Raw genomic sequence first — 72089 nt, forward strand, 5'->3', positions numbered from 1 at the left:
CAATTATAAATTTGCCCTCCAAAAATACAATTTCTGCCTCTACGCTGCTAAGCAGGCCTATTTTATCACTCTCATTAACACCTTGTCACCCATCCCCGTCAACACTTCTCTACCTTTACTTCTTTACTTTGGTCTCCACTGTCTCCATCCACTAATTCACTCAGTGCCCAGGAGATTGCCAATTACTTCAAAAATAAGATTGATACAATTTGTGATTAAATCTCCTCTGTACAGATATCCCCCCACTTAACACACTTCCCTTATTCAACCTTGCTACTATAGATGAGGTTGCTAAGCTTTTTTTCTAGAGCCCACCTTACCACCTGTCCCCTGGACCCTATTCCCCTCAAATATTGCAGTCACCCTCTGGCTCTATCCTAAACTCACATCTTCAATCCCTCCCTCTATTCTGGCATTTCCCCAGCTCTCTAAAACATGCACTAGTCACCCCCATACTTAAAAATCCTTACTTGGACACCCACCAATTTTAACAACCTACGCCCCATCTCCTTGCTCCCTTTTCCTCCATACTCCTTGAATGCCTGGTCTACAACCAAATGAGTGACCACCTCACATTGAATAACCTTCTTGATCCCCTTCAGTCTGAATTTTGCTCTCAACACTCCACAAAAATTGCTCTCCTAAAACTCACAAATGATTTACTAGCTACAAAAAGTAATGGACATTATTCTGTTCTCCTACTTCTGGACCAGTCAGCTCCCTCCTCAAAAAAAAACTTTACTCTTTTGGTCTCCATGACTGTGCTCTTCATTGGTTCTCATCCTACTAATCCCACTGTACCCTCAGTGTCACTTTTACTTCCTCATCTTCCTTTCTCCATTGGGGTCCTCCACAGTTCTGTTCTTGGAACTTTCCTATTCTCAATCTACACCTCCTCCGTGGATCAGCTGATAGCCTCCCATGGCTTTCAAAATCATTTCTACGCTGATGACACCCAAATCTATCTCTCTACCCTCTCCTCACACAACACTAATTTACTGACCAACATATCAGTGTGGATGTCACACCACTTCCTCAAACTCAATCTATCCAAAACCCTCAAACTCAATCTATCCAAAACCGAGTGTCATGGATCTGCAGTATTGTTTGTTCTTCAGTTTACCTCTGCATGTGTTCAGCTTAAGAGACCAGCTGCTCTTCATCTGGCTGCTTAACCACTTGAGATCCGCGCTATAGCCGAATGACGGCTACAGCGCGGACCTCCTTTGCCTGGACTACTTCTATTGACGTCGTCCCGTGCACGAGCGGCCTGCGCGCCCCCTGAGGGGCGCGCGCGGCGTGCTTTGTGATCGGCGAGTCTATGAGACTCGCCTGATCACCGATCCGAGCAAGGGGTCGATCCCGACCCCTTATCACGTGATCAGATGTCAGCCAATGACAGCTGATCATGTGATACAACGGAGCCGGTAATCGGCTATTATTCCTCCTCGCGCTGACAGCGCGAGGAGAAAAAAAAAGAGCCGATCACTGGCGGCCGTGATCGGGACATCAGTCCCGAACACGGCCAGCCCTGCCAGTGCCCACCTGCCCCCTGCCAGTGCCACCTCAATAAAAAATAAGTGCCCCCCGTCAGTGCCACCCAGCAGTGCCACCCAGCAGTGCCCACAGTGCCACCCAGCAGTGCCCACAATCTGCCTCAACAAAGATGCTGCACCCCAGTGCCACATATCCGTGCCCATCAGTGTCATCTACCAGTACCCATCAGTGCCCATCAGTGCCCATCAGTGCCACCCATCAGTGCCCAGCAGTGCCACCTATCAGAGCCACCTATCAGTGCCACCTAGCAGTGCCCATCAGTCCCATCTATCAGTGGTACCTATCAGTGCTCCTTAGTGCCACCCATCCGTGCCACCCATACATGCCACCCATCCGTGCCATCTTATCTGTGCCCATCTTTGCCCATCAGTGCCGCCTTATCTGTGCCCATCGGTGCCGCCTTATCTGTGCCTATTAGTGCCGCCTTAACTATGCCTATCAGTGCCCACCAGTGCAGCCTATCAGTGCCCACCAGTGCAGCCTATCAGTGCCCACCAATGCAGCCTATCAGTGCCCACCAGTGCAGCCTATCAGTGCCGCCTCATCAGCGCACTTCAATGAAGGAGAAAAATGACCTGTTTGCAAAATTTTATAACAAACTATTAAACATGATTTTTTTTTTGCATCTTTTTTTGTTTGTTTAGCAAAAAATAAAACTCCCAGCTGTAATTAAATACCACCAAAAGAAAGCTCTATTTGTGGGGAAAAATGATAAAAATTTCATTTGGGTACAGTGTTGTATGCCCGCGCAATTGTCATTCAAAGTGCATCAGTGCTGAAAGCTGAAAATTGGTCTGGGCATGAAGGGGGTTTAAGTGCCCAGTAAGCAAGTGGTTAAGTAATCTCTCCTCAAGGCATGGCTCCACCACAGGCCCTATCAGAGAACACTATATTAACCTGTGCACTGCAAGCCAGCACTGCTGATCAATATTGTGTGTTTGGCTTCCGTGTGTCTCTTGCTGTGTGTTCTACATATGATTCTATTTACTGATCTTTATAACCTTATACCCAAACAATACACCACTATGTAAAATATCTCTGTAAAAAAAGATATCACACTAAAAAAAAAAAAAAAAAAACACTGTGAAAAAGAAAATATATATACCATATACAGTACAGACCAAAAGTTTGGACACACCTTCTCATTCAAAGAGTTTTCTTTATTTTCATGACTATGAAAATTGTAGATTCACACTAAAGGCATCAAAACTATGAATTAACACATGTCCAATTATACACTGAACAAAAAAGTGTGAAACAACTGAAAATTTGTCTTATATTCTAAGTTTTTCAAAGTAGCCCCCCTTTGCTTTGATTACTGCTCCGCACACTCTTGGCATTCTGTTGATGAGCTTCAAGAGGTAGTCACCCAAAATGGTTTTCACTTCACAGGTGTGCCCTGTCAGGTTTAATAAGTGGGATTTCAAGCCTTATAAATGGGGTTGGGACCATCAGTTGTGTTGTGCAGGAGGTGAATACAGTACACAGCTGATAGTCCTACTGAATAGACTGTTAGACTTTGTATTATGGCAAGAAAAAAGCAGTTAAGTAAAGAAAAACGAGTGGCCATCATTACTTTAAAAAATGAAGGTCAGTCAGTCCGAACAATTGGGAAAACTTTGAAAGTGTCCCCAAGTGCAGTGGCAAAAACCATCAAGCACTACAAAGAAACTGTCTCACATGAGGAGCGCCCCAGGAAAGGAAGACCAAGAGTCACCTCTGCTGCGGACGATAAGTTCATCTGAGTCACCAGCCTCAGAAAACGCAGGTTAACAGCAGCTCAGATTAGAGAACAGGTCAATGCCACACAGAGTTCTAGCAGCAGACACATCTCTAGAACAACTGTTAAGAGGAGACTGTGTGAATCAGGCCTTCATAGTAAAATAGCTGCTAGGAAACCACTGCTGAGGACAGGCAACAAGCATAAGAGACTTGTTTGGGCTAAAGAACACAAGGAATGGACAATAGACCAGTGGAAATCTGTGCTTTGGTCTGATGAGTACAAGTTTGGGATCTTTGGTTCCAACCACCGTGTCTTTGTGCGACGCAGAAGAGGTGAACGGATGGACTCTACATGCCTGGTTCCTACCGTGAAGCATGGAGGAGGTGTGATGGTGTTAGGGTGCTTTGCTGGTGACACTGTTGGGGATTTATTCAAAATTGAAGGCATACTGAACCAGCATGGCTACCACAGCATCTTGCAGCGGCATGCTATTCCATCCGGTTTGCGTTTAGTTGGACCATCGTTTATTTTTCAAATAGGACAATGACAACCCCCAGGCTGTGCAAGGGCTATTTGACCAAGAAGGAGAGTGATGGGGTGCTGCGCCAGAGGACCTGGCCTCCACAGTCACCGGACCTGAACCCAATCAAGATGGTTTGGGGTGTGCTGGACAGCAGAGTGAAGGCAAAAGGGCCAACAAGTGCTAAGCATCTCTGGGAACTCCTTCAAGACTGTTGGAAAGCCATTCCAGGTGACTACCTCTTGAAGCTCATCAACAGAATGCCAAGAGTGTGCGGAGCAGTAATCAAAGCAAAAGGTGACTACTTTGAAGAACCTAGAATATAAGACATATTTTCTTTTGTGTCACACTTTTTTGTTCAGTATATAATTGGACATGTGTTAATTCATAGTTTTGATGCCTTCAGTGTGAATCTACAATTTTCATAGTCATGAAAATAAAGAAAACTCTTTGAATGAGAAGGTGTGTCCAAACTTTTGGTCTATACTGTATGTATACATATAAAATATCACTCTAGAAGAAACCACTGTAAAAAAAAAAAAAAAAAAAAAATATATATATATATATATATATATATATATATATATATATATATATATATATATATATATATATATCACTGTGAAAAAAATATATACTGTATGTATACAATGCATATATCTAAGTAATCCACCAATCCAGTGAGAACACCACCACCATAAGAATTGGCCACCCACCAGATATTATTTTGAAAAGTGCCTTTGCTTCATTGATAGGGATAACCAATCCACTCAGGGTCTATGCAGCTCCCAATTTGGGTATAAGGTTATAAAGTATAAAAGTTAGCTCAGTCAGCATATAATCTTTTTTGTTTTATTCAGGTTTTCACTTTAAGTGGAACCACATTTGACTGCAGCAAACTGATTTTTTAGCAGGGGTGTATCACAATATTTTGCACTTCTAGATATATTTTTTTTTTTTGCGGCGGTAGACACATATTTGAGTTTGTATTTACCGACCGTGGCGTGTTCCTTGACTATCCTTACCTGCTTTTTGCCCAGACCTTTGGGTTTCTCCTGACTATCCTTTGTTTTCACAGTCTACTGCTTCCTCTCTACCTTCCCGTAGTCTATCGTGAGCGTGAGCTTGGAGGCCCTGGTGGTCGCAACCTGGAGCCAGACTGCAGCTAAATCCATCCCCACCACTAGGGCCCCTGGTGAATACCTACTCTCCTGAATCACCTAGAGCTCCATCCTCAAAAGTCAGCCGTAGGGTCTACTACCTTGCAGGGGACTCCTGACCCCAACGGGGTGCATCTGTCAACTGGCCTCAGGTGACCTGACAGTTTGATCAGCCATGGACCCAGATTATGTACAGCTATCTGTAGATGATCCATTGCAGGGCATAGTCCACAGACCTGAGACCAAGGAATCGAATCAGACAGGTGATGCAATTCCTCCAGGATTTGACTTCCCTCTTCAAGCAGCTTCAGGTCTCCTTGGGAAGCCCGAGTCAGCAACCTCAATTACAATTGGCGGCTGTACCTACTCCGGTCGCGGTCGCAGCCACACATTCACTACAACTGCCTGCTCCATCCCTGCCATTTCCATCCCGTTTCTCTGGGGACTCTGAGGCCTGCAGGGGATTCCTCAGCCAATGCACCATTCATTTTGAACTCCATCCTCATAACTTCCCGTCTGATTGGGCAAAGGTAGCCAATGTTATTTCCCTCCTCTCTGTTGAAGCTTTAGCCTGGGCTGCTCCCCTATTGGAGAAGAATGATCCTGTGGTTTCCAGCCTGTCCGACTTCTTGAATCTCTTTCCAAACATCTTCGAGTAACCATCTCAGGTTTCTTCAGTGACCAGTGTCCTTCTATGTCTTCACAAAGAATCTTCTTCAGCGAGACAATATGCTCTTCAGTTTCATATCCTTGCAGCTGAGTTGAGCTAGAACAATGAGGCCCTAGTTGCAACCTGTTTAAATGGCCTTTCTGACCGAGTGAAAGGCAAATTAGCGGGAATTGCCATCCCCGCCAGCACTCCCTGGGCCCTAGCCAGTCTGAGCTCCCCTCCCTTCGTCCAGTGGAACATCTTCTGCCTGCTGAGGAACCTATGCAGCTGGGTTGGACCAGACTAATCCCTGAAGAACATGCTAAATGCATAACTCTGGGCTTGTTTCTCTACTGTGGGGGCAAGGGTCATTTTCGTGACTCCTGCTCGCTTCGTCCCAGAAATGCTTGGGTCTAATACATCTGGAAGGTGGAGTATTGGACCCAGAAACATCACCTTCCTATCTTCTTCTTCTGGTGTTCTTTCATGTAGGTGCTTCCCCTCAATCAATCTTTGCATACCTGGATTCCAGGGCTGCTGGCAATTTTATGGACTAGAGAACTGCTTCTTCCATGAAGCTTACCCTTTCGCCCCTCAATATGCCACTGGTAGTCATGGCAATTGATGGCACTGTTCTCGCAGGGGACCTTATCCGCTTCCAGACTCTCCCTATTATGATGTCTGTAGGGATACTCCACCAGCAGTGGACATCCTTCCTTATTCTACCCAAGGCCTCAAACCCCATTGTATTGGGCATTGCTTGGCTACAGCTCCACTCTACTCATGTGGACTGGGTTTCTGGGAAGATCCTGGCTTGGGGTCCCTCATGTTTCGTGTCCTGCCTTCTCAAGGTGGTCCCCAAGGAGAGACTTATGGTTGCTATCACATTTGTATCTTCTGATCTTCCCACTGCATACAGCGATTTCCGGGATGTGTTCTGCAAGAAATCAGCTGAGGTGCTTCCTCCTCACAGGTCCTTTGACTGTGCTATTGACGTTTTCCCAGAGCAACTCTGCCCAAGGCTCGTACCTACCCTCTGTCCATCCCAGAGACCCAGACCATGTCAGAGTATGTCACCAGGAATCTAGAGAGAGGTTTCACCTTGAAATCCTCATCGCTTGCAGGAGCAGGGTTCTTTTTCATTGCCAAAAAGGATGGTACCTTGAGACCCTGCCTCGACTATCGAGGTTTAAACGTGGTGACTATCAAAAATCAAAACCCCTTACCCTTAATATCTGAGCTATTCAACAGGTTGAAAGATGCCTGCATTTTTACCAAGTTGGATCTCAAAGGTGCATACAATCTGATTCGGATATGGGAAGGTGACAAATGGAAAACTGTTTTACACTAGAGATGGCCATTATGAATACTTGGTTATGCCTTTTTCTTTGTGTAATGCCCCAGATGTGTTCCAAGACTTTGTCAACTAAATCTTCAGGAATCTGCTGTATCAGTTTGTTGTCATCTATCTGGATGACATTCTCATATTTTCAAAAAATCTGCTTGTTCACAGAAACCATGTCCACACTGCACTTCAGCACCTTAGAGAAAATAATCTGTATGCCAACCTGGAGAAATGTTCTTTTGAATGTTCTGAGGTCCTGTTTCTTGGATGCTTTGTCTCGATATGGGTCTTCATATGGATCCTGGAAAGGTCTTGGCCATTACCACTTGGCCTATTCCTGCTAGCCTCAAGGCCACACAGCACTTTCTTGGGTTCACAAATTATTATGGGCAGTTCATTAGGAATTACCCTTCCATTGCCATTACTCTTTCATCGCTTTGACCAAGAAGAGTGCTAATGCAAAGGACTGGCCCCCCGAAGCTGTCCCCGCATTTGATGACCTGAAAAAGGCCTTTGTCTCTGGACTTGAAGAGACCTAATCAATGGGAACCATTTTTTATTGAAGTGGATGCTTCTTCAATTGGGGTGGGATCTGTGCTTCTGCAATACTTTGAGAAGAGATGTCAGACATGTGCGTTCTTCTCCAAAAAAAAAGTTCTCAGGCAGAGAGAAATTATGCTATTGGTGATTGGGAACTTCTTGCAATTAAATTGGTGTTAGAGGAGTGGTGTCATCTCTTGGAGGGTTCCCCTCACTCCATAATGATTACATGTTGTGCGACCTGACACGACCTATTAGTAGCAGCAGCAAGCCTCCATCCCTGATATGTGTTCAATATTCAAAAAAAGGGAAATGGGACTTTGGAAGAGGCGTGTTGCTGAATGAAAACTTTGATTAAGAATATTTATTTATTAAGTACAAACCATATCACAAAAAGTGTCAATCTAAGATATAGGACACAATTTACTATGGTACACTTCTTTAAATACATTTGTTTAGATATACAGTTATTTTACAAAGTACAATACAACATCATTAACAATACAGATGCATAGACATACTCATCCATTCATAAAACCAATAAACATAAGCAATTGCTCATAGTAAGCCGAAATGATCTGGACGTCAGTTGGATATATACTCGACGCACGTTTCATGGCTCTTGCCAATCATCAGGAGTAAAAATGCTCTGAAATTAAATCAAGAATATCTATAAATATGGGATAACCTTTAAAAGGAGAACCATCTCTCAAGAAAAGGGGGAGCTATAACTTACTGTCCGGCCCAAAGGTGATACCAAACAACTGTCCAGGGGATGCAGAGGACAGGAATATCGATCTCCCCCGGGGCTGAGGTGAGGAATCGCACCCAAAACGAGGATAGCAGCTGTGTAAAGCCCAGGTGACCATGTCACAGCCATAGTATATGATATATGGTTTTATGAATGGATGAGTATGTCTATGCATCTGTATTGTTAATGATGTTGTATTGTACTTTGTAAAATAACTGTATATCTAAACAAATGTATTTAAAGAAGTGTACCATAGTAAATTGTGTCCTATATCTTAGATTGACACTTTTTGTGATATGGTTTGTACTTAATAAATAAATATTCTTAATCAAAGTTTTCATTTAGCAACACGCCTCTTCCAAAGTCCCATTTCCCTTTTTTGAATATTGATCACTCCATAATGATTGTTACTGATCATAAGAATCTACAGTACTTACAGAATGATACACGTCTGAATCCTAGACAGGCCAGGGGGAGTCTTTTCTTTTCCCATTTTAATTTCACGATTACGTACAAACCTGGTCCCTGCAACGGTCGGGCAGATGCACTCTCTAGGTCATTTGACACTTTGGACGAGGAGTCCACCCCTGAACCTGAGCCAATCATTCCAACCTCATGCATTGTTGCCTATTCTATCACCCTGGATTCAAAAATTCCTCCTAAGCTAAGATACTCTGTTGGGGACATGATTCCAAGGTCATGCTGGTTTCCTCCAATCCTTCCTGCTCATCAGACTACTGGAGGCCTAATCTCCCCTCAGATGATGTCAAAGACTACGCTAAGGCTTGTCATGTCTGTGCTCAGTCTAAATCCTCCACACAAGCCCATCCTGTTCTTCTCATGCCCTTGCCCATTCCTAAGGAGCCTTGGTCTCACATTGCCATGGATTTTATCACTAATCTCCCACTGTCTGAGAATAATAGGGTAATTTGGGTGGTAATCAATCGGTTCTCCAAGATGGCTCATTTTGTTCCTCTTCCTGGTCTCCCTTCTGCCCCTGCTTTGGTTCCCATTTTTGTTCGAGAAATTTTTTGCCTCCAGGGAGTTCCTTCTCATAAGGTTTCTAACAGGGGCATTCAATTTCTGTCCCTTTTTGGAGAGCTTTTTTCAAATCCCTTAAAATTGTCTTTGATTTTTCCTCTTCTTACCACCCTCAATTTAATGGACAGACTGAGAGGGTTAATCCCGAGTTAGAGGTCTTTCTACACACCTTAGTCTCTGCTCATCGTGACGATTGGTCCTCTCTACTCCCGTGGCAGAATTCTCTCACAATAATCATGTAAATATCAGTTTTTAGAAGATACCCTTTTTCACAGTTTATAAAAAACCCTCAACTCCCTCTTCCCATGACCTGTTCTCCAGACATTCCAGCTTTGGCTATTGCTCAGGAGTCTTTCAATTCCATTTGGGGTGACATTCAAGATTCCCTAGCTGCTGATAAATTCAAAGGCTTTGCCAACCGTTGCAGGCATAAACCACCTTTTCTACAGCCAGGAGACAAAGTCTGGCTCTCCACAAGAAACATCAAGCTACGAGTTTCTTCTCTGAAGTTTACCCCAAGATTTATTGGTCCATACACTATAACCTCTAAATTGAATCCAGTTTATTCTTTATACTTCAGGTTCCTAAAAGACTGAAAATCTCTAACTCCTTCCATGTTTCCCTTCTGAAGCCTTTAGTCCTCAATAAGTTCTCTCATCCTCACCCTACCATGGCCCTAGTTTCTGAGGATAATCAAGAATACAAGGTTAGTCAAATTCTGGATTCCTGGCTGTAGAGGCATTCTTCGATATCTTGTGCATTGGAAAGAGATTGGTTCTGAGGACAGGTCTTGGATCACTGCATCTGAGGTTTTTGTGCCTCGTCTGTTTAGGAGGTTTCATCTGAGGTTACCCTCTAAGCCTGGGCCCAGGGGAGGCTTTGTAAGAGGGGGAGTACTGTCATAGATCTGCAGTAATGTTTGTATGCCAGTTTACCTCTCCACATGTTCAGCTTAAGAGACCAGATGCCCTTCACCTGGCTGCTTAAGTAATCTCTCCTCAAAGCATGGCTCCACCCCAGACCCTATCAGGGAACACTATATTAACCTGTGCACTGCAAGCCAGGCATGCTGATCAATATTGTGTGTTTGGCTTCCGTGTGCTCCTTGCTGTGTGTTCTGATTCTAGTTACCGATCTTGGCTTGTTCTTGACTGTCCTTGTCTGCTTCATATCCCGACCATGGCGTGTTCCTTGACTATCCTTACCTGCTTGTTGCCCCGAGCTTCGGCTTTCTCCTGACTATCCTTTGATGTTGCAGTCTGCTGCTTCCTCTCTACCTTCCTGTAGTCTACCATGAGAGTGAGCTGGGAGGCCCTGGGGGTTGCGATCTGGAGCCAGATTGCATCTAAATACATCCCCACCACTAGGGGCCTCTAGTGAACCCACAACATCTCCAAAATATGCCCCTTCCTAACCAACGACACCACAAAGCTCCTAATTCACTCCCTGGTTATCTCTCGCCTTGACTACTGCACCTCCCTCCTCATTGGCTTACCTTTACATAGGCTATCCCCCCTTCAGTCCATCGTGAATGATGCTGCCAAACTCATCCATCTTACCAACCGTTCAGTGTCTTCCATTCCACCCTGCCAATCCCTCTATTGGCTGCCACTCATCCAACAAATTAGATTAAAAATACTAACTATAACTTGCAAAGACATTTACAACTTGGCCTCCAGCTACCTCACTAACCTAGTCTCAAGCTATAAATCAAATTGTTCTCTTTGTTCCCCCAAAAGACCTCCTGCTCTCTAGTTCCTTTGTCACCTCCTCCCATGCTTGGCTCCAGGACTTCTCCTTAGCCTCTCTCATCCTATGGATTTTTCTACCCCAATCTGTCTGACTATCTCCTACTCTGTCTACTTTTAGGTGATCCCTGATAATTTTTCTCTTCAGAGAAGCCTATCCTGCCTCCACCTAGCAACTGTACTTTTATTTTCTCCATCAGCTCATCCCCCACAGTTATTACCTTTTTTATCACTTGACTCTCCCTTTTAGATTGTAAGCTCTAACAAGCAGGGCCCTCTGATTCCTCCTGTTTTGAATTTTATTGTAACTGTACTGTCTGCCCTCATGTTGTAAAGTACTGTGTAAACTGTTGGCGCTATATAAATCCTGTATAATAATAATAATACATTTAGATCTGACCTCTGTTCTGTGTTCACATACTGTGTTATCTTAAGGAAAATGATTAGCTCTTTCAATCCTTATCTTGGGGCTACAAAATAATTAGGGTTTGTGTTGTGAAGATGAGAGAAAAATTGGATCTGAGTAGTTTGGCAAGAGATACTGGGTAGGGCTGACACCACTCAGTCCACAAAAATGCTCTGTGCTCTCAGGCAGCAACAGAACCTTGGAGCTGAGTACATTTCTGGCAAACTGTTTCTTTCATTGCATTTATAAATCCACATGGATTATAGCAATATACTGCATATGGTTTATTTTTTGATTTGCCCTGACGTACATTTTAAAGAACCCGCCATCCTGTTATTTTTTTATAAATAGTTGAATTTTGTCTTGAGATTTCATCAGTACATTTCTAATAAATGTTTGTTAAATGGGCAAGATCTAGTGGACACTTTAATATTTGGTAAACAGTTATAGCAAATATATATCAAAATCCATTCCTCTATAAAAGGATGAGGGGTAAACTTTCCTTTAATTCAGGTTTGTTAACAAAATGAAACTTAGGGTCATAACGTGTGATAACTTTTCATGGGGTCACATGATATCTAATGAGAGAAGCAACTACCTAATTACACATGTGCAATTGGCTTATATAATTCCATTCATACTGTTGTCAATCACAGCTATATCACATTCTTCAAGTTCAGAGCTGTGGCACAACCTTTAGTATGATCCAGCTTCTGCAGGCTAACTTTGTGAGTATACCTTGGGCTGAAGCGTAGTCGCTAGAGATGGGCCAAATAACCTCCTGTTCAGTTCGGTTCGCAGCAGAACTTTTGAACAGGGGAAAAGTTTGGTCCTGAACCGTAAACTCCATTGAGGTTTATGGGAGCCGAACATGGGAAATCAAAATTTTAAAGGCTTATATGCAAGTAACTGGCCATAAAAAGGGGTCCTGAGTACTGCCCTGGGGGGGCATGTATCAATGCACAATTGTTTTTCAAAAACAAACGTAATGATGCTTAACCCCCCTGGCGGTATTCCCGAGTCTGGCTCGGGGTTAAAATTCAGTACCATTAGCGGTAACCCTGAGCCAGACTCGGGATTGCATCGCTGGATCCAGGATGAGCTTACTTACCTTATCCCCTGGATACAGCAATGTCTCCCTGCACTGCGAGCGGCTCGTCCCCTGCTCGATGTATCGACATCAACAGGCTCCATTTCCTGCGAGTGTTGCGACCCACGGGGACGGAGAACCGCGCCAAATTAAAAAAGTAAAACACACACTATACATACAGTATACTGTAATATTACAGATTACATTACTGTGTGTAATTATTTCACATCCCCTTTGTCCCTAGTGGTCTGCTTAGTGCCCTGCATGCAGTTTTATATTATAAAAACTTTTCTTTCTACCTGGAAACTGGAGATTGTCCATAGCAACCAAAACTGTCCCTCTACATCAAAAGAGGTTTTAGACCAGCTAGAAAACAGCGATAATAAATTAGAATCACTCGCAGAATTGAGCGATAGTGATTTGTGGGGAGATCCATCATCAAATACTGAAAAGTAATGACATCGACAATTCTGCAACTGAGCAAATTTCAGTGTTTTTGATTTGATTACATTATTGAATCATTTTTATTATTATTATTTGGTATAATTATTTATAGTTATTTATTATATTATAATTTATGATTTAATTTTTCAAACTTTATCATACCCGGGATGTCTTTTAGACTCTGGTTTGGACAGATTTAAGTGAGTTATTCGTAAGAATTACAGGACTACAATATAAAACGCCAAATTTTCATGCAAAATAATGGTACTGCTTTCAGCACCTAAAATCTGAAATAATCATACCGCCAGGGAGGTTAAAGTGAAACAATAAAAATGCCTGGGGGTTCCCTTGGTCTGCCTGTAAAGTGGCGCATCTGTAGCACATATATAACCTGCTGACGTCACCAATCAGTATATGCTGGGTCAGTGATGTCACAAGGGGAAGTGGCCACCAGGTGACCTCACCAGGTGGCCCCACCCCTTACCTATTTAAGAACTTCACAGAGCTTTCAAACAAAATTGTTTGAATGCTAAGCGTCTATTTTTGTTTCCAAGTTTGTGTTTTGGTCTAATTTGTAAACTGTACTTTTATTAGTAATTGCCAGATGGAGTTTTTTTAATTATAAAAAAATAAAAAAATAAAAAAATAAAAAAAAAGAACTTCACAGGGCTTATCGGAATCTGCAAGCCCCCTTTAACAAGGGACACCCAAATCCTGGCCCCATTATGTGAATGAATACGGGGTAGCCTAATCGGTCACCAAAAAACTTTTTTTTTTAAATAAAGGACTTGTCAGTTTATTTTGACAGTTTTGTGGTGACTGAGTAGGGGTACAATGTACCCCATATTCATTCACATAAAAGGGGCCAGGATTTGGGGGGCCCTTGTTAAAGGTTTGCTTTCCTTGGCATTGAGGGTTAGGTATGCTAAGCTTAGGTCTTTTTATTTTGCTAAGCACCTTAAGGTGTTTGACCAAGTCATTCTGCTGTTCAGTTAGCTGTTGTTTCTTTTTGCCTAAAGTGGATGATTGTTTATTCTCCACTTGCTATTTATGGCCACTACTTTACTGTTTCAGGTTCTAGGATTATCTGTCCTGGTCTGGAACATCAGGTTGATCCTCTGTGGCAATCCCCGATGATTTCTGTTTTTGGTTAATTCTCTTCCTTCAAGACCTTGTTCGGAAATTAATTCCTTCTCCTATATGTATAGTAGATTCCTCATCTGTAGGACCACTCTGTGGGCTTGCAAACCCCTTAGTAGAGCTCTTTTTTGATGTCCCACATGTCCAAGAATTAGTACAATCCTGTGTCCTTTTATGGATGATCTTTTTCTTGAGGGACACAGGTCCCATCCTCTGTGTAATTAGGCCCTTTGTATTGGTGGCTCACACAACTTAGACATGGCAGTTGGAGGTGGGGTTATATGGGGGCTGGCTTAATGTTTTTTTATATTTCAATAATTTTATTGAAGTTAGAAGTAATGCAGGAAACAAAAAACAAAAATAAATAAAGCAAAAGAGAAATACAGCGCTGACATTGCATGTAGTAGCCTTCTAGTCCACAGTAGATGCATTCAATAACCAACAAATTGTAGGATTGAATATAACACTAAGATATAACAATAGATATAGAAAATATCAGGCCTCAGGGACTAGCCTCAATCCAGACACCCCAAATGGGATCTCACTGTGTCCAGGGTTGAGGACAATCTCCTATCAACATGTATGTAGGAAAATAGTAGTAAGAGTTATCCCTGAGGTTGTAACTAAACCGGTCAAATCACATAAAACTGACTTTAAGAACAAACAAATAATATATCCAATCTTCCAGAATGAAGCAAACATAACATCACATATCAATTATCATAAGTACGCCCGGATGCAGGTAAGCATAAAGCATAGGAAGCTATGGGCTTTGTAAAGAAGGAGAATACCAAGATAAGTAAAGAAAAAGGTAAAACAAAACACACGAAGGGGAGGGAAAAAAAAAAAAGAAAAAGGGGGGGGGACTTGTCTTCCCTCCACACCCCCCCCCTCTCTCCCCCCCCCCTCCATCGAGGGGGGGGGGAGAGGTCCAAGGAGATGGTAGAGCAAGGGCAGAAAGAACGGGTAGGGAAGCCTTATCATGTTATAGTTTTCAGATAAGTAAGGGTTGGGAATTGTTGAACCACTCCGTCCACGCCTCCCAAAGTGTTGCAATTTTGGGTAGATGTCCCTCTGCAGTGGCATACATACGTTCATACATCCCATGCAAATGAGTGGTTCGTATAACGTCAGCACAGGAAATTGGGGCAGAGGATTTCCAATTTCGGGTCACTGTTAATCTAGCGGCTAGGCAAATGTGCATTACTATGCATCTTAGCCTGTAAGGGTATTGTTCAATGCCAATGGTGAGTAAAGACAGAGCGGGGTTTGGAGGGGTAGCAATGTGTGAGACTTCTGATATGAGATTGAATACATCTGTCCAGAAAGGGACCAATTTGGGGCAGGACCAGAGGGTATGATAAAGGGTTCCTGGGAGACCACAGTTTCTCCAACAGGTTGGATCTGTATTTTTATAGTAGGTGTGAAGATGGGTTGGGGTGAGGTACCACCTGAGATTAATTTTGTATGTGAGTTCCCAGAGGTTAGCAGATTTAGTCGCCGAATTAACAGCTTTTATGGCAAGTGACCATTGATGCGATGAAAATGTGTTGTCCATATCTTGTTCCCATTGTATCATGGGGGGCAGTTTGGCAAAGGACGTCTTTTCATTAAGTGTGGAGTAAAACAGAGAAATACCTTTGGTTGATGAATTATCACCTGTGAGATATTGCCAGGTTGGTCGTGGAATATGTACGTGGAGATGGGGATTCCGTATTAGGCAATGAGTTATTTGGAAATATTTGAAATAGTCGCGGGGAGGAAGATTAAATTCCTGTTTCAAGGAGGAAAAGGATTTTAGGAGGCCATCTTTATAGAGATCCGCTATGTGTGTGATCCCAGTGGCTTTCCAAGAATGCATATGCATGTCAGAGATCAGTAGACCAATGATATCTATCGGGAGAGGAACAGTGCAGTTGTTGGTATTCGTGTGTGTGTGTTTGACCAGATAGGCGAATGCCTTCACTGATGCTCTTATGGGGGGAGAGAGGAGTGTATCCCTCACCCTCAATTTAGGTGCAGAGAGGAGCCACGTTTGTAAATTTTTACCAGGTATTTGGGAGGTTTCTATGGCACTCCAGTGGTTGTTAAGGTCAGGAGTAAACCATTCTTTGAGTTGTGCCAGTATGGCTGCGTGGTAGTAGTCCTTAATATTGATATAACCCATACCTCCCACCGTTTTGTGCTTCAATAGGGTAGTGTATGCTATTCTAGCTTTTTTCCCTTGCCATACAAATTTCCTGAGTAATGTTTGGGTTTGTGTGAAGAAGGGTGCAGGTATGGGGATTGGTATTGCCCTAAACAGGTACAGTAACCGTGGAAGGTGGATCATTTTGAATGTTGCTAGTCTACCTGAGCTTGTGAGCATCAATTTAGATAATTTGTCGAGTTCCAGTGGGAGTTGGTTGAGAAAGGGGGTGAAATTGGCCTTAAACAAGTCGTTAGGACGAGAGGTGAGGGTGATACCTAGGTAGGTCAAAGAATCAGCGGCCCACGCATAATGGTAATAGTCTTTCAGGGACAGACATTGTTGTTCTGGCAGGACTAAGGGAAGTGCATAAGATTTAGAAACATTCACTTTGTAATATGAGACGAGACTAAATTCATCAAGTACTTGTTGTACCGAAGCCAGGGAAGAGGTGGGACGAGTCAAGGAAAAGATGACATCGTCAGCAAAAAGGCTGATCTTGTGGTTTGTATTGCCAATGTTAATACCATAAATGTTGGGGTGGGATCTGATTTTAGCTGCCAGGGGTTCGATCATTAGGTCAAATATCAAAGGCGAGAGGGGGCATCCTTGTCGGGTGCCGTTTGTAATATGAAACGAAGTCGATAGCATTGAGGAACAGTAAACTTGGGCCGAAGGGTTGGAGTAAAGGGCTAAAATAGATGAGAGGATGTGGTTTTGAAATCCAAATTTCTCTAAGGTTAATTTTAAGTAATGCCAGTGAACCCTATCGAATGCCTTCTCCGCATCCAATGAGAGAAGCAGAGAAGGCACTCGATGGGTCACTGCATGATGGACAAGATTAATCATGCGCCGGGTGGCATCTGAGGTCTGACGACCTTTGACAAAGCCCGATTGATCAGGGTGTATCAACAGTGGCAATATGTCATCTAATCTCTTTGCAATAACTTTAGCGTACAATTTTATATCATGGTTCAGTAGTGAGATGGGACGAAAATTTTGAGTGAGATTAGGTTCCTTCCCTGGCTTTGGTATTGTTACAATTAACGCTTTTAACATCTCTTGCGGAAAGGAAGCAGAGGAGGCAGCAGAATTAAATAGGGGTATCATATGTGGAGTGAGGATTGTACTAAATTGTTTGTAGTACTCTCCTACAAAACCATCTGGACCGGGCGCTTTGCCATTAGGTAGAGTTTGGATAGCGGATTGAATTTCTAGTTGTGTGAAAGGGGCATTGAGTACCTCCAGTTGATGTGTAGTCAGACGGGGGAGATTCACTGAGTCTAAGAAATCCTGTATCTGCGTATGAGTGGGTTGGGTTTGGTTGGGATCAGCAGTTAGATTATATAGTTTGCCATAATAAACGCTGAAGGCATTAGCGATGTCTTGCGGATTAGTCAGTTTGGAGTTGGAGTCTGGGTGATGGATATAAGGTATGGGAGATCTAGTAATATGGCCTTTAATTTGGTGGGAGAGTAGCTTACCAGATTTGTTACCTGCAGCGTAAAATGTCATTTTATGCCGCCTTTGGATTTTGTCATGGTTCTCTAGTAAAAGGGCCCTAAGCTCCAGTCTCAGTGATATTAATTCAGATTTAAGTGTCTGGGTAGGCTGGGCTTTGTTAAGCAAGTCAACAGTTTGTATACGTGTAAGAAGGGTGTTCATCCGCTGCCTCCTTTGCTTAGCATCCCTAGCCCCAAGTTGAATAAAAATTCCCTGCATAAATGCTTTATGCGAGGCCCACAAAATATGCGGATCTGAGGGAGACAGCCATCAAGGTTCTCACTAGGTGGTACTACACCCCGGTACGTTTGCACCAGATTTATCCCCTTACATCCCCCAACTGTTTTAGAGGGTGTAATTATCCCGGCACCTTTGTACACATTTTTTGGGATTGTGATTTAATTCGCCCTGTCTGGCAAGAGGTCTTAAAGCTGGTGGATGGGTTCGCGGGCCGAACACTGTCCCTCTCTTTTCACCATTGCCTTCTATTCCAGACCCCCCCCGACACCCCTAAACATTTTATAAGACTAGTGCACTCTATCTGTGTTGCTGTACTGTGGACTATTGCTCTTCACTGGAAATCCCCGTCTATACCTTTAGCACAGGTTCTCACTCGTATTGATCAGGTAATGCTGTCTGAAAAGATCTTTCACACTCTACATGACACTGAACACATCTATGACCTTAAATGGAACCCATGGTTCCTGTTTCGTTTACAGAGGTGATCGCACCTTAGGTTTTTCCTTTTTGCTTCTCTTTTCTGTTTGCTTTTTCTCCTCTTTTCCTTTGTTTCTCTCTGCTCTCCCTCCCCCTTCTCCCTGTCATGATCTTTCTTTTATAATTGGGTTATGATGGTCAGCTCGTTTAACTTGTCATTCTAGTTCCTATTATGATTGATGGTTGGAATTCAAGACCCATACAGTGTATCATTTATCTATGGTTGGCCCTGCAGGGTTCTGTTATGTGTTTATTACCTTTTGATATCCTGGTCTTCCAACATTTTATGCCAATGTTGAAATTTGATTCTTTTTGCTGACTTTGTATTTCTGTTAATAACTTTAATAAAACCTCTTTTGAAAACAAAAAAAAATATGCGGATCTGCAACAGAGTCTTTGTTACGAATGAAATATTCCTCCAATTCGTTTTTCAATATTTGAGCATAGGGTTCCGCTTGTAAAATTCTGGAATTCATTCTCCAAAGATATGCTGGTGAGTGCTTGATTTTGTCTTCCAAGGTTATACTCACAGGGGAGTGGTCTGACCATGTAGTTAGATGTATAGTAGAAGAGGATACATTTTGAAGAGTCCAGGGGTCTGTTAAAAAAAGGTTGATTCGGGAGTAAGAATTATGTCCTGGGGAAAAGTATGTGTAGTCTCTCTCATCTGCATGCTGACATCTCCAGATGTCTAGAAGGCGTAGATTGCTCAGCAAAGGGTTGAGCGCTAGTCTGCGTCTCTTAGGCTGAAAGGTCGAATCTAGTTCCGGATCAGGAGTGCTGTTGAAATCTCCACACCAGATTGTAGCTCCCTGCTTTTGGGCTTCAACTTTCTTATGTAGCTTACGTAAAAAGCGAGATTGGTGTGTATTAGGCGCATACACGGTGACAAAAGTATAAGGAGCACCATTGATAGTGCAAGACAATATTATATAGCGACCATCAGGGTCCGTTGTGCACTGGACAAGATGAAATGCTAGAGTGTTTTTGAAGGCTATAAGTACCCCTTTCCGTTTCTTTTCCGCATTAGCGGTGAAAATATTGCTGAATTCTCTGTTAGTGCATACCGGTGGGTTGCTTGCTTGGAAGTGCGTTTCTTGTACGCATAGAACGTCACACTTAGTGTGTTTGGTTAACGACCACAAAGACCGTCTCTTGGCAGGGTGGTTAAGCCCCTTCGCATTGATTGTGACAATGGTGATTGGCATGTGGAGTGCTTAATTGCCAAAAAAGAACAAAAAGGAACTGATAAGGTTGTTACCTTGGAAGGCGGTGGTCTAGAGGGGTCCGAAAGTTCAGTTAGCTGTGCTGGAAACCGGAATAGATCAAGAATAGGCACGTCCAGTCCAATGGGTGGAGGCTTCCGGGGTGCTGTGTAGGGTGGAGAGACAAGCAGGGAAGGAAGAGAAGTGGGAAAGGGGAGAGACACAAAAAAAAAAAAAAAAAAAAGGTAAAAAAAAAAGGCACACAGTTGTATCTAGGTAGACCAAAAAGCAAAGAGATTTGCGGGTAGTTGTAGCTTAGAAAGCTTTAAGGTACAGAAAACCGTGAACTGTAAAAGGTGTTTCTGTTGAGGATAAACCTCAGCGCTACAGCGCCTAGAAACACAAAAACTGGGGTAACGAGTCTTAAGACCTGGCATGAGCAGATGGCATCACCAAACGGCAAATAGAACGTATGAGCCCGTTCCTGAGTTTTAAAGGGAAGCGTTGTTTTGGCTCCTGGGAGGCAGAGGTTGGGCTATTATAGAGCCTGTGTTACTTTGATCCATAGGTGCCTCGCCAGGGGAGGCAGGGACGATGCTCCATTTCTGTAAGAGATGCAAACCTTGCTGCAGGGACGTCACAACAAATTTCCTCCCGTCTCGGAGGACGGACAACTTGGCTGGTGCTATCCACTGGTATTGGAGCTGGTGGTTGCGGAGGGCTTTGGTGATCGTATTAAGCTGCCTCCTTCTGCTCAGAGTATGCTGTGAGAGGTCAGCATAGATTTGGAGACGATTGTATGGGTCTGGTAAATTTTCTAATCCCCTCATCCTGTGCATGAACTGCTCCTTAATGTGGTAGAAATGCACTCTAAGGATGACATCTCTGGGCACAGCGTCAGGTAAAAACGCGGGTTTTGGCAGCCTGTGAATGCAGTCAATGACAAGTTCTATATTTTTTGCCTCAGGGAGCACAGCTTTAATAAGGCCTTTTGCATAGGCAGGCAATTCAGTGTTTTGGACAGATTCCAGGACTCCTCTGATTTTAAAGTTGTTACGTCTGGCTCTGTCCTCTAAATCCGCCATTTTGTCCTTTATCCATGTAATATCCTGAGCTTGCGCCTCCTGAGTATCAATAATGTCATTTACTGTGCCTGTGATGTCCCCTACTGTAACCTCCATTTGTGTGATCCTGTCATCCATTGCTCCTATTTTACTACCAAAACTGTGCATGAGAGAGAACATATCTGACTGCAGCGAGCTCCTTAGAGACATGAGCATGTCCTTTAAGGTGGTGTCTATGACAGCCTGCCCGATGGTAGGGAATGCTGCTATGGCATCAGGTTGCTGGCTCTGCTGAGGGAAGGCCTGAGGCGTCCCATTAGTGAGGTCCCTGCACTGAGCTGTGCCTGTGTTGTCCAGGCGCATCTTAGCCTTAGCTGGGCTTTGGGCTGTGGGTGTCCCTGGAGGTGAGAGGGAAGGGTCTCCCCTGCTTACCGGAGGATGTGTCGATACGTACGTTTCACCCCCTCCGTTCGCGAGAGTTGCGGTCTCTGTCTGTATGCTCCGTAGGTCCTCTCCGGCGCCATTTTGGGTCTTCCGCGCGGACGGCTGATACATGAACGCCGTTAATTTTCGGGGAAGCCGATCGTCTTTGCGCTTCAGCGACATCGCTGTGAGGCGGATCGGGAGTTCTCCCGGGATGTCAGAGGCTTGAAAGGCGGAATGGGTTCGTCGAGAGTCGCTTCGGATGCCGTCGGTGTGGAGAGCTCTCTCCTCAAGCTGCCATCTTAGTCACGCGCCGGCCACGCCCCCCCTTAATGTTTTTTTATTTGCCAGTGGGCAAACATCCTTAAGGCAGCAGTAAAACCACAAGAATTGCTATAATTCTAAATCCCTTAAAATACTTTCTAAGGTAGACACAAACATTGTATTTCTTTACAAAAATAATAATAATGTGATTCTGTTTTACTTACAAAAGTTTTCTTTAACTGGGAACCGCTCTGAAGGATAAAATAACACAATTACACCAGACAACAACTTAGAATATCTAATTATACATATAAATAATTTAAGTGAAAGAGATCCCATATTTGATTTTATAAATGAACCTTTCAAAACAGCAACAAGGGACATAATTAACAGCAATTGAGTCTTAAAAAAAAATCTAGTGGCAAATGTGCAGTCTAAAAAAGCCTTTGCAAGCTAAATTCACAGTCTTTGTTCTAATGAAAACATAAAATACTTTTATTGTGCTTGCTAAGACATAATTTAGTTCAGTTCACACACATTCCTTTCCTCTTTTCTATAAATTAATTTGATAACTTAATATGATCATCTTCTTCATTCTTTTGTGTTTCCCGCTCCTATAGTTTAGTTCTCTCGCACTTGTGTTAAATAAAAATGTTACATTTTGCAATTAAGTTCAGGAGAAATAGTGACAGGTATTAAAATGCTATAGACATAAAATACAATCCAAGTATTACATAAGGTAAAAAAGCAAGCCTGTACTGGAACAAAAATGTGCGCTATTTTCCATTCCAATATGCTAATTTCCTGCCTGTCATGCTTATCCATTGGCTTCAATGCATTCTGAGTCACTAGCCCAAAACAGATTGGCCGATCAGTTTTTCTAACTCTACTTTTACTGAATACTTGCTCTGAGTCAGTGTCTCAGAAAATACTAAAGCCTAACACTTTAGAAGATCAATAATGGAAAACTATAGATTTTCAGGCAGTATGAAAAATAGCCTGTTAAAGAAGAAAACATAATTAATATTTGCAGTTAAGCTGTCCATATAGTATAATCAGAATGTAATTTTTTTTTGATTGTACATGCTTCTGTCAGTGATATGAAAAAAATATACATAATATAGTATAATTATGACCTTTGTGTGAGTACTTTTCATTAGCCTTTATTGGCTACACAAGTTAACAGATCTGCCAGAGGGGGAGACTTGCACCTTAGGCTCGGTTCACACAGGGGGCGACCCGACTTGCCGCTCCGCGACCTGCCGCGACCTCAGCGACGACTTGCAAACGACTTCTGTATAGAAGTCAATGCAAGTCGCCCGAGGTCGCCCAAAAGTAGTACAGGAACCTTTTTTCTAAGTCGAAGTGACTCGAGTCGCTCCTCTTAGAATGGTTCCCTAGTACAGAACGGGGGCGACTTGTCAGGTCGCGGCGCGGCGCCCCCTGTGTGAACCGAGCCTTACTCTACTGCAGCGAGAGGTCTGGCGGATACACACCTTGGACACCAAGGCTCCTTCCGGTCCGAACCATAGATGGGACGTAGACTTATTTTTTAATTACTGTTCTTTTGGGACAATGATGTTTAAATGTTTCTATATTTGAAATGTTTCCATGTTTATGTCCACCATCACTGGTTAAGTGCTTTCCTCTTCTAATTTGTCATTTTAAAAACTATTTTAATTATTGGGCTCCGTCTCCTTAATTGGTTGGGCAGTAGATGCTGGCACCTATATAAATTGTGTCGATTCCTTGTTTTATTATGCTATGAGTATGACCAAAGGGGCCAAAGCGCATTTGTTTTACTGGATGTACCTGTGACGCCAATAAAGATTTTCAGTGTTTTAGTCCACCGGCTTATATCTATCAACGTTAAAAGATTTTACTACTACCTCAATGGCACTTCTTTGTGAATTGGATCACCTTTCAATCCTGTTAAAAGATTATTTCTGCGAGTGTTGCATTTCAGGTTTCCACAGTGGCATTGGCAATGTGGGGGAGAATGACTGCAATAAAGAAGAAAAAAATGTACTATGCAAACCACACTGATTGTAAAATATATAATAAAATGAATTTGTAATAATAAAAAAAAGATTGTAATATATTTTAATGATACGTATCATAATATTTGGAAAAAATGAATAAATAAATACTATGTAAAATTTTAAAGGTATAGCTTAACCACTTCAGCCCCGGAAGGATTTACCCCCTTAAAGACCAGGCCATTTTTTATGATACAGCACTGTGTCATGCAACGCTGTACCCAAACAAAATCAAGGTTTTTTTTCCCACAGATAGAGCTTTCTTTTGGTGGTATTTGAAGACCTCTGCTTTTTTTATTTTTTGCACTATAAACAAAAAAAGACCAACAATTTTCAAAAAAAATAACTATGTTTTTTACTTTTTGCTATAATAAATATCCCAATAAAGAAAACATAATAATTTCTTCATCAGTTTATGACAATATGTATTTTTCTACATATTTTTGGTAAAAAAATTGCAATAAGCGTATATTGATTGGTTTATGGTTTTATGGTTTATGGCAATTTTATTATTATAATTTTTTTACTAGTAATGTCGTTGATCAGCAATTTTTAGTGGGACTGCAACATTGCGGCAGAGAGATCGGACACTTTTTACACTTTTTTGGGACCAGTGACATTTATACAGCGATTAGTGCTATAGAAATTCACTGATTACTGTACAAATGACACTGACAGGGAGGGGGTTAACACTAGGGGGGCAATCAAGGGGTTAAATGTGTTCCCTGGGATGTGTCGCTAACGGTGGGGGGAGTGTACTGACTGGAAGAGGAGAGAGATTTATGTTCCTGATCCCTAGGATCAGATAATCTCTCTCTACTCCCCTGACAAAACAGGGATGTTTGTTTACATTGACAGATCCTCAATCTGGCTCACTGTGCAGTGATCGTGGGTGGCTGGCGGACATCGCGACCACTGGCTATGTGCATTGGCTCCGTCACCGCGATGTGGGGGTGCGCGAGTCTGCTATAGCTGTTAAAGGGCCCTCTGCATTGGTGTGGCAATTCGTGCAGCTGAGCCAACCTGTCACAGTATAACTACAGCAGCTGGTTGGTAATCAGTTAATGAGTAAAACAATCCCATCTGGGTGATCAATGTGCATTGCAAGAATTTCAAAAAACTTTGTAGCAGATTCTTACCCATTTCACCTCTGAAGGAATAGCTGTTTGTTCTTCTATGTATTTTGGGTACTGTTCACTAAAGGAGCAACTTTTTCATTATTGATCAGCAGATGCACTTGCAGGGTTCTAATAAGGAAAGTTGCAGGGTCTGCAACCCTTTAGAAGTACTTAACCTTTTAGGAGCATCTCCCCAAAAATGAAATTTTTGTTGCAGCAAATTTTTTATCTGTTAGATTTTTTTTCTCAAGAAATTGAAATTATCCTTTAAGAAAAAATAATTTGAATATACAACTGGATCCACAGAGATGAGAATAGAAAATGTATTAGATTGAAATACTTGATCTCACCTAAACTTACTTTGTTGGCATTGACCAAGTTTTAAGTCCTGCAATGGTATTTTTACAATAGAGTCAAACTTATCTTAATGTTTAAAAAAGGACATTATCTAAATGTCAGAAAATAGTCTTGTATCAGGAAGTTTGGGATACCCAACAGTAATTAACACATTTGCCACTTTCCAGTAGAATTAATGGAAGAATCTTATTGACTTATATGCAATTTATAGGCAATACAGACACTGCTATTCGTCTCTTGGACATGTTGATGACTAAGGAATGGGATTATCTTCAGTCAAGGACAATTAGCCAAATTGGTTTTATTTGCATAGACTGGGAAAAGGTTAAGAGAAAAGACAATAGGTCCTCCAGAAAACCACAAAATAAAAACTGCTTGAGTTGGCATTAACACTCTGCTAATTCCTCTCAAACATTGACAAACTACTTGAATAAGTGGCATATACTGGATCATTTGTCAGGCTGGACATGAGCCCTTTCTATTGATAAAGATAGATTTTGGTCTTCATTTTCTAACTTTATACTAGGTATTTTCACAAACAATCGAAGCTGACACTTACATCTTATTGAATGGGTCTCTTCCTAGGATATAAATTTACTTAGTGAACTCTGGACTGGCAGATGTATGAAGAAATACCAGAGCTCTTATGAAAATGGATAATGAGAATATGAGCGCATGTATTTGGTTTAATGTACTAAACTAATCAAATGAAATTATGATTCATGCTTATGGACGTTAAAATTGTACTGTTTTTTCAGAAGGGTTAACGTATCTTATTTTGAATGTGTGATGCATGTTCTTGTGGGCATCTCAGCCTCATCCAAACTTTTCTAAAAATGAAAAAAAATGTTTGCATTAGTTGTAAAAGTTTGGGTAAGTTGTTATTACAGTACATAAATGATACTTTATTTTGTAAATGTGTAAACATTATTGGAAAAAGGTGAGGAAGTCACCTCATGTGGATAAAAGTTGTCAAATCTGCTTCACTTTATTTTGACATGCATACATCAAATGTGCAAGTTTTTGACAATGTTGTCATTTTATTGCTGTGGGTGAGGGGTTTTTGATTTTTTATATTTATATTGTGAGTATCATGATTATTAATAAACAAATATGTATTTTGATAAAGAATGAGTCGATGACATGGGTGTTGATTTACTAAAATTTGATAGGACAAAAATAGACTTACCAGTATAGACACAATGGGATTGATTTACTAAAACTGGAGAGTGCAAAATCTGGTGCAGCTCTGCATAGAAACCAATCAGCTTTCAGTTTTTTTTTTTGTCAAAGCTTAATTGAACATGCTGAAGTTAGAAACTGATTGGCTACCATGCACTGCTGCACCAGATCTTGCACTCTCCAGTTTTAGTACATCAAACCCATTGTGTCTATACTGGTAAGTCTATTTTTGTTACAGAGACCGCACCAAGGGGAGTGGGCATATTTTACTCACTGCTCCCAACAGCGATTTTATTAATTATTTACAGGTCTGGCTTTATACAACATATGTCTAAAAAAGAAGAGCATTTGAACATGTAGCAGTTCACTAATTAGCAAAAATAACATGTTTCAACAAGGCTGATATAAAGAAAATGGGATGAGTCAACGAGGGCAGAGATAGCCATTCTTCTCTGTGACAGCTCTCATCCTCACCCTAGCACCTGGACAAGGCTGTAGCGTCAACATTTATCTCTTAGAGCTTTCAGAGTGGGTAGATTATGCAGCAAAAAAGTGGTAAAGGTTACTAAGTTGCATGAAACTAGTCTGACTGAAAAAAAGACACAAGCACATCTAGTTCAACCAATAAAGGTTGTTGAGGAAACTGGGCATTTCCATGTCTACCATATTTATCGGCGTATAACACGCACCTTTTTCCCCTTAAAAGCAGGGGAAAATAGTGGGTGCGTGTTATATGCCGATCCCCCGAAATTCTGAGCCTCTGGGCGGCTTTCAGCCGCCTTCGGCTCTTCAAGGCGACTTTCGGCCGCCTTCGGCTCTTCAAGGCGACTTTCGGCCGCCTTTGGCCATTATCGGCGACTTTCGGCCATCTTCGGCCGTTCTTGGCAGCTTTCAGCCGCCTTCGGCTCTTCTTGGCAGCTTTCGGAAATCTCCCCAACTGGGCACAGATGGCAAAAAGAAACAGACAGGGGTTATAATCTACCTTTACTCTATCCAAAATGAAAAAAAAAAAGCTTTGCCTTTAGTCCTACTTTAAGTTAAAGTGATTGTGAAGTCAGAAGTTTTTTTTATCCTAATTCATTATATGCTTTAAGCTATGAAAAACCTTCTGTGCGCAGCAGCCCCCCTCAGCCCCACTAATACTTTCCTGAGCTCCATCTAGATCCAGCAATGTTGAATGAGTGCCTTGACTGCCTGGGACTCTCCCTTCACATTGGCTGAGATGGCAGTGTGGCACCATTGTCAAAGTCAGTGAACCAATGAGGGCACACAGAGTAGCGGTTCGGCGGTGCCCCCATAGCAAGCTGCTTGCTGTGGGAGCACTCAGCGGGGGAGGGGCCAGAAGCGAGGGAACCGAGAAGAGGAGGACCTGGGCTGTGCAAAATCACTGCAGGTAAGTATGACATGTTTGTAATTTTTAAAGAAAAGAAACTGAGACTTTAGTATAATTTTAACTGTGGAGGTGTATCTCCTAAATCAGTTTGATACCACGGAATGCTGCTATTACACTTTCCTTCCAATTGGTTCCTACACAATGTTAGCAGTCTTTAATACAATGAACATCTACTAATTAAGTATGTATTTTTGACAAATAGCTATTTCCAGAGCTATATCCCTACATAACAAGTTTGGTTCGCATCAGAACATGCGAACAGGCAATAAATTTGTTCGGACATCCGAACACCTTTAAAGTCTATGGGATTCGAACATGAAAAATCTAAAGTGCTAATTTTAAAGGCTTATATGCAAATTATTGTCATAAAAAGTGTTTGGGGACCTGGGTCCTGCCCCAGGAGACATGTATTAATACAAAAAAATAGGCAGTTTTTTCTGGAGCAGTGATTTTAATAATGCTTAAAGTGAAACAATAAAAGCGAAATATTCCTTTGAATTTCATACCTAGGGGTTGTGTATAGTATGCCTGTAAAGGGGCGCATGTTTCCCGTGCTTAGAACTGTCCCTGCACAAAGTGTCATTTCTGAAGAAAAAAAAGTAATTTAAAAGCACTCGCGGCTATAATGAATTGTCGGCTCCTGGTAATACAGAGAACAGTCATTGAAAGTCCTTGATAAAAAAAAAAAATGTGTGGGGGTCACCCCAATTCAATTACCAGGCTCATCAGGTCTGGTATGGATATTAAGGGGAACCCCACGTCAAATAAAAAAAAAAAATATGTGGGGTTCCCCCTTCAGGTCTGGTATGTATTTTTTTTTTCCACAAATAGGTTTTTATTAGTGAAACACAGACTACAAGAATAATACAATTGACATAGTTGTGGTGCAATCATCCAAGACAGAGGTTCATAAAGGCAAATCAAGACATGTTTGTACAATTTGGTTCATGGGAGAAACAAAAAAAAAAGTACAAGACACCTGGAGCAGGTAAACATATTAATTAAACCGATATTTGTATCCATAAGTTAAGACACTATGAATGTAAGAGGTGTGGTAGTGACTGGTTGCACAACATGGGGATCACTATCAACAAATCCATCCACAATGCCGGAGAGGGTATTGACCTTGCTTTAGGGATGAGGTAGGATTTTTCGTGTCTCTGGCAAAGGGAAGCATTTTGTATTGGCAGGTTTGGCAGTGTGGTGGACTGCAGGTAGAGTGGGAGTTAGGGGAAGAAAGTTATATGAGAGGGTAGGTTGGGAGAGAGAGGAAAGAGTAGGAGATAGGGGGAGGAAGGGGGCAGCTAGAGGGAAAGGTAGGGGGAGGGTGGAGGAAAGGGCAGTGATAGGTAGGGTGGTGGGGGCCATCCCTCAGCCCCGTCCCCAAGATTCATGAGCCATTTGGGATGGGTCTGCACAGACCTAGATTCTCATATCATTGAGGAAAGTAGGACTGATATTGTGCCATAGTTTTGAAGTGTGTCCAACAGGCCCAGGTGATATTCAATTTCTGTATGCGGTCTTGTGTCGTGTAAATTAGTTCCTCCATCTCCTCAATCTTTGCAATCTTGATCAGCCATTCCCTGATGGTTGGGATGTCTGTTGACCGCCAATGGGCTGGAATACAGAGTCTTGCTGCATTCACCGTGTGCATGGCTAACGATTTATGATAGAGTTGGTTAGGTAGGTTTGTATGATGGAGGAGATATTGGGTTGGGTTGTAGTCTAAGTTGTAGGTGGTAACTCGTGTGATTATGGAATGTATTTCCTTCCAGAATGGTTGGAGTGTAGTGCACCCCCACCAGATGTGGAGCATAAGAATTGTCGGCTCCTGGTAATACAGAGAAAAGTCATGTGGAGCATCGAGCTGATATTTTGTTTACATGTCCAACAGAGATTCAGATTTGAGGGTGAGAGTTTATGTAGGCGAGAGGGAGTTCTGTACCATTTTGTGAGTATTTTATAGCCATTTTCCTGAACTGTTACATTAATTGATCCTTTATGTGCCCGAGTGTATATGGTTTCCCATTCATCATCAGTAAACATTGTTTGCAGATCTCTGCTCCACGAGAGCCTCGAGACATCATTCTGTGAGGTAGGGGGTTCATTTTGGAGAAGGGTGTATATCAGTGAGATTAGGTGTCTCTGAGGTGTACTGCGGGAGATGAGTGTTTCAAATGCTATGAGTACTCTTGACCAACAATCAGGAGTGCCCTTTGAGGTGAAAAAGTGTATCGGTTGTCTATATGGCCAGAAAGGGAACTCCTTCCTGAGTGAAATAACCTTCAGGTCCTCCAGGGATTTAAGGCGGCCCTTGTGGAAGATGTGCATGCATGTCATCATAGAGCTATTCCTGTAGCAGGAATGTAGGTGGTTCTCCTGGCGGGAAGTCTGGATTTCCCCTAAGGGGAATTAGTGGACCTAGGTGTGAAGAAATCCAGTGAGTGGATATAGCCTTATTGAAAGCTACCAGTGAGGGGTGGATGAGTGGGTGTGTCTTGATGTCTTTGGTCCATTAACTTGGCGGTCTGGTATGGATTTTAAGGGGAACTCCACACCAAATAAAAAAAAAAATGGTGTGCAGTGCCCCCTTAAAATCCATACCAGACCCTTTATCCAAGCATGCAACATGGCAGGTCACAGGAAAAGGGAGGGTGAGAGAGCCCCCCCCCCCTCCTGAACCATACCAGACTACATGCCCTCAACATTGGGAGGGTGCTTTGGGGATAGCCCCCCAAAGCCCCTGTCGCCATGTTGATGGGGACAAGAACCTCATCCCCACAACCCTTGCCAGATCCTGGCCCCCCGTTTGAACTATTAACGGGTACATTGTACCCCTACCATTTCACAAAGAAAGCGTAAAAAATTATAAAAAAACACAGACGCTGTTGGGATAAGTCCTGGTGGTGCAATGAGTCTCCTGAAACAACATCTTGTCGAGAATTTGATAAATGGTTATGCTACAGCTGGAAGGTAACAATCCTGTCAAGCAGGATTTTAGTCTGAGGTAAGTGAAGTAATCTGTTGTGGGTGCGTCAAGTTCTTTCTGTATTTGTGGGAAGGATGTGTCACCTATCATGGAGCGAAAAGCCATTAAATGGGATGTCTGTGAGGCTAACCAGGGGGGTACATGTAAGTCTGGTGAGAGGTGTGTGAGTGTAGTCAGTGGGATATGGACTGTTTTGGTCGGAAGGTGTAGCCATTTGAGATTGTGTAAAGTCCTCCAGGCTTTAACAGCGGCTCTGATGGTAGGAGAGTAGTGGTTGATGCATGTGTGATTGGTGAGAGAGCTAAATAACCAGTCTCTGATATTGTTAACTGGTGTTAGAGTGTTTTCTATGTCTCCCCAGAGGGTCATGGGTTCGGCCGTTAGCCAATCTTTTAGTTGTGTTAGGATTGTGGCTAAATAGTAGTCCTTTAGGTCGACATATCCCATACCTCCTCTAGACCTGTGTTTAATGAGGACACTGTGTTTATTTCTAGATTTTTTTCCCTTGCCATACGTAATGAGATGTTATGGACTGAAGCGAGTGAATGTAAGCGTTAGATAAAGGAAATGGCATGGTTCTGAAAATATATAAAAGTTTGGGAGCACCAGCATTTTAATTGCTGTGAGCCTTCCTGACCATGAGAATTCATACTTGGAGAGATTGGTTGTTTCCTTAAGAAGCATTTGTTTGAGCTTGGGGTAGTTAGCCGCAAAGAGCCCTTTTGAGGATTTGGTGAATGTAATACCTAAGTATGAGATTCCTTTGTCTGCCCATAGATATGGGAATTTGTTTCTAAGTAAGTTGCTAGTGACTGCGTCAAGCCCCATGTCTAGGATATAGGACTTATGCTCATTTACTTTATAATATGATATGGTACTAAATCTGTGTAACAATTGTTGTACCGAATCCAGGGAGAAAAGGGGGTTGGTGATCATGATGACCACGTCATCCGCAAATAGGTTAATTTTGTGCTCAGAGGAACCCACTTTGATACCAGTGATTGATGAGTTTGCGGTGACTTTTTCTTTTGAGTGGCTTGAAGCTCTGGATAGCTCATTGCATGATCTCTTCATAGATGCCCAATTACCTGCTGAACCCTGAACTCCATTCTCCTCCCCTTAACTTCCTATTTTAGCACTTCTCGATATGTCAGTATCTTCCTCTTTGTTGCTTCTAAGTCCTAAGCTTCCATTATCTGCATAGACCCTTGGCTAATTAACCAGTCTTCATTACTCTCCACATCAAATCTGATATCTCTCGCTTCTGCCTTTGGCTTTATCTCTGATTTCACTTCTGTTTCACTCCTATACTATTACCACTACTTGTGTACTGAACAGGGTTTGTTTATAGCCACAAACCTGTCTGCTGTTTCAATTACTGGATTCTGAGTCTGATCCCAGATAATAACACTACTCCTTCCCTATCTAACACAATCTATTCACTTTAACAGGAAAGAAAAATATCATAAAGACATGACCAAATATTTAGACTGTAGGGCCAAATGCTAAGCTGCGAGTAATGCCTCGTACACACGATCAAACAATCCGGTGGAAAAGTTGAGTTGAGGTGACTTGAGTCCGCCGGACAATTCGCCCGTGTGTAGGCTTCGGGGGGACTTTTTTTACCCAAAAGTCCAGTGGACTAAGAAAGTATTTTTGTACTCCAATCTGTCCGCCGGACTTGCATTTCGGCGGACAATACGGCCGTGTGTGTGCCAGTCTGCCGTACTTTTGACTTAAAGGGGAATCCCTACGCTGAAAAATCGGCATGGGGGTCCCCCCTAGGACCATATCAGACCCTTATCCGAGCACGCTACCCGGCCAGCCAGGAAAGGGGGTGGGGACAAGCGAGCGCCCCCCCCTCCTGAGCCGTACTAGGCCGCGTGCCCTCAACGTGGGGGGTGCCTTGGGGAAAGGGGGTCCGCGCGCCCCCCCACCCCAAAGCACCTTGTCCCCATGTTGATGAGGACAAGGGCCTCTTCCCGACAACCCTGGCCATTGGTTGTCGGGGTCTGCGGGCGGGGGGCTTATCGGAATCCGGGAGCATCCTCTGGGACTGTGACTTCATAATGGGCAGGGACATCATCTGGTGATGTCCCTATATAAGTCGCCGCACGCAGCGTCTCTGTCATTGTGACCAGAGACAGCGATGAGGCAACAGGTCCTGAAGAGAAGAACAGAAGAACAGAAGGCGGCAACAGTGGCATCTGCGATAGAAGACCGGGCCACCACTTGTAAAAGAGCTAGAAGAAGGCACGGTGGCCCGGCAAGAAGAACCGAAGAGGGGGGACAAGACCCCCGAAGAGGGGGACAAGACCCCCGAAGTCGGAAGAAGAGGGCAGCGGCAGCAAAGAAGAAAGCCGGGCTCCTCCGCTAGTAAAAGAGCTAGCAGAAAATAGTGGAGGAGTCCGTCGAGAAGATCCCCGAAGACAGAAGAAGACCCCCGGAGCTGTGCAATAAACTATTTTAACCTTTGTGTGTTGTGTTTTTTTACATTTTTTTTCCACAGGTGAATGGGTAGGGGTACATTTTACCCCATACTCATTCACATAGGGTGGGGGCTGGGATCCAGGGGACCCTTATTAAAGGGGGCTCCCGGATTCCGATAAGGCCCCGCCTGCAGACCCCGACAACTAATGGCCAGGGTTGTCGGGAAGAGGCCCTTGTCCTCATCAACATGGGGACAAGGGGCTCTGGGGTGGGGGGGCCCCCCTTCCCCAAGGCACCCCCCATGTTGAGGGCACGCGGCCTGGTACGGCTCAGGAGGGGGGCACTCGCTCGTTCCCACCCCTTTCCTGGCTGGCCGGGTAGCGTGCTCGGATAAGGGTTTGATATGGACCTAGGGGGACCCCCACGCTGATTTTTCGGCGTAGGGATTCCCCTTTAAGTCCATACCAGGTGACGGGGCCAGTGACGCCTCCTTCGCTGGTCCCGGCTACCTGGAGACCTGCTCAAAATGAGCGGACTTTACTCCGCGTGTGTGGGCGAGTCCGTTCATTTCAAAATTATGGCGCCGTATTAGTCCGCTGCAAAAGTACCGTGTGTGGGCAAGTAGCTCGTTCAGAAAGTCCGGCAGACAGTCCGGCGGAAAATCCGCCAGACTAAGTCCGCTGGATAGTCTGCTATGTGTGTACGCCGCATAAGACAACATAGGTGTTTTTGGCAGGAAACTGTAACAAAAAGATTAATAACTACAATGAACTGAAGTTAACTGAAGTGAGAGGTCTTCTTTAAATAAAGCCCACATAGTACTATGCATGCATCTTGTAGCCTAGTCAATTTTCACACTTTAGATGTACAAATATTCAATTTTTCAAAGTAAAGAGAAAACCTGGGAATCAGCATTTCTATCATGGTAATGAAAGTCATGCACTCCCGTTTCTAAATAAAATCAATAATTTGAAAGGTTAGCACAAGTCTTTCAATAGCAAATAGATCTCAAAACACTGGCCAGTGTTCACAATCAATAAAGACATTGAGAGGCTGTGCTGATTTGTAAGTGCTGCTGTGTAATAAAGAAAAATAATATGCTCCTATAAAAATACCAAAAACAATATCACAAAATAGTTTTGGTTAAATCTAGTATTCATTTGGATTAACAAATCTGTCTACTCCTGTATATCATATCATTTTCAACATAATAATACACAATTTTTTATTATTATATTTTTTTTTTATAAAAAAAGAGTTTAATTTCTTTCTGCCATTGTCCATTACGATGGGCAATAGTATTTTTGAGGAAAGATAGGACTTTGCTTGTTTGCAGATTTTGTTTCCTTTTTTTTCCACCTTAATTTTTATTCCTTGAGAACAAATAGTAAAAAAATAAATTAAAAAAAAAAGCAAAATGTGTGCACCCTGAGTATGTTTACCACACAATATATTCAATGAGGTCTGCTGATTAAACTATCACATTAGTGTGACTTTTATGCAACATAGCGGAATGGTGAAGCTCAAAGTGTATGAAAGTGTTTTGATTTAGGAGAGCTTTAATTCCCTTTCAATGCTACACTGTGAGACATGTAGGGAAAACAAAATTGTTTCTGTAGCAAAACAGTATGATAAAACTAAGTTAGTTGATAAGGTAAAAAAATAGCTATTTTTTTTATTTATTTTTTTACAGGTTTGCACCAGCTAAAAATTCAAATGACGTTGCAATTACTTATGTGAAATTTGATGCTTGTGTAGTCAACAGCATAATTTTTGCGACCTGGGAATTAATCCAGGCAGGAAATATTTGTATTTATTCATGCAATCGGCCAGCAATAGATCACTAAAGTAGTCAAAGTTTAAAGTGTTACTAAAGGCAAAACTTTGGAAGGACTCCCTCTCACTTTTCACTTTCTGTTTTGTCTATGGAATAGTAACCAATGTGAAATCTCCCCAATGGCACACAAATGGCAAAAAAAAAAAAAAAAAAAACACTGACAGGGACTATAACCCTCCCTTACTCTATTTAAAATTAAAAAATAAAGTTCGCCTTAAACTACACTTTAAGTAGAATGTGGGGTGACCGCTGGATATACTTGTTCTTAGTGGGGTTGATTCTAGAACTAGAAAAGTAAATCAGCATACCACTGGAGTTGTGCCTATAATGACCTAATTCTTCTCAGAATTATTTTTTAAGTTTTTTATTTTATTCCATGACAATAAAGGTGCAAACTAAAAGGTGGCTGTCGACAATGTATCATTTCTGCTCACATTTCATTCTTCTCCAGTGCTATAGCATCAGCCTGAGGGGAATGCATAACATTGTTATACACAGATTTCCAATTGATAGAAAAATGGCCCACAAGCTTGTTAACTTCTGGAAGATTAGAATTGTGAGAATAAAAAGATCAGGGCATGGGATGTTGGCTATACACAAAAGAAGGGCACAAGAACAGAGAAGTGTATCCAATCGTTATAGGCAAATTCTGCCCACAGAAGGAAAAAGGCTCATTTGGTTTGCTTTTTGAAGGTGAAGGAGTGGGGAAAGCCTTCTATTGACTTCTTTGTAAAACCCATGTGCCTGTTAGATTGGCAGTGATATGCATAAGATACAGATAGAGCAATACCCAACTGAGTACAGAAGGCTTTACAAAAACAGAAATTTTACTGAGATTCTCAGTCTGAAAGAAGTTTGCTGGAATACCATGAAGTTTGTAGACACTTGTATGAAAATGGTGGACAGTTGCTTGGGTAAAGCCATGAAATGGTCCTTCTTTCTGAAACAGCCCACGATCATCTAGATGAGTTACGCCCTCAGTGAGAGGCAAGTCAGCAATAAAATCCATTGAGAGATTAGCCCAAGGATGTTCAGGAAGAGGTAGCTGTAAAGGTGGGCTAGAGGGCTTAGCCCTAGAGGATTTTGACTGTGCACAGGTCTTTCAGGCCCTGACATAAGCTGTGGGGCTGTTGATGTACTTTCAGTCAAAGTTGAGCGGGAGCTAACAACTGATTGGCAGGGCCACCAATGGGAACTTAATTCCATGGCACCTGGAGCAGAGAAAAAAGATCATGAAAAAAAGTGGCAAGGATCTTGACAGAAGGTAGAATAGAATGCTCATCAAAGTGAGAAGTGGGGTTTGAAAAAAGCATTTGCCCTAATGTTCTTAGAACCTGAATAATAGGTCATGATGACATTGAACTTTAAAAGGAACAGAACCTGCAGAAATTTAGGCATTTGGAAGACTTAATGGTGTTTATTCACTAAAGGTAAATAGGCTGTCCACTTTGCACAGGAATTAGTTGCATTAGAACATAGCCAATGAGGTGAAGTTCTGATAATTTCCATTGTCCAATCAAATGCTTTTTTTTCATTTATTTTCCTTGGGCTTGATAGAGTAATCTTTGTGAAGTGGATTAAACCTGCCCTAATGTCGAGCATTGAGGTTTGGGCATGATTGTGCATTTATTCTGCAAGGGTGAGGTTTGGGCATCATCATGGTTTTTTCTGCAAGGGTGAGGAGAAGGGCAAAGAATGACAAAGAAAAACGTTGACAATTTTTTAGCTCAGTGCTTCCAAATTCCTCGTCAGGCAGCCTGCCTTAGCTTCGAGCACAGAGGTTTGCGCATGATCAGGGTCATTTTAAAGGACACCTTAAGCAATGAAGACCAGTTAACCAGGGTGAAACTGAAAATAGAATAGAAAGGAATAGCATGCGCTGGCAATGTGGTACACCAGTTGTTACACATATCTTCAGTGCTTCATTGGTATACTTATATGCTTGGGTGGTGTCATACGCTCTGTTTTATGTTTTTATGTGTGTTTATCTTTGTCCCCAGACAAGTTTGTCTATATGGTGTTAAGTGTAGGATTTCTGGCTTTTTTATGTCATTTGGTAATTGATTTTTTAATAAATTAATTTGAAAATAAAATACATAATTTTTTGGTTATTATTTCTCTGGGCTTTTTCCATGTGGCACTTGACAGTGTGCCCTCTCTTTGGTACAGTGCATATTTTTTACCACAGAACTAGACCCTTGTATCCAGGTAAGGGTCAGTAACAAAGTATCCATATCCAAAGTTAATGCAAGTCAAGGCAAAGCAAGGCACATGGTAGGAGTCAAGTAGTTAACAAATAGGGTAACACAGCCCCACTGACCAATTAGGGCTGAGGACATGGAACAGACAATGCAGGATGCGGCCTAACAATAGGGGTGCAGCAGAGGAACGTATTGGACAATGCAGAGCCATAGCTTTGCATCCGACAAAGCTCAGAGCAGGAGAGCAGTTAAGTAGCAGATAAAGAGATAAGAGGAGACTGAGAGAATAGGAGTGTCTCACACTCTTAACACAGTTAAAAAAATGCTCCTCTGATCCGCTGATCTGTGACTAGCAATCCTTAGGGCTCCTCCTGTGCCTCCGATGTCAGCCCTTTAGGTTGGAGACTACACAGGGCTACAAGATCAGTGTCAACTGCTGTCATCTGCAATCCTTTATAATACAGCGATGGATATGCTAGTAGGCTTTAGTTGTAGATATATATTAGGGTGTCTTTTAACTGTCAATGGACACACAGAGCATTGCTCAGGATCGAGCCCACATGAGAGCCCCCCCCCCATACCAAGCAGCTTGCTATGGGTGCGATTAGAAGAGGGGAGGAGCAAGGAGCTCCTGCAGGGGACCCGAGAAGAGGATTGGGGCTACTCTGTACAAAACCATTACACATAGCAAGTAAATATAAAATCTTTGTAATTTAAAAAAAATACCTTTACAATACATTAATACATTACTTTAAGCAAACCAATACCTCCATAAAATGAATACATACTACACTATATTTTCAAAAGTATTGGATGCCAGCCATTACATGCACATGAACTTTAATGGCCTCCCAGTCTTAGTACGCAAGGTTCAATACTGAGTTGGCCCACCCTTTGCAGCTATAACAGCTTCAACTCTTTTGGGAAGGCTGTCCACAGGGTTTAGGAGCGTCTATGGTAATGTTTGACCATTCTTTCAGAAGCGTATTTGTGAGGTCAGGCACTGATGTTTCATGAGAAGGCCTGGCTTGCATTCTCTCCTCTAATTCATCCCAAAGGTGTTCTATCAGGTTGAGGTCAGGCCAGTCAAGTTCCTCCACGCAAAACTCACTCATCCATGTCTTCTGGAAGAATGGTCAAACATCCCCATAGACACACTCCTAAACCTTGTGGATAGCCTTCCCAGAAGAGTTGAATCTCTCATAGCTGCAAAGGGTGGGCCAACTCAGTATTGAACCCTATGGACTTAGCACTTGTACACATCGGGCATTCCAATCACCAAATCCGTTGGATAATTTCCGATGGATTTTGTCCGAAACTGGTGTTGTCTACACACAGTCAGAATTTCCGGTCTTCAAGACATCGAGAAATAAGCCGCGTATGACGGGACTATAAAAGGGAAATTCAGCACCACGTGTGGCACCCTTTGGGCTCCTTCTGCTGATCTTGTGTTTATCGCGTGTTAGTAGAAGTTTGGTTAGAGACGATTCGTGCTTTTCAGATTTGTGCTTCACATCGTTACTGCTCTATAGTTTGTGCTTGTGGGCGCGTATCTGCTTATCAGTGCGTGTAGTCAGTTTGCATTTGTTTGTCATTGCGGCTTATATCTTGATATAGTACGCTTTGATTTTCAGTGCTTATTGTCCCCTTGTTTCTGGTTTTCAGTTTGTCTGTGATTTCTGTTAGTCCGTTCTCACCAGCCGACTGTTTTGAAGCCAAGTTTCGTGTACGTACTCGTTGTAGAGTCCATGCTGTGCAGGGGCTTGGTGTTGGGCTTTTAGCTTTGACACAAGCCCAGTCCATGAACAGGGCGAGGAGGAGTTCATGGAGCAAGAATTGGTTGCTCCAGTGTGACCAATTCTCGCACATGCCTTTGCTTCGTGAGATCCGGGAGAATAATCCTGATGATTTCAGGAATTATCTCCGGGTGACAGACCCTGTTTTTCACCATTTGCTGGCTTTGCTGTCCCCTTATATCAGCATGAGGCAAGCCATCACTCCGGAGCAGAGGCTAGTTGCCACTTTGTGGTATTTGGCAACAGGGAGAAGCCTTCAGGACCTCAATTTCTCCACAGGCATCTTCCCCCAGGATCTGGGGATCATTATTCCAGAGACCTGTTCTGCCATCATACAGGTCTTGCAGAATGACTATATTAAGGTAACATTTTTCCTTTAACATCACATTCTATGTATTTAAGGTTTGCTAATGTATTGTATTTCTTTCATCATTCCCTAATTACCATGATTGTAATATGCTGTAATTGATATGCTGTGCCCCTTTGTCCTCATGCATGCTGGAAGCTTTTAGTTCCTTTTTTGTCCTTCATGCATATTTGCCTTCATTAACCTCCCCAGCATGCTCTTCTGGGCCCATACTCCTCTAGCCTAGTCACTTAGCAATGTATTTTGTCAGCTCCATAGTATTGCTTTCCCCTAAATACCCCCTAAAATGTGTGCAAATGTTATGCGTTTGCTTAAAATTCATGCAGAGTGCCAGAGGTTTTTTTTTTTGTGGGCCAAATTCATTAGGAACCCCCCTACCCCAACTGCTAGGTCAGCTGCCAAACGGAATTCACTAAAGCATGTAGAGCAAGGGCCTGCCTCATTACTTTCAAGTTTTTTCCTCCTATTATTATCTTGATAGGTAATAGAAGAATATAAAAATGTGCTTCCATTTGTTCATTATTTCTTTTTTTTTTGTATTATGACAATTCTTACCTGTCCGGTGGGCTGCCAATAGTGTAAGTAAGGAGGGTCTGGCCAAAGTATAACACATTATTTATGTCCAAAACACCCCCCTAATTTTTTGCAATGGGCCATCAGATGGGGGGGAATGGGGGGTTAGGAATGTGATAAGGGGAACTTATACTTTAGGCTTTAAATTCTCATATCAAAAATTTTTATACTGATCTTGGGCAAAAATGTTTTTTGTCTAATCTGCTTGCAATGTTGATGTGCAAAATTACAAAAAATGTTTTTCTTGTTTGACTCCACAGTTTCCTTCAACGCCACAGGAATGGCAGACTGTGGCCTCCCACTTTGCCACCTGTTGGAACTTTCCCAAATGTGGAGGTGCAATTGATGGGAAACAGTTCCGCATCATCCCACCCCCCAACTCAGGGTCCTACTATTATAATTACAAGGGGTATAATAGTATTGTGATGTTGACGGTGGTGTCAGCGACATATGACTTCCTGTATGTGGACGTGGGGAAAAATGTCCGGATGTCGGATGGTGGAGTGATCGTGCAGATGGAGTTCTACTGGCATCTCCAGAGTGGCAGTCTGGGCTTGCCACCTCCAGAGGAGAATGTGGAAGGACTCCCCTTCGTCTTCATGGCAGATGAGATGTTTGCTCTGGCAAACCATCTGATGCAGCCTTTCCTGATGAGGACCCTCACCCTGGACCAGGGGATCTTTAATTTTTGGCTGGCTAGAGCCAGAAGAGTAGTGGAGAAAACTTTCGCGATAATGGCCAGCCGGTTCCACCTATTTTTGACTCCAATCCACATGGCAGAATATAAACTCAATCATATTGTGCTTCGTGCTGCATTCTGCAAAATTTTTTGAAGAAACACTCATCAAACTATGTGGCCTCAGTTGGGCCTGAAGCAGACTTACCTGAAAATGCCAACCTGACAGCCCTTGAAGCTAGCCATCCTGGCTTGCCCCTCCAAAGCGCCCACAAAGTCAGAACAAGATATATGGAGTACTTTGTGGGTGGGGGACCATTGATATGCTAGACAATGTTTGAGAGGCATTTTTTTAATAATTTTTTCTTTGAAACTGCAATAATATTTGTTTTCATTTACTGCTTGGGCCTTTTTCTTTAATAGTGCAAACCCAATTTCTGTGCGAGATGAGGTGACAGTCTCTTCTTAAGATAATATTATTATGTTGTGGGTCTGCTACACACACACCTTGTTTTTGTTGTTAATGTATGTAGTGCATTACTGACAAAAATATTGCTCATTTTCAGCACCATGACAAAAAATGTGTGGAGTTATGAAAATGGGGCAAATTAAAAAGCACTGTGGGTGTTATTTACTAAAGGCAAATCCACTATGCACTACAAGTACACTGCAAGAGGGCACCTGAAACTGCATTTGGAGTGTAAAGTGTATTTGCCTTTCGTAAATAACACCCATTGTCACAGAAAACAACAACTTTACTACAAATACTGTTTTTGCGCATTGAAAAAGCCACACATTGTTGATAATTAAAATTTTTACTCAAAGCACATTCAAATGTGCGTTTATAATAGGGTTTTACAACAAACCAACATATTTGGTGTATATAACATTATATTTTTGGTAACATTAATATAACTTACCGTTTTTGTGTAAACAGGCATGTATCAAAGCATAACATACAGAACACAGGAACCTACAAAGTTCAACTTTGAAAAGTGAACACAATATCAAACATGAGTATGTACAAACTGTGTTGATGTTGCCTTCATCACATGGGGTGTCACCCCTGTGAAAGCCAAATTTGGAAGATGCACACAAATTGGGAATCAAAGCGGGCATTTTCCTCCTGATCTCATGCCTAATTTCAACATGTGCAATCTCCCATCATGGGGGATCAATGTACGTGTTTTGGGGGTGCAACCCCTTCATCTCAGCCACTTTAGTAGCAAGGAAGGGTTTGACCCACAAAACGCTCTTAATTGATCCCCCATGATGGGAGCTCATGTTGACACACTGTGTGCATCTTACAAATTTGGCTTTTCAAAAAATATAGAACTGTTTTTTGAAAAAAGAAAATGGATGCTAGCTGGTTTTGGGTGTTTCCCATTCTCCCTAAAACATCAATGATGTTCTTCATTTTTTGTTGAACATCATTGATGTTTTTCTTGAGATTATCTAAATCGTGATTGCACCCCATTATCTCCCTGATGATGATCTGGGCACTTTCACTGGTAAAATGCGATTCTTCTTCCACAACATCCACATCACCTAAAAATAAACCAAAACAAAAACGAGTCTATTATAAATATGCAGGCATACAACTATTACCTGAAGCTGTGGTCTCAGACACTCACCTGTTGTGGTGCCAATTTCACCAATTTCTACTATATTTCCTTCCTCCTCCTCCTCTGCTTCTGGTGTTGACATTTCCCCTTCTTTGGGAGGTGGGGAAAAAAAGGAATACTTAGCACACAGATATTTGAGGGCAGAAATAGGAATATGAAACATTGCTTGGAAGTGTCGTACAATTGTGTTTTTTGGCAGAGTTCAGAGCTGAAAACATTATTTTTTACACTTTCTAAAGCTGGAATGCTTACCTGTTTTGTGAATAAATGTAGTCAAGTGCAACATCGTCTTTGGAGTGGGCTAACGAACTATGTTTATTACGAACTATTGAACCCATGAACATGAACGTGGCCATTTTAAACTGTACAACATTAAATCAAAGCACATGGAGCAGTATGCAAGCAATAATAATAATATGAACACACGACTACTTACTTTTTTGAAGAACTCGCTTGATCCTTCTGTACTGACCATGCTCCCTCAGTTTCAGATATAACCAGCATTTCCTTAGTTGATCCATGGATCGTCGTACCCCAAAGTTCTTCTGAAGACTCTTCACAACTTTAGCCATGATCTTGGCCTGACATTTGGGTTTGGGTAAGGTCCATACTTCCCATCATAGTCGTTCCTCTTCAATATGTCCACCATCTCCAACATCTCTCCAAAAAACATATTTGAGGCCTTAAATCTTCTCCTCCGGGATCTGACATTTCTGGCTCCGGGCTTCCCTCGTCCTCATCCTCCTCCTCATCCTCGTTACTGGTATATTTTGTTTGCACCTGATGTGTCTCTGCCATGTGTTCTCCCCACAACGCCGAAAGAGAAGGGGCGGGAAATAGACTAGAAAGAACGTCAGGGGCGGGCGGAGTTTAACGCATGCGCACTGTATATAAAACGCAACACACGTGTGTCATACGTACGATCTGTGAGCAGAGGGAGGAGCTGACACGCTGATCGTTCAAATGAAGGTACAATTTTAACTTGGTATATTACTAGCTTATACTGCTTCTAGATTGAGGCCTATATTCAGACAAGATTAGGAGAGTTTAGTCTGACACTAGGGTTTGTCTTGTGCTGTGTCTTGCAGATAATATGGATGGGTTTAACGACCACAGCTTCCTCCCCCTGTTCATCGACAAGTACAAGGAGCTGCCCTGTCTGTGACAAGCTAAACATCCCCACTACAGCAACAAAATAAAGAGGCAGGCAGCAATGGAGAAACTGCTGGAGTTGAAGTTGGTGGTCCCCAGGGCAGACAACTATTTAAGAACGAATATTGGTGGCCTGAGGAGTACATATCTGAGGAAGCACAAGAAGGCGCAGGAGTCCATGAAATCTGAAGCTGTAGTAGATGAAGTTTATGTCCCCAGGCTGTGGTACTATGAGAGGCTGCATTTTCTGTCAGACCAGACTAAGGTCAGGGAATCCCTCTCCACTCTTCCTTCCTGGCTTCCTTCTACGCTTCATTCCACCCCTGCTGAGGCTTCCGATGCCCAACCTGGGCCTTCCAGTCAGGAAAGTGTGGAGGAGCCCAGCTTGAGCCAGGTATAGTATTGTTCTACATATTTTTGGAATAAAAATGAATGATGTTAACTTGATTTTTGCTCACTAATTATTGATTTTATAAAGTGTTTTACATATCAATAGACAGTAGTGGCCAAAATATTTGGGCCAAGAATGAATAATGCTGGGCTCAGAATGATAGTCTTTTCTATTTATTAACATTTTGCAACAGTCAAGAGCTGAAAATTGTGTGTGTTTGATGAACCACAAACTAAAACTATGTCCCTTTTTCATACACAGGAAGACCTCAGCCAGGAGGAGGGCGTGGAATGCAGCAGCCAGCAGGTGGTTGTGGAATGTGGGAGCCAGGAGGAAGCAGGGGTAAGTGGCAGCCAAGAGGTGAGCAGCCCTAGGAGCCTGACTCAATCACAGGTCCCTCCCCTCCTCCTTCCACCCAAAAGGGCCAGAAAGGGGGGGAATGTGGAGGAGTCAGCGCTTAGGCTAATTGGGGAGGCTTCTGCAGCCCTCAAAGCCACCCCCACATATCAAGATGCCTTTGCCGCCTGGGCTGCGTGCAAACTGGACCAAATGGAGGAAGGGCAATGCCTCATGTGTGAGGAAATAATTAGCAAAACTTTAAATAAGGGGTTGAAGGGCCAAATGACACAAAAAACACACTTGTGCATCTTGGACCATGCTCCTCCTCCTCCTTCTTCCACACCTCCAGCACCACAACCACAGCCTGGAAGGAAGCGGGTAAGGAAGACCAGAGTGTGATGACCTAGGTTCAGTCTGGTCTGACCGAAGATGTAGGCTCTTGTATGACCACAGCCTGGGGACATAGATTTCATCTGCTGCTGTTCCGGATTTCTTGGACTTCTGGACCAGGCTGTTCTCCCTTAGATATGTACTCCTCAGGCCACCAATGTTTGCCTTCAAATAATTGATGTATGCCCTGGGGGCCAAAGGCTTTGCCAATTTCTCCAGTTTCTCCAGCGTTGCCTCCCTCTTTATTTGTTTATGACACCTAAATAAAGTTTTTTTTTGGTTCCAGAAATACTTGCCTATGTGTTTTACTTCAAAAAGGACAGTTTATTTGTGAGTAGGCAGGTACATTTCAGAAATACCAAGTCAAATTAACAAGGGGCACCAACACCAAAAAACCTCCTAGAGATTAAAAAATAAAACAATAAAATAAAAAGATAAGAATGGTGTTGTGGTAAGTTGACACACAAAACACAGCAAAAAAATTACGAAGATGAGCAAAATGTCAAAAAAAGGAGATCTTGATTAAAAAAACAACCACAAAATTTAAACAAAAAAATAAATAAAAAATGATTCAGGAGATCCTACGAATAAAAATATTCTATTGATGAAATCAGGACAAAGAATAAAGAAATATGTTTTGGAGAAGTCTGTGTGAATATGAGCAGCAAAACAACTTAATTCTTCTAGCATTATAATGAAAAAGAGAATGTGCTGCATTAAACAATTTTTAACATTGCAGCGTGACTAATGTGCTATATCGATTACGAATGCTAGTTTTACCTGACAGAGCTCTTCCATCTCAGAATTTATTCTGAGCATGCATGGCACTTTGTCCGTTGGACTAGTCTACAGAAGATCGGAATTGACACGCATCGGATCATATTGTCGGAAAATTTTAGATCCAGCTCTCAAACTTTGTTGGTCAGAAATTCCGACGGAAAAGTTCAGATGGAGCCCAGACACAGTCAGATTATCCAACAACATGGTCTGATTGGACATTTTCCATCTGGATTACCGACCGTGTGTACAAGGCATAAGACTGGGAGGCAATTAAAGTTCATGTGCGTGTAAAGGCAAGTGTCCCAATACTTTTGACAATATAGTGTATGTCTATATGTAGATATTGGTACTTTGAGTTTGCTATGAACTGAAAAAGTAAATATCTGCTATGTTATAGGGAGCAACCAAGCAGTACCTTAACCACCTTCAGACCGGACCATTTTGCTGGTAAATGACCATGAGGTCTTTTTACAATTTGGCACTGCGCTGCTTTAACTGGTAATTGCGCGGTCATGCAATGTTGTACCCAAACAAAATTTGCGTCCTTTTCTTCCCACAAATAGAGCTTTCTTTTGATGGTATTTGATTGCCTCTGCGATTTTTATTTTTTGCGATATAAACGTAAAAAGACCGCAAATTTTGAAAAAAAATGATATTTTCTACTTTTTGTTATTAGAAAAATCCAATAAACTCAATTTTAGTCATACATTTAGGCCAAAATGTATTCAGCCACATGTCTTTGGTAAAAAAAAAGTCAATAATTGTATATTTATTGGTTTGCGCAAAAGTTGTCACATCTACAAACTAAGGTACGTTTTCTGGAATTTACGCAGCTTTTAGTTTACGACTGCCTATCTCATTTCTTGAGGTGCTAAAATGGCAGGGCAGTACAAACCCCCCCCAAATGACCCCATTTTGGAAAGTAGACACCCTAAGGAAATTGATAAGTGGCATGTTGAGCCCATTGAATATTTTATTTTTTTGCCTCAAGCGATTGAATAATGACAAAAAAAATTTTTATTTTTTTTTTTACACAAAGTTGTCACTAAATGATATATTGCTCACACATGCTATGGGCATATGTGAAATGACACCCCAAAATAAATTCTGCTGCTTCTTCTGAGTACGGGGATACCACATATGTGGGACTTTTTGGGAGCCTAGCCGCGTACGGGGCCCCGAAAGCCAAGAACCGCCTTCAGGTTTTCTAAGGGCGTAAATATTTGACTTCACTCCTCACTACCTATTACAGTTTTGAAGGCCATAAAATGCCAAGATGGCACAAAACCCCCACAAATGACCCCATTTTAGAAAGTAGACACCCCAAGCTATTTGCTGAGAGGCATGTTGAGTCCATGGAATATTTTATATTTTGCCACAAGTTGCGGGAATATTACAAACTTTTTTTTTTTTTTTTTTTCACAAAGTTGTCACTAAATGATATATTGCTCACGCATGCCATGGGCATATGTGAAATGACACCCCAAAATAAATTCTACTGCTTCTCCTGAGTACGGGGATACCACATATGTGGGACTTTTTGGGAGCCTAGCCGCGTACGGGGCCCCGAAAACCAAGCACCGCCTTCAGGCTTTCTAAGGGCGTTACAGTTTTGAAGGCCATAAAATGCCAAGATGGCACAAACCCCCCCCCAAATGACCCCATTTTGGAAAGTAGACACCCCTAAATTTAGGGGTACACTAGTGAGACTAGGTAATAAATGGCGGGTGCCCTGAAACTATAAAAAAAATAACGAACCAACCAGCGTCACCTGTAACAGTTATATGGTGATCACTGGTGAAAGGGTTAACTAGGGGGCAATCAGGGGGCTTTATGCGGTAGTATATGGGGGTCCCTGGCGCTATAAAAAGCTGCGGCGAACCTAAATACCTACCTGCCTAACAAGCGTCACCTGTGACACTAATATAGTGATCAGAAAAACGATTGCTTATTAGGCTGGGTTCACACTGGAGCGATGTGGGAACGCCACGAATGCGCGGCGGGTTCCCGCATCGCATGCCTCCCGGCGGCAGTTCACACTGCCCTATGCGAACTGCTGGGAGTGTCAGTGAAATGTTAATGACACCCCCAGATCAGTTCGCATATCGCAGTGCGATCTGCAAACTCGGATCGCATGGTGTGAACACCCATGCGATCCGATTCTGCTGCGGACCAAAAAAAGGGTCCCGTGCGAGTTTGCGGCGGGTGCGGCGGGTGCGACACGAATTCAGCCATACTATCTGTATGGCTGAACTCGAATCGCACAGAGATCGGATGTGATTTGCACTGCAGTTCGGTGCGAATCACATCCGTTCTCATAAACCGCTGCAATGTGAACCCAGCCTTAGTGACACTGGCGACGGGGGGTGATCACGGGGTTAAACCTTTATTGGGGGGGTTAGGGGGGTACCTTAGAACTAAAGGGGGCTAACCCTAACTGCCCTAACAGTTATTACAGTCACAAATGACACCCGCCGGGTGATCAGGGGGTTAAACCTTTATTAGGTAATAAATGGCGGGTGCCCTGAAACTATAAAAAAATAACTAACCAACCAGCGTCACCTGTAACAGTTATATGGTGATCACTGGTGAAAGGGTTAACTAGGGGGCAATCAGGGGGCTTTATGCGGTAGTATATGGGGGTCCCTGGCGCTATAAAAAGCTGCGGCGAACCTAAATACCTACCTGCCTAACAAGCGTCACCTGTGACACTAATACAGCGATCAGAAAAACTATCGCTTATTAGGCTGGGTTCACACTGGAGCGATGCGGGAACGCCATAAATCCGCGGCGGGTTCCCGCATCGCATGCCTCCCGGCGGCAGTTCACACTGCCCTATGCGAACTGCTGGGAGTGTCAGTGAAATGTTAATGACACCCCCAGATCAGTTCGCATATCGCAGTGCGATCTGCAAACTCGGATCGCATGGTGTGAACACCCATGCGATCCGATTCTGCTGCGGGCCAAAAAAAGGGTCCCGTGCGAATTTGCGGCGGGTGCGGCGGGTGCGACACGAATTCAGCCATACTATCTGTATGGCTGAACTCGAATCGCACAGAGATCGGATGTGATTTGCACTGCAGTGCGGTGCGAATCACATTCGTTCTCATAAACCGCTGCAATGTGAACCCAGCCTTAGTGACACTGGCGACGGGGGGTGATCACGGGGTTAAACCTTTATTGGGGGGTTAGGGGGGCACATTAGAACTAAAGGGGGCTAACCCTAACTGCCCTAACAGTTACTACAGTCACAAATGACACCAATGCAAAAAAAAAAAAAAAAAAAAAAAAAAAAGCAATTGGTGTCACTGTGACTGGGGGGGCAGGGGTAATTGGGGGGAGATCGGGGGTAAAGGGGGGTGTGAGTGTGCCTGGCATGTTCTACTGTATGTGGGGTGTGTTGGTGCAACTCACCGAACCTCTCTCCTCGGTGCCGGAACGAAAACTACCGACACGGAGGAGAGAATACATCACTTCCTCTCCTGTGTTTACATTACAGGAGAGGAAGTGATGTCACCGGACATTTTCATTCGCCGGGAGCGATCGAGAGGGGGTGGCCATGAATGAATGGCCGTCCCCTCGTCCGGGATCGCTCCCGAACGAATACCGACCGCCGCAGGCACCGGGCGGGGGCCCGATCGGGCCCCCGACCGGCGGGCAGGCAAGGACGTACATGTAAGCCCTTATGCCTGCCCGTGCCATTCTGCCGACGTACATCGGCGTGCGGCGGTCGGCAAGTGGTTAAAATGTCCTCTTTATCCAGAATTCCATCTGAAAAAATAACACTGCACTTCCTGTGCTTTAAAGTGGTTGTAAACCCTTACAAACCACTTTGACCTACAGGTAAGCCTAGATTAAGGCTTACCTGTAGGTCCAAGAAATATCTCCTAAACCTATATGGTTTAGGAGATATTTGCCCGAAGACAGGCATCGCTGTCTACGGCGCATGCTCCGTAGACAGCGGCGTGCAGGCGCACTGAGCGCGGCATTTCCAACGGCGGAGCTGCCACGCGTTTCGGCTCCCGTGCGCATGCGCGGGAGTTACGCCATCGCGGCTTCGCCGAATGACAGCGGCGGAGCTGCGAGACCCCACCGAGAAGATGGATGCGCCGGACTACAGGGGATAGCGGTGACTTTGCTGGCTCCTGTGTCAGGTAAGTGACACATAATGGACTACTATGCGATGCATAGTAGTCCATTATGCTTTGCCTTTGCAGGGAATGAAAGAGGAAGTAAACTCATCAGGGTTTACTTCCTCTTTAAGCCTTTCAGCTGTATATATGCAATGTGAGGTTTTCTAAAGCACTGTATACCTTGGAACTTTTAGGCTTACACAATTTGAAGTGAGATTTGATGATGTCACTACTGTACTGTCCTTATTCCCCTTATTATCTCTTTGCTTCTGCATTCTATTGAACTGTGCTTTATAAATCTCTCCTGTTGATGCTTGATGATTCCTCCACCAGTTATCAGATTACCAGTCATCAGATGGACAGCTCTGACATGAGAAAGCAAAGCCCTGCCTTTACCAAGATGGCTCCCTCCAGACACAGGTACAGTGTGCAAAAAAGGCATGACAAGCCAGTAATAGAAAATAACAGCTGCAATGTGCTTACCGGCAATACTGATTCCAATACTGATTCCTTTGCCCTCTGATTTTTGGGCGCACTTTCCGCAATTCAGGTCCTGTAATGAGACTTTTATGTGTTACAATATAGTAGTCAGAAACCAAAAGGAAAAAATGAAACATGACAAGCAATGAATATTATGCAAAAAGAATGATCTCACATGAATACATTTATTTTTCAGAGAGCACCTGCCTCCTCTAGAGCATTAGCTGTTATTATGTACAGAACAATGATCTAGCGAGGAACTCGAGTATGACTGCAATGTAACTAAATATGTCATTGCAAATAAGAAAGGTCAGATAATGTAGTAATAGAAATAAAATCGGAAAAAACGTTTTAAACAGTTTTCTATTACTTAAAGTGGAGCAAGTCCTATTGTTAGAGTCATTGTTATATATTTATAGGTAATATAAAGGAATACATTATAGAAAAGGACATGTTATTAGAATGTCGCCGTCACAGCACATTAAAGCTAAACGTAACTGCTGTTTCTTGAAAATGAAATATGTATTATTGCTATTACACTTGGTGTATACAAATTGCTATCTTGTGACACCTACCCTTGGTGCGTGCAAGCTTTCATTTCCATCAAACTGTCACTGTAGCTGGTTTTATTGCTAGGGATTATATGTTGGTGAAGCAAAAAGCATGGGCTTTGTAATGTAGTTTGTTTAGTATTTGTCATCACTTGTAATGTTTAGGGTGCTGTAACAAGAGGCTGGTTTATAAAACCTCTAGAAAGGGAAAACCACCCCATATGACTATAGCACTTTAACAGTGACAGCTATAATTTTTTCATGGCTGCTTAATAGCTAAAAGCTAAAAAGACATTCAATATCATAGATAATACATATAACATTTTCCTCCAGATTTCTTTTTAAATCCACACAGCTGAGTCTCATTAAGCAAATGTATTTAAAGTGGACCTATCACTTCTTTCCTAATACAATACATTGGTAATGACAACTAAAAATAGTTACCAGAATAATACCACAATTATTTTAGATATTTGTCCTATTATATATAAATGTATAAATTGCCTGAATTTTAAGAAGCAATGACTTAAGCCATGATTGTGAGTTGAATCAAACATCATGAAGATGGAAAAATACTTTTTTTTCATATTTTAAGTTACATTTCTATTTTTATTCTTTTTTTTTTAATCAAAGGGTTTTTATTGCTTAAGAAACAAACAATATATTCATACACGAATTATGTTACACTTTGTTCAGTCATTGAATTGTCCAATATACAATCCTTGGTTACATCTTTCAGTGTATATATTTAGCTTCTACTCATGGTAACATTGTGTATATTCTATTGGGTTTTTCATTTTGTGCCTCATTGCCAACCTCTACCGTCTACTCAGCGTTTCCTAAGTCCCCGTCTTTGTTCCAATATGTATTCTGATGTCTTTTCCGGTGCCTCCACTATTACTTTTCACATCTATATGCTGCTCAACAGTCTCATCTGTACTAGTTCCTTGGGGCTTATTACTGGTTTATCAAGCCATGCATCCCATAGCCTATCAAATTTCCCAGGGTTTCCCCTATGCTGGTATATGTACTTTTCTATTATGAGTGTGTTTCCCATGTGTTGAATCCACGTTGTAACCTTCTATGGCACAGCTGATTTCCAGCTCATAAGAATTGTTTTCCTGGCCTGGAACGGTGCTCTGGCAAAAACCATTCTTGTCACCTCCTCTGCGATTGTCCCCTCCAGAACCCCCAGTAGGCAGCTTAGTGGATCAAGAGGGACTTTGATCTGGAACACCTGATTAAGTGTAGCCAGGACCTCTGTCCAATATCTATGGCGTTTGGGGCATCACCAGAGGAGGTGAATCAGATCCTGAGGCACTGTTCTGCACTTGCCACACATCAGATCGGGCACTTTGCCCATTTTGTAAAGCTTTACAGGGGTATAGTGCACTCTTAGTAGTATATACAGTTGATATACCTTTTGCGACACATTTAATGAGCATGTATTAACTGCCAGTAGGGCCTCTTCCCGCTGTTCCCCTGCAATGGGACCCAAATCTGCTTCCCATTGTGTCATTGCTTTCATGGGGCGCCGTCTAGAAACGATGACAACAGCATATTGTAACAATGCAATATTATACCTTTTGTGTCTGATACATCCTGCAGCATATGAAAGACAGGGGTGGTGGTGGTGGACTGTACCCAGTCCACTGCATTCCCCTGTGCTTTAAAAGCATGTCTTAGTTGTAAGTAGTAAAACAACATGTTGGATGGTAGTGCGTATTTGGACTGTAGGGCATTGAAAGAAAGCAGGGTCCCATTGTGAAAAACATGTCTCTAATGCATTATTACCATGGAGCATCACCTGGGTCTCTGTTGGATCTTGGCTAATTCTGTATTTGTAATCGGAGTCTTCAAGTGGGAAATGCGATATTACTTAAGAAACAAGGCCTGAGGTGTGCCATGGCCTGGATGGTCAGTATGCCTGAAAAGAGGGCATACCCTGAATGTAAGAATACGAAAAAAATACTATGAGTATGAGTGACAAAGCTGAGGGAAACGGGTGGGTGGGCACCTAGAAATCACCAACCCTGGCCCTGACAGAGGAGGAGGGTTAAATAGTCCCTCAGACTCCTCCCACAAATACAGGCTGGCCTGCGGCCAGCCTTCCCACTTGTAATCGGTGTCTTCAAGTGGGAAATGAGATATTACTTAAGAAACAAGGCCTGAGGTGTGCCATGGCCTGGATGGTCAGTATGCCTGAAAAGAGGGCAAAAAGACACAAGTTTAGGTGGAAAAGGCAAGGTAAAGATCCCATCCATGAAATGACGTATGCCCAAACGCCAACTGTATGTAACCGGCAAGTAACCGCAGTGAGAGAAGAACCCACCGACTCCTGACCTGGAGATAAGAAGGAACCCCCTAAGAGCCTGCAAGCTACGCAAACCCAAATGAATGTCCCGTGAAGGATAGGATGAGCCTGAAGCCCAAGATAACCCAGACATGAGAATGAACTGCTTGTGAATGAGAGGATACGTGGGGAAAAGGGAGCAAGGGCTGACCCGAAGAACCCCTGCAAGAAGATGGCTGAGCAGACTGAAAACCCCACAATGGACACCAGAAGAAGCACCGTGAAACACCCCCCCCCCCCCCGGTCTACCCATACCTGGCAAGAGGAAGTGAGAGGGTAAGTGCAAAAAATACAAGTGATAGGAGAGAAAAAGCTGGCTGCCCGATTGATGTGATGGAGTAGGTGCCATGGCAATGAGCATCATTAACATGGCGACACCAAGACAGACTGGTCCCACCTGATGCGAACAGGTCATGCTACTGCCCGAGACCTACCAACCGAGACTGAATCCTGAACCGAAGAAGGAGAAACAGACTCCAACCCAGGGGAATAAGTCCCATGGCATGATCCAGCCATGCCCAAAGTGACTAAAGCACCCCCCTCCCCACCTGGAACAAACCGGGGAGGAGCAAAGATGACTGGACCGACGTCCCTGAGCAGTACTCCAGGCAACCTCCTAGACAAGAGATCGGAGCTGAGAGTGGAATCCGGAATGGTGACGACGTCGCCCAACCTACCACCTAAAGGACCATGGCTTAGGACACACCCTGAGAGTATGAATCCCAGGGCGGTAACCAGGGCCTCTATGCAACAGGAAGTCAACTAAAGAAAATTGACATCTGCTACCAACCCGAGGGTGCGCCCATTGGCGAAATGACATCTGTAAGTGAGTGCCGGCATGGTTGATATTGGTATGGATGCCAAGATGGCCCAACCTGAAAACACAACTAGAAGGAAAGACAGACAACCAGATATGAGAACAACAACGCCCCTCTGCCTACCTAAGAATGAGAACATTGGCAGAAAAGTCAAGACCACAGCGCATGAATGAACCTGATGATGAACCCCCACCACCCCCCCCCCCCCCCCGTGTGTGAGTTGTGAGTAGTGAGTTAACCTGAGTAACCTGCAGCGCGAAGACAGGTAATTAACAGAAACTCAGGCCTAGAGTCCCCACAGACCGTGGTGGGTAGATGTACAGATGTGGTGAATGAACATGCATCGTATGACATATGGTATACGGGCGAGAAGATTGTGGTCAACAATCATTAATAACGAAACCTCAGCCCGTATGGATCTGTAGACGTGACAGATCCCGATGTGCGAGCCCTAGCTAACTGACCCCGGTACAAACATGAACACAGATACGATGAGACATGACAATCAATGCAGACAAACCTAACCAGAATATGTCATACGTGAACAACGCCCTTCTGAGAACTCTGAGGCCAAACACAGAGGTTGAAACACCATGACAGAAACTCTGAGCAGAAACGCTATGACAGAAATACTGACAGAAAAAATGTCACGACAATGCCATGACAGAAATGCTAAAAGTTAACCTGGGTAGAACGATGACTGAAATCCCGGGGCAGAACGTTATGACAGACATGCTGGCAGAACGCTATGACAGAACTCCAGGGGCAGAACACTGACAGATAACCTGGGGCGGACACGCTATGACAGATAACCTGGGGAGGAAACGCTATGACAGACATGCCGGGCAGAATGCTATGACAGGAACCCAGGGGCAAAACACTATGACCGCCATGCTGGACAGAGCGCTATGACAAAAATACTGGACCGAACGCTATGACGGAAATGCTGGACCGAACGCTATGACGGAAAAAGCTGGACTAAATGCTATGACAGAAACATGGACAGAACGCTATGACAGGAAAGCTAGATAGAATGCTATGACCGAGAATGCTGGACCAATCGCTATGACAGAATTGCCGGGCCGAACGTTATGACAGAAAATGCTGGGCCGAACGTTATGACAGAAATGCTGGGCCGAACGTTATGACAGAAAATGCAGGGCCGAACGTTATGACAGAAATGCTGGGCTGAACGTTATGACAGAAAAACTGGACTAAATGCTATGACCGAAACCTGGACAGAACGCTATGACAGGAAAGCTAGATCGAATGCTATGACAGAAATGCTGGGCTGAACGTTGTGACAGAAAATGCTGGACCGAACGCTGTGACAGAAATGCTGGACCGAACGCTGTGACAGAAATGCTGGACCGAACGCTGTGACAGAAATGCTGGACAGAACGCTATGACAGGAAAGCTGGATAGAACGCTATGACAGAAATGCTGAGCCGAACGCTATGACAGAAAAAGCTGAACAGAACGCTGTGACAGAAAAACTGGACTAAATGCTATGACCGAAACCTGGACAGAACGCTGTGACAGAAATACTGGATAGAACGCTATGACAGGAAAGCTAGATAGAACGCTATGACAGAAATGCTGGGCCGAACGTTGTGACAGAAAATGCTGGGCCGAATGTTGTGACAGAAAATGCTGGGCAGAACGCTGTGACAGAAAATGCTGGGCAGAAAATGCTGGGCAGAACGCTGTGACAGAAATGCTGGACAGAACGTTGTGACAGAAATGCTGGATAGAACGTTGTGACAGAAATGCTGGATCGAACGCTGTGACAGAAAATGCTGGGCCGAACGCTGTGACAGAAAATGCTGGGCCGAATGCTGTGACAGAAAATGCTGGGCCGAACGCTGTGACAGAAAATGCTGGGCCGAACGCTGTGACAGAAAATGCTGGGCCGAACGCTGTGACAGAAAATGCTGGGCCGAACGCTGTGACAGAAAATGCTGGGCCGAATGCTATGACAGAAAACGCTGGAAAACGCTATGACAGAAAACGCTGGAACAACGCTATGACAGAAAAACGCTGGCAAAACACTATAACAGAACGCTACTACAGAAAATTGCTGATGGAAGCAATATAACACCGACCAAAGAAAACCAACAAGTAAAGCAGGAACCTGGGTGGACTGAGATCCTCCATCACTTCAGCAGAGGTGCCAGTCTGCACTGCGGGGAGGAAAGGAGCAACAGGTGGGTGACATCCCATCCCACTTCCGAGCACCAGGACACAGAGAGATGCACAACTTAGGCAGCCGACCGATACCACCCCCCCCCCCTCACATGAGCAAGGGGAGAGAGGATCCAGCAGCTGACCGATCACCAGGCGGGCTCACGGCAGCTCTAGCGACAGACATGCACGGGGAGCGGAGCCAGCGGTGGCCGACCATCCCCCCCCCCCTGCCGCCATGCGAGCAAGGGGAGAGAGGATCCAGCGGGCGGCTGATCACCAGGCGGGCTCCCAGCAGCCCCGCTGATCACACCCTCCCCCCAGGGAGAAGCAGCCGACGGCCGCCACGTGGAGCCCCCAGCGGAGGAATCGGCAGGCGGACGGAGCACAATACACATGGGGAGAGAGAGGAGCTGGGGCGACCGATCACCTCCCCCCTCCCCACACTGGAAGAAACGGTGGGCGGGTGGACAGAGCAACATGTGGGGAGAGAGAGGAGCTGGGGAGAGAGAGGAGCTGGGGCGGCCGATCGCCGATCACCCCCCCTCTCCCCACACTGGAAGAAACAGGCGGCTGGACATGGCAAACGTGGGGAGAGAGAGGAGCTGGGGTGACCGATCACCCCCCCCCTCCCCACACTGGAAGAAACAGGCGGCTGGACATGGCAAACGTGGGGAGAGAGAGGAGCTGGGGCGACCGATCACCCCCCCCTCCCCACACTGGAAGGAACGGCGGGTGGGTGGACAGAGCAAACATGTGGGGAGAGAGAGGAGCTGGGGTGGCCGAACGCCGAACACCCCCCTCTCCCCGCTCTCCACCAGCATGAATGTAGAGAAGTGAGTGGTGGGGGATAGATGGACAGCCCTTTCCCCATGAGCTGCCTCCACCTAGAAATCACCAACCCTGGCCCTGACAGAGGAGGAGGGTTAAATAGTCCCTCAGACTGCGGCCAGCCTTCCCACATGTTTTATTTCCCCAGAGTGGGCTGTAAGCTGTATACCCCATTATGTTTTGTAGCTGTTTAGTCTTGTTCCACACCTTCTGAAGGAGTGTGTATGAGTGTGGGCATCTGTTTGCTAGACCATTGCAATTGCTGAGCATCTAGTCCTTCAGGTATCGATTCTTCCCAGAGCCAATCAGCATAAGTTTAGCTGATGAGCCTACAGGAGTGGGAGCCATAGCACCTATCAAGTGCTGTAACTGTGTGGCCAGGTATTATATCCAAGGGTTAGGGAGAGCAAGACCCCCCCCCCCTCCTTTTGGCACTGCAGCTGCTCTAATTTAATCCTGGAGGGTTTGGTGTGCCATAGTAATAGCCTGAATAGGGAGTTGACCACTCTAAATATTTTCAGTGTGATGACCACCGACGTGTTGTGTAACATGTACAAGAACTGTGGTATTAGGATCATCTTGATAAGGTTTGTCCTTCCTGCCAGGGACATCTTAAAGTGGAAGTAAACTCCCCTATCTTTTTCAGCCAAGGAAGCTGCCATCTTTGCCTCTGTTTAATCTTCAACTGCTATGGTGCTGCACATGTGATTCGTTATGACACCAGCCATTGGATGGTTTGATAGTTTGACTGAGAGCACAGCCAATGTGCCGTTAGCATTCCTGGCATGCCTTTTTTTTTAACTGTTTAAATTGATGGGTTTACTTCCACTTTATGTTTGTTCCATATATTTATTTTATCTCTAAAGCAAGTTAATAGGGGATATATGTTCACTTTACAAAACTCAGTCAGTTTAGGGTATATATGTAGACCTAAGGATTTAAAGGAAGTCACTATGGCCACCGCACAAGAGAGCCCTGTGCCCAGCCCGGGGGTCCCATCCAGAAACATTAAAGCCAATTTGGACCAATTGATGGTAAGGCCTGAAAAATGGCCGAACTTTGTGATAAGGGACATTTCATGAATCATCCACATCTTCTAGGAAGAATAGCATATAATCTGCGTAGAGCATGATTTTCTCATGCAATTCACCATAGCGGAATCCCTTGATCTGTGGGCAATTCCTCACCTGGCCAGTGCAAAAAGCAGGGGAGACTGGGGGCATCCCTGCCTTGTTCCCCTGCCCAATGTAAAAGCATGTGACATCCTATCTGACATGCGTATGGCGGCCTGTGGTGTGTCCTAAAGTAATCTCACCCATGTGATAAACCTGGGACCAAACCCAAACATAGCCAATACAGCCCACAGATACTGCCAGCCAACACTATCGAATGCCTTATTGGCATCAAGAGACAACAGTGCTCTGTGGCCGGCTGAATCTTATGGGGTTTGCATATTTAAGTAGAGTCATCTGAGATTGGTCGCAGTGGATTTTCGTGCCATGAATCCTACCTGGTTTGGGTGGATAATGGACAAAATTACCTTATTGACCCTCATGGCCAGTACCTTGGCTAGTATTTTTACATTGCTTTGGAGTAGCGAGATAGGCCTATTAGAGCTAGGATCTACCGGGTCTTTGCCAGGTTTAAGTAGTAGTATTATGTTTGCCCTTGTCATGGTTATAGGTAGCTGTCCTGATTTAATTGATGAGTTGAAAACTTCAAGTAGTTTAGGTAAAATGACCTCACCGTATTAGTTATAAACCTCCACAAGGATCCCATCATCCCCTGGAGCCTTGCAAGTAGGAAATGAGGCAGCAGCCTCCTTCAACTCATCCAGCGTAAATGAAGCTTCCAGCTCCACGCGCGCTTGGCGGGTCAGAGCTGGAAAGGAAATAGTACCTAAATAGTTTTGCAGTTCCTCGTCAGTGTAATTATGACAAGGTTTATATAAATCAGCATAGAAAGATGCTAGTTCAACTATTATTTTCTCAGGGTCATTCACCAACCATCCCAGGGAGCTGTGAATTGCTCCTATAGCAGGGGATGCTGAGACCTGGCAATTCTAGCCAACGATCGGCCGTTTTTTTTCCCTGCCTTATAAAATGCTTGTTTGGTAAAGAACCTTTTACGTTCTGCGGTGGAGGATCTCAAATGGTCCAGGGAATCCTGGTCAGAAATCCATGCCTCCCTCGCAGAGTCTGACGGGTCCATGACGTATGCAAGCTCAAGCTGTCTCATCCGTTCTTCGACTAAAGTATGACTTGGAGGCATCCCATCTCAGTGTTACATCTGTGTGTAAACGGTATTATAAAAGTATTGTTCGATTTGTTTCACCACACATTTATGTGAGGTAAAAAGTTTTAGCCAAAAGGCATTCAGCTTCCAAGGTGCCCTGGGCAGAGAAGCAGCTGGATGGGTAATAAGGTGTGCAGCCAGTGAGGAATGATCCGATACCACCTTGGGAAAATATTCCACCCTGGTGACCATATTTAAAACTTGCGGGGACCCTACGCAGAGGTCAATGTGGGAGAGTGACCCATGTGTTTTGGAGAAACACGAGAACTGTTTGGTTGTTGGGTTTTTCGCCCTCCATACATCTGTCCAGCCCACCTCCTATAGCAGCCAGCTCAAAATGGTGCTTTTAGGCTGAGGGGAGCCGGCGCCATCTCGGTCCTCCATGGCTGCTGTAACTGCAGCATCTTTTTCACCTTTTCGGGTCATCATGGACTCCACAAAGCACCGATTTCCCCCCTGTGGCTTCTTGAGAGGTTGGGCTGGCAGTCTGGGTCTGTTTTGATGCGGATCTGTGGCAGGAGCAGGATCAGTGAAGGATCAGTAGCAGGAGCTCAGTGCTGTTCAACTGCTCACATGCCCATCCAGGCCACGCCCCCTATTTTTATTCTAATGCCCCATACACACAATCAGAAATTCTGCCAGCAAAAGTCGGATGTGAGCTTTTGGTCAGAAATTCTGACCGTGTGTATGCTCCATCGGACTTTTGCTGGCAGAATTCCAGCCAGCAAAAGATTGAGAGCAGGTTCTCTATTTTTTGGTCGGAAAAAGTTCCTATCCGAAATGCATTCGTCTGTATGCAATTCAGACCCGCAAAAAATCACGCATGCTCGGAAACAATTCAACGCATGCTCGGAAGCATTGAACTTAATTTTGTCGGCTCGTTGTAGTATTGTATGTCACCGCGTTCTTGACGGTCGAAAGTCCCAAGAAATTTTGTGTGACCGTGCGTATACAAGGCAAGATTGAGCAGAATTCCATCGGAAAAACCATCACAGCTTTTTCTGATGAAATTTCTGATCTTGTGTATGGGGGCATTCGTTTTGATTACACAAAAGTTTGTAAATATATTGGTTTCATGTTTTATCCATTTTTAATTGAAATTAACATAACTATGGTTCTGTGCCAGTAATGTTTTTGTCTTCTATAGATATTGCCTCTATAACTTTGATTGAATTTTACTGTGATTTGACAATTGTGCATCAAAAGGTCATCAAGACACAGAAAGAAATGTTATCAATAGTTGCCTTAGCTCAAAAGGGGTTTTACTGTCGACATGTCTGTGAGCACATTAGAGTACTGAAAAAAAGAACCCACAAAGTTGCGAAGACTGCATTAACCATTTTTCATATATTCACATAGACAATGGTCAAACAAAGGCATGCATGCAAGAACATTGGCTAGAGGTTAAACCCATACATTTCCAATAACATTTACAATCAAGGCATGTCATGAATGATAACTGGCACAGTTACTTTTGCTCTCAACTGAACTGTCAAGCCGTCAAATGGCTGGTGTGGTAACTGATCACAAGTGCAGTACCATGGTAACTTCAGATCAAACAGAGGCCAAGATGGCTACCTCATTGGCTGTAAAGGATATGAGAGTTTAGTTCCATGAGTCCTAGTGGATTTTTTTATGGTTTATTCAACATTTTCATGGTGCTATTGCCTAACCTCAAACAACAACAAAGTACACCAAAACATTTAAAGAAAAAGCACATACAATTTTTTTGGGTTTAATTTTGTTTATCAGCAGACACTATTTGTTTATTTGACCTAATGTTGTGTAATTATTATCATATCCTTATTGTACTTTCTCTATTCAGTGCAGTGTTGTCAACTGTCAGTATTTTTACTGGTAGTTAGTAAAAAATGGGCCATTTTTCTCCTGCCAGTAATTGCCAAAGACAGGAAAAAAGTGGCATGTGCCATTCTGGATCCAGCCCAAGGCCATCTGAGCACTGGCGGAGGGTGGGTCTTGTGGAGGTGGTGCCTGAGCGTGTTGTGGGAGTTCATGGTGCAAGGGAGCATAGCAGGATAGTTACATAGTTAGTAAGGTTTAATAAAGACACTAGTCCATCCAGTGAGTGTCTACAATTGTCCCTATCCCTGTCCATTGCACACTCACATCGTTCCCTACCCTCAAGGAGCCCACAATCCAAGGCCCCCATTCATATACTAGGTCCAATTTTGGACAGAAGCCAATTAACCTACCTGCATGTCTTTGGAGTGTGGGAGGAAGCCCACACAGGCACAGGGAGAACATGTAAACTCCAGGCAGGTAGTGTTGTGGTTGGGATTCGAACCAGCAACCCTTTTTACTGTAAAGTGAGAGTGCTAACCACTACACCACTGTGCTGCCCTAATAGTTGGAGCTTGTTCTGTGAGATGTGAGCAAGGCAAGCCGGGACTGTCAGTGCTGTTTGGACTGGAGTGGACTGAAGGGATCTGCTGCTGCTGCACGCTGCTTTCAGTGTCTCTGTGAGAGTCACTTTCATGTGTGGGCACCTGCCCAACCTCTTGTCAGTCCTGTCCCTGGGCTACTTACTTACTATATCAAAAATAAAATAAGAAATATGTTTTTTTTGCCTTAATATCCACCTTAAATCACGTTGCTAATTGCACGTTTTACTCATTTGTAGCCTAAATACTAAAATTTGCATTTAAAACTGTAATTTTATAACTTTGGAAATACCAGTAAAGTTTGGGTATGGTGTCAGTAAATTTCAAACTGATAGATTGGCAACACTGATTCAGTGTTGTGTACAGTACATTGCAGGCCATTGATAACACATTTCATTGGCCTGTAGTGTATACAATGTGGCTGTTGACTAAACACAGAGAAGATAAAATAATGGCTCCTTAAATTATTCATATTTTGCTTTCTAATTACGCCTTACAGTTCCCAAATTCAACAAAATATTGCACTCATCCCTACTCAGCTTCACTCCTATAGAAAGAACTGTCAGAGAGACAAGTAGCATAGCAGCAAATTTGCATCTCTATGTACTGACTCCTGAAGTATTGTGGGGTATTGCTGATGAAATAATGACATCAATTGCACGTACATCATTTTGCAGTTACAGAACAAGGTCAACAAAGGGTAAATCTACCTGGTAATATTTAGTGTCACCGAGTTATTTATAATAAACAGCATAAGAATAAGCTTTAAAATCGAATGATTTAGAATGAAACACTGTATATAACTTTATACAAGAAAATCAAAGGACCAGCCGTATGAAAGCAGGGGCTGTATTAATTAAAATATATTAGGCAAATATAATTATACTGAATGAATGAACCCTTATCAATGTCGTGCCATGGTAATTATTCTTGCAAGTTGAGGAGAAACATGATTGCAGGCTTCTAATTAACTCATTTAGTTTTTTTCCTCCAGCATATTCAATTTCATTAACATATATCCTACTGTATATAGTGATAATTATCATCTATTTTATTCTTGCATCTTCTTGTCATAAAATTAAGATCATCCTTTTTATACATGTTTAAAGCATGCCACACATTGAATGGTTGTAATGGTTGAGCTGTCACTGTCTTCTTATTTATGTTATGGCTTTGTATTGAGCCTTTTCTTAGCCAGTGTTTTCCCTGCTCCATACGGGAAGCCAGTTTTCACTTTTTTACACATGTATCAATAAAACACAAATTACAGTTTTAAAAGGAAATCTGTTACGGCATAAATATATATGATGGCTTTGCTTCCTAAAAATGCGTTCCTTATAAAAATGCTAATTGAAGGTTTGTCGCGCTGATCAAATAGCCTCATTATACAATTTACAGGTCAAACAGTTCAGAGATTATTAACCACTTCAATACAGGGCACTTAAACACCTTCCTGCCCAGACCAATTTTGAGCTTTCAGCGCTGTCGCACTTTGAATGACAATTGCGCGGTCATGCTACACTGTACCCAAATGAAATTTTTATCATTTTTTTCCCACAAATAGAGCTTTCTTTTGGTGGTATTTGATCACCTCTATGGTTTTTATTTTTTGCGCTACAAATAAAAAAATACCGAAAATTTTGAAAAAAAAATGTTTTTTTTTGTTTCAGTTTCAAAACTTTGTAAATAAGTATGTTTTCTCCTTCACTGATGGGCACTGATGGGGCTACACTGATGGGCACTGATAAGGTGGCACTGATGGGCACCAATGTGGCACCAATGAAGTGGCACTGATAGGCGGCACTGATGAGCGACACGGATGGGCGACACGGATGGGCGACACGGATGGGCGACACGGACGGACACTGATAGGTGGCACAAATTGGCACTGATAGCTGGCACGGATGGGCGGCACGGATGGGCATGGATAGGCAGCACAGGTGGGCATGGATAGGCGGCACAGGTGGGCATAGATAGGCGGCACAGGTGGGCATAGATAGGCCGCACAGGTGGGCATGGATAGGCGGCACAGGTGGGCACTCATAGGCGGCACAGGTGGGCACTCATAGGCGGCACAGGTGGGCACTCAGGCGGCACAGGTGGGCACTCATAGGCGGCACAGGTGGGCACTCATAGGCGGCATCGGTGTTATAGTAATGGATGCCAATCAGTGCCAAACAATAATGCATGCCAATCAGTGATGCCCATTATGGCCACTGATTGGCATCCATTATGGGCACTGATTGGCACCCATTGTGCTGACTGGCACCCTGGTGGTCTAGGGAGGATTATGGATTTTTATTACCTTTTCCCTGGTGGTCTAGTGGTGTCCCTGGTGGTCCAGTGTGGGCATCCTCGGGGGGGCTGTGCTGATAATCGATCAGCACAGACCCCCCCTGTCAGAGGAGCAGCCGATCGGCTCTCCTCTACTCGCGTCTGACAGACGCGAGTGAGGGAAAGCCGATCACCGGCTCTTCCCATTTACACTGTGATCAGCCGTGATTGGACACGGCTGATCACATGGTAAAGAGTCTCCGTCGGAGACTCTTTACCGAGATCGTAGTTGCCGGGTGTCAGACTGACCCCCGCAACAACGATCGCCGCGATGCGTGCCCCCGGGGGCGCGCAGCGGCTCATTATCCTAATCACGTCATATGACGTCCGGTTAGGATAATGAAACCACTTTGCCGCCGTCAATTTGTAATAGGGCGGGCGGCAAGTGGTTAAAGTCAAAGACAGCCAGGCAACTAGTGTTTTCAGAAGGAGTTCAGCAATAACATGTATTTTTTTTCTGTGCAGGTTCTTCCTATAAAATCAACTATTATATATATATATACAGTGGTGTGAAAAAGTGTTTGCCCCCTTCCTCATTTCCTGTTCCTTTGCATGTTTGTCACACTTAAGTGTTTCGGAACATCAAACCAATTTAAACAATAGTCAAGGACAACACAAGTAAACACAAAATGCAATTTGTAAATTAACGTGTTTATTATTAAAGGTGAAAAAAAATCCAAACCATCATGGCCCTGTGTGAAAAAGTGATTGCCCCCCTTGTTAAAACATACTATAACTGTGGTTGTCCACACCTGAGTTCAATTTCTCTAGCCACACCCAGGCCTGATTATTGCCACACCTGTTCACAATCAAGGCATCACTTAAATAGGAGCTGCTTGACACAGTAAGGTCCACCAGAAGATCCTTAAAAGCTACACATCATGCCGAGACCCAAAGAAATTCAGGAACAATTGAGAAAGAAAGTAATTGAGATCTATCAGTCTGGAAAGGGTTATAAAGCCATTTCCAAAGCTTTGGGAATCCAGCGAACCACAGTGAGAGCCATTATCCACAAATGGCGAAGACATGGAACAGTGGTGAACCTTCCCAGGAGTGGCCGGCCGCCCAAAATTACCCCAAGAGCGCAGCTACGACTCATCCAAGAGGTCACAAAATACCCCACAGCAACGTCCAAGGAACTGCAGGCCTCACTTGCCTCAGTTAAGGTCAGCGTTCATGCCTCCACCATCAGGAAAAGACTGGGCAAAAATGGCCTGCATGGCAGAGTTCCAAGGAGAAAACCACTGCTGAGCAAAAAGAACATCAAAACTCGTCTCAATTTCTCCACAACACATCTTGATGATCCCCAAGACTTTTGGGACAACATTCTGTGGACCGATGAGACAAAAGTGGAACTCTTTGGAAGGTGTGTGTCCAAGTATATCTGGCGTAGAAGGAACACTGCATTTCATAAAAAGAACATTATACCAACAGTAAAATATGGTGGTGGTAGTGTGATGGTCTGGGGCTGTTTTGCTGCTTCAGGACCTGGAAGACTTGCCGTGATAAAAGGAACTATGAATTCTGCTGTCTACCAAGAGATCCTGAAGGAGAATGTCCGACCATCTGTTCGTGTACTCAAGCTGAAACGAACTTGGGTTCTGCAGCAGGACAATGATCCTAAACACACCAGCAAGTCCACCACCGAATGGCTGAAGAAAAACAAAATGAAGACTTTGGAGTGGCCTAGCCAAAGTCCTGACCTGAATCCTATTGAGATGTTGTGGTATGACCTTAAAAAGGCCGTTCATGCTCGAAAACCCTCTAATGTAACTGAATTAGGACAATTCTGCAAAGATGAGTGGGCCAAAATTCCTCCAGGACGCTGTAAAAGCCTCATTGCACGTTATCGCAAACGCTTGGTTGCAGTTGTTGCTGCTAAGGGTGGCCCAACCAGTTATTAGGTTTAGGGGGCAATCACTTTTTCACACAGGGCCATGATGGTTTGGATTTTTTTTCACCTTTAATAATAAACACCTTCATTTACAAATTGCATTTTGTGTTTACTTGTGTTGTCCTTGACTATTGTTTAAATTGGTTTGATGTTCCGAAACACTTAAGTGTGATAAACATGCAAAGGGACAGGAAATGAGGAAGGGGGCAAACACTTTTTCACACCACTGTATATATATATATATATATATATATATATATATATATATATATATATATATATATATATATATATTCAACTAAATATATTATATTTTATTCCACATGTGCCACAATACTCCAGCAATTAATTGTCAAAATAGATTCCAAACCCCTTTATGGTAGGGTGGCCAGATTTTCAAAATTAAAGTGAACTTCCAGTAAAACCCTAACTAAGCAACCCCCCCCCCCCACCCTCTATTCTTAGCTCCATCTATATACCCTGTAAAAGGAGAGATGTCTATACTTACCTATACTGAAGTCAATGCAGTCCAAATGCATAATTCTCTCTAGTGGCAGCTTCAGTGTAAAGGAGAGAGTAGAGACAACAGCCTCAGGCCTGGGTGATGACATCACCCATAGGCTTACTATGTGGCAGCCGTTGTCAGCTGTCCCTCCTCTACACTGAAGCCAGTGCTGGGACCAAATCATGGACTGGACCAGAGTGCCCTCAGAATAGGTAAGTATAGACATCCCTTCTTTTACAGGGTATATAGAATAGGCTCATAATGGGGGTGGGAGTATATTTTAGCTTAGTTAGGTTTTGAATGGAATTACACTTTAAATCTGGGGACGCCCCACTGTACATGTCCCCTTTAATGGGAGTAAGAGAGTGGGGGGGGGGGGGGGCACGTAGTACACTGTGTCAACTATTGGATGTGATCAAATTGTGCGAACAGTGGGAGGAATTTGAAGTGTTAGTAAATCCAGGACCGTGCCTTCTATCTGGTCTCCCACAGTACACAGAACAGGGAAGTGTAATTATTTTAGTAAATATAAACTGCTAAATACCTTTTCTCATCAGCAGTATATGGCAGTCTTGTGTCTTATATCAGTGTCTGGTTAAAGCTTAAAGGAGGAGTTTTCATTCTACTCTGACTGTCCTATGAGGCTGCAGGGCCCCTGGCCCTCTATCTGGACAGTACTGATTGGCCCTATGCTGATCACATTCACCGTCCCAAGAAAAAAAAACTCTCTAGCAATACACACCAAACTGAGCATGTGCAGAGTGACTCCAAAGGCTCTGTCTTTTCAGTAGATGGATTGGAGACTGTGAAAAAAGGGAGGAACAAAGAAAACAGGACCAAACAGCCTTTTTACTCAATACGTAGGATTAACCCCTTAGGTTCCACAGTGAATATAACAAGCATGCTTTACTGCATATACAGACTGATTTTACTGTTGTGGGTTTAGTAACACTTTAAAGAAGTATGAGGGTTAAGAGTCCATAATACACAGAGTGCAGGGGTCAGGATTATTCCTTGTTCCGTATTATTGCTTATGCAATGCCGAGAGTACCTCCCAAGCAATAAGTCCACGGGCTAAGAAAAGTTAGATGGGTAAAATTGTACTAAAGTGACATTATAGCGATACTAGACAAGAGTGACAGCTGCCAATGCTTCATTCCCTATTGCCCTTTCTTGCAGTGCTATCAGGATATTCTGACACCTTTGGCTAACCATTATAAGAAATTACAATGATGCCACATGAACAGGCATATGGTGAATAATGCAGCAGAGCAGTGTGAAGTGAGCAGAGAGGCTCACGAAAACATCACATCTGCATTGATTTATGGCCCACCTGGATGTCCAGTGTGAACGGCTTGAGCTGTGGCCATGCCCCCTCCTCTGTCTCCTCCTTCATGTTTTTTATGGCTGGTGTCAGCTCCTACTGCTTATTCTGCTGGATTTTCTCCACTGCCTCTGCTCAACATGGGGCACAACGCTTACCCTTTTATATACATGCACCCCTCCCTTAACTCCTCCCCCATGGCAGGCAGCCAAGGTCTCATGAGATTTCAATCACATACAAGGAAAAAGAAAAAAACAGCATTTTTTCTTGCACTTGATTGGACGATGGAAGTCAGCAGAGCTTCCCTTTATTTACTAAGCTCTGGAGCAACTACACCTGCAAAGCGCCCAGTCTATTTGCCCTTATTAAATCATTCCTTAATTCACTGGGTCAGGGACTCCATTTATTAAATAGAGACACATTTGGGGGACAGGCTTCTGAAATTAAGAACTGACCTGGAAATCAAGTATGTCTGGTAAGCCTACTTTATGACCAGATGCCAAAATGGCCTACTGGCTACAGTATTTCTGGCTTACTTGTTTGGACTGGCTTTCTTTGGGCTTACATTGGTGTCTCCCTTGGATATTTCATCATAAATAAAGATAACTATATATAGGTATTTATTTATTTGTTTGGGTAATTGGGATTTGTGATCTAATAATGTCGCTTTGTGTTTTTTATTTTATTTTTAGCTTTGTAGATCCTTGTGGATAGTTTATGCAATTGTACATGTGTTCGCTGCCCTATGTTTTGAAAGTTCTACTGCTACTTTTCACATGTAAGCCTATGTTTTATCTGTTTTTAAACTTTTTTTATTTTATTTTTTAGCATATGCATTTTCATATATCTACTTTTTATAAATCCAGTCCCTTTTTAGCAGCTGTTGGCATCCCTTTTGCTTATCTCTTTCCGCTGTGGTGATCAATGTTGGGTGGAAACAGCCTTGAGTGGCTTCATTTTAACTTACCGATATTTGTGAATTTAATACAGGCATACCCCACAATGGGGTTTATTTACTAAAGCTGAAAAGTACATAATCAGGCTCACTTCTGCATAGAAACCAATGAGCTTCCAGGTTTTATTACCAAAGCTTAATTGAACAAGCTGGGGTTAGAAGCTCATTGGTTTCTATGAAGAAGAGAGCCCAATTTTGCACGTTTCAGCTTTAGTAAATAAACCCCATTGTGTACTTAAAAGTGGGGCATGCCTGTATGATATAATGTGTCTTATCATTATGTTCCTTTTGTTGTATATCTTTTGTCATCATTCATTTTTTGTTTTGTTTTTTTGTCTTTTTTTGTTTTGTAGAAAGAATCTATTTCATCAACCCCCTGAGAAAGGCGAATACAGTTTAAACGTAAAGGGCTGGCAGCTGAGTGTCAGTCTGGAGGACTGTGAGGAGAAATGAGCCTGGAGGGCTAGTGAAAGGGGCAGCTGCAGCCAGGTGGGTTGGCAGTACCTGAAGAGGTGGTGCTGAGATCAGTAGCCACAGGATTGATGCAAGCTGGATACTGAAATTCTGCTACACACCAAGGGACCTCGGCTTCCTGTCTGTAATGGGCCATTGCTTCACCTGAGTGTCTGTCATATATTCAGTGTTCCAGTTACGTTCTGCAATCAAGTATGTGCTGGGGTGAAGAAGAGGAGCTGTATATAGAAACTGCACATAGGAAAAGTTGTCCCTGAAGTTGTTGTTGAAATCAAATGGGCATCCCATAACCTCCCATCCCTATCTAAGTTATTACCCTCAATAAATAACAAAAAACAAAACAAAGACCCAGACTGTTCTCTGACTCAAGAGTGCGGTGGAAATTTTTTGTGCCTGGCTGTGCAGGGTATGGGATTCCAGCTTACTTGTGGCTCCTTAACCACTTCAGCCCCCAGAAGATTTGGCTGCTCAGTGGCCAGGCCTTTTTTTGTGATACAGCACTGTGTTGCTTTAACTGACAATGGCCATGCGACGTTGTACCCAAACAAAATTGGTGTCCTTTATTTCCCACAAATAGACCTTTCTGCATTGGTGGTATTTGATCATCTCTGCGATTTTTATTATAAACAAAAAAAGACTGACAATTTTGAAAAAAACACAATATTTTGTACTTTTTGCTATAATAAATATTCCATTTAAAAAAAAAAAAAAAATTTTTTTTCCTCAGTTTAGGCCGATATGTATTCTTCTACTTTTTTTGGTAATAAAAATCACAATAAGCGTATATTAAGCGTATATTGATTGGTTTGCAGAAAAGTTATAGCATCTACAAAATAGGCGAAAGATTTATGGAATTTTTATTATTTTTTTATTTTTTTACTAGTAATGGCGGCGATCAGCAATTTTTATTGGGACTGCAACATTATGGTGGACAGATTGGACACTTTTGATCAGTGCTCTATAAATGCACTGATTACTGTGTAAATGTCACTGGCAAGGAATGGGTTAACACTAGGGGGGCGATCAAGGGGTTAACTGTGTTACTTAGGGGTGATTCTAACTGTGGGGGGATGGGACTGCCTGGGTGAGGAGAGCGATCGTTGTTCATACTTAGTATGAACAACAGATCGCCCTCCTCACCCCTGAGAGCACGGAGATCTGTCTGTGTCTGTTTACATTGACAGATCTCAATTCTGTGTCTGTGTAGATCGATTGCAAGTGCCCGACAATCATTGGGACATGCACATTGGCTCCAATGTACCGCCGCAGGTGCATGAGCCTCCTAGTGCTCAAAAGGCAAACTGGCGTACAGCTACGCGGTTCGCCCAGGGGAGCCAACATGCCACAGTATAACTGATGTGGCTGGTCAGGAAGGGGTTAAGGGGTGTGCTACATGTGTTTGAGGTGTTGTGACCTATTGTGTCCCTTTTAACCATTGTACAATAAAGTGTGTATGTATTTTACTTTATAACTTTTTGTGGTGCCTAAAAAAATTCCATCCATCATTTAGATTTTTTTTGTTCAACCCCAATGACTGATTTGTCTACCAAATCGCTTTTTCAACAAATATGGGGCTTTTGTTCATTACGCTTTATGGGTTTTAATAAACACCTTACTTGTGTGTTTTATTGCAAGCTGACAAATGGACAAAGATATTATTTTACACATGACTGATTTCATCATTTTTTTAAATGTATACATTAATTTCCTTGCTTTTTACTGATCTGTCATGGTGATCACTTGATCAGCAACCATGCTGATTGGTTTTGTAGACCATTGACTGTAACAGCTCAGTATTAACTTTAATGTAAAGTATAGACACATTTGTTTATGGCACAGGGGAAACAATGACTGTGAACATTTATCTATAGAATCTGAGTGTTAATAAAAATTATACTGCAATCGCTGTTTCATGAGTTATAAATATCAACAGTATCAATCAGCAATTCTTAACAAATGTGACACATAATTCTGTGCACAGATAATAATAAATAGCAAATAGATTTTCGCTTTAAATGTCCTATTAACCATTTGAAGACTATGTGTCTTCGAATGGTTTCCCGTATACTAGACCTTTCCCGTCTACTCTCCAGGCCATTTTTCAGTTTTTAGCACTATGGTACTTTGACTGTCAATTACTCAGTCATACAACACTGTACCAAAATACATGTTATAAAATGTTTTGGGACAGATAGAACTTTCTTATGGTGGTAAAATTGAAAAATAAATATTTCTAACAGACAGCATGGGTCTACTTAGGCCGCGTACACACGTGGGGACTGTTCACTCAACTTTGTCCGCTGAACAGTGTTTCAGCGGACAGTCCGCTCGTGTGTGGGCTTTCAGCGGACAGTTTCAGCGAACAGTCTGCTGAACAAAGTTTTTCGGAATTTCCGAAAAACTGTCCGCTGAAACTTGGTTTGAGCGGACAGTCCCCGCGTGTGTAGGCTTGTTCGTCAAACTAAGTTCCGCGCATGCTCAGAAAGAATTTATACGCCGAAGGTTGCATTGCAGTGTATAGGACGTCGTTTTCTAGTCCCGTCGTACGTGCCGTTCACGTCATCGCGCACGGTTTCAGCGGACTGTTCGTTCGTCGTGTGTGGCCAAGTCCGTCCATGCTAATTTTGAGCGGACTGTCTGCTGAAGCTGTTTGACGAACAAAGTTGAGCGAACAGTCCCCGCGTGTGTACCCGGCCTTAGAAATACACCCAAACACAGTTTAATACATCTCCTGAGCTCAAGTATACCACATATGTGAGACTTTTTTTTTGAACATGGAAGCAGAAAGGAGCCCAAAATCCAAAGTGCACCCCCAGACTTGCAATGAGCATATTTTACACCAGGGGTGTTGCTAGGTCTACAAAAGATCTGGGGCTAGAGCCCATAGCAGCGTAGTAAAGAAAGTCATACACTTGGGTGGGCATACACATGTATATAATATATATGTGTGTGTGTGTGTATATATATCCCCAGAGAGCCCCCCCTTACATCAGGGTCCCCAGAGAGCCCCCCTTACATCAGAGTTCCCAGAGAGTCCCCCTTACATTAGGGTCCCCAGAGAGCCTCCCCCTTAAATCAGGTTCCCCAGAGAGCATCCCCTTAAATCAGGGTCCCCAGAGAGCCTCCCCTTAAATCAGGGTCCCCAGAGAGTCCCCCACTTACAACAGGGTCCCCAGAGAGCCTCCCCTGCCCTTGGGGATCCCTGCAGAAACTCAGGGCTATGGGCCCCAGATTCAGGGCTATAGCCCCAAAAGCCACCCCCTAGCAATGCCACTGATTTACACATCTATTTTCCTGACTACCTATCACATTTTTGGAAATCTTCTAAAAGACATAGTAAGGCTTTTTTTTTAAATAAAAATTTCCACAAGTATTTAGAAAATATGAAAAAGGAAATTCATTTTTTTTTTCACAAAGTTGACAATTTGATAAGGTATTTCTCA

This window comes from Lithobates pipiens, unplaced genomic scaffold (assembly GCF_037356315.1).
Source record: "Lithobates pipiens isolate NorthernLeopardFrog02 unplaced genomic scaffold, aLitPip1_a1.2 Scaffold_19, whole genome shotgun sequence".
Classification (NCBI taxonomy): Eukaryota; Metazoa; Chordata; class Amphibia; order Anura; family Ranidae; genus Lithobates; species Lithobates pipiens.